Below are 71,136 nucleotides of genomic sequence, written 5' to 3'. Positions count from 1 at the left end.
ACCAAGTCAGAACTGTAGGATAAATAAAGGGCGCATATAAGCAGACAATGAAAGCTCTTACAATATTCGATGATTACATTTCTCAAAAACAGGTTATAGGCTACATGTGTACCACCAAGTCAGAACAGTAGGCTAAATTAAGAGGAGTAAATAGACCGAATTATTAGGGTGAGGCACATGGGCTATTAACATCTTACTACACAACATACAATTAGTATCACTTTCTTAGCTACAGTATACATATCTCCCTGGCATTTTACATCATTTTTGCAGCAGCATACAAGACATTTTTGGACTCGTGTTGTGCTGTGCTCACTTGAACAGGAAGGTGGCACAGCGGTCCTTTGTGGGCAAATTTTGTCATCAAAGTCTGTCATTCTCTGGTGTTATGGTGCTTTCAAAACAACTGGGAACTCTGAAAAAAAACAAGGTCGCATCATGATGACATCATTGATCTTCAGGTCATGGCTCTAGAAAGAGGCCGGATTTACAATTCCGAGTTGGATTACCGTTGAAAACGTATTTTCCCAACCAGAGCTCGTTTATTCCCAACTTCCCAGTTGTCTTCAACTCACTGAAGTCAAGTTCTCAAGTCCAGGTTAACAGTTGGTTTGAGCGCAGCACAAATCATGCTTCATTGACAGCATGGCCAATGTTGAATGTTTATCATTTTAAACTTGGACAAGAGACCCTTAATCCCATATTTGGGACCACACAGCCACTGTCACTGATTCCTTCCAAACCACTCATTGTTGAATTAGCGATTTCCAACTTGTTGTGTAATGTTTATGTCCAATGGCCGATGATCACTGATACGTTCCAGCTATAATTTCTCTTCATTATTTGTCTTCATATTTAATTTTATTTAAAAAAAAATATTATTGAACCTTTATTTAACCAGGTAGGCAAGTTGAGAACAAGTTCTCATTTACAACTGCGACCTGGCCAAGATAAAGCAAAGCAGTTCGACACATACAACAACACAGAGTTACACATGGAGTAAAACAAACATACAGTCAATAATACAGTCGAAAAATAAGTCTATATACAATGTGAGCAAATGAGGTGAGATAAGGGAGGTAAAGGCAATAAATAGGCCATGGTGGCGAAGTAAATACAATATAGCACTGGAATGGTAGATTTGACAGTAGATGAGTGTGCAAAGTAGAAATACTGGGGTGCAAAGGAGCAAAATAAATAAATACAGTAGGGGTAGAGGTAGTTGTTTGGGCTATTTATAGATGGGCTATGTACAGGTGCAGTGATCTGTGAGCTGCTCTGACAGCTGGTGCTTAAAGCTAGTGAGAGAGATAAGTGTTTCTAGTTTCAGAGATTTTTGTAGTTCGTTCCAGTTATTGGCAGCAGAGAACTGTAAGGAGAGGCGGCTAAAGGAAGAATTGGCTTTGGGGGTGACAAATGAGATATACCTGCTGGAACGAGTGCTACGGGTGGGTGCAGCTATGGTGACCAGCGAGCAGAGATAAGAGGGGACTTTACCTAGCAGGGGTCTTGTAGATAACCTGGAGCTAGTGGGTTTGGCGACGAGTATGAAGCGAGGGCCAGCCAACAAGAGCGTACAGGTCGCAGTGGAGGGTAGTATATGGGGCTTTGGTGACAAAACGGATGGCACTGTGATAGACTGCATACAATTTGTTGAGTAGGGAGTTGGAGGCTATTTTGTAAATGACATCGCCAAAGTCGAGGATCGGTAAGATGGTCAGTTTTACGAGGGTATATTTGGCAGCATGAGTGAAGGATGCTTTGTTGCGAAATAGGAAGCCAATTCTAGATTTAACTTTGGATTGGAGATGTTTTATGTGAGTCTGGAAGGAGAGTTTACAGTCTAACCAGACACCTAGGTATTTGTAATTGTCCACATATTCTAAGTCAGAACCGTCCAGAGTAGTGATACTGGACGGGTGGGCAGGTGCAGGCAGCGATCGGTTGAAGAGCATGCATTTAGTTGTAATTGTATTTAAGAGCAGTTGGAGGCCACGGAAGGAGAGTTGTATGGCATTGAAGCTCGTCTGGAGGGTTGTTAACACAGTGTCCAAAGAAGTGCCAGAAGTATTCAGAATGGTGTCGTCTGCGTAGAGGTGGATCAGAGACTCACCAGCAGCAAGAGCGACATCATTGATATATACAGAGAAGAGAGTCGGCCCAAGAATTGAACCCTGTGGCACCCCCATAGAGACTGCCAGAGGCCCGGACAACAGGCCCTCCGATTTAACACACTGAATTCTGTCGGAGAAGTAGTTGGTGAACTAGTCGAGGCAATCATTTGAGAAACCAAGGCTGTTGAGTCTGCCGATGAGGATGTGGGGATTGACAGAGTCGAAAGCCTTGGCCAGGTCAATGAATACGGCTGCACAGTACTGTTTCTTATCAATGGCGGTTAAGATATCGTTTAGGACCTTATATGACCTTATATGACAAGGATTTGCCAGGAGATTGTCGACTTGATTCATGATGATGACTGCTAGCTAAGATTTTGAAAGTATCATGTTGACATGATCAGTCCAATCAAAGCTACTGTACATATAACGTGATTTGACGTCATTTTATCTGTGGCCAATGACCTTGAGCCTTCTTGGATGGGCACTTGTAATGTAACTCTATGGCAGCACCCAAAGGGCTAGAATTTTCGAGGTCTACCCTTAGACTTGGCAGTGACGTAGTGTCCCCATGAGTGACAGAACACTGAGCCAATCACGGCACAACGCTCCGTATTTTCTGCTGGCTTACCCCACCACCACAGAAAGCACTGAGCTAGGCTGAAACACCTACATTTTGGAGCTGCTTCACTCAAGAATTAAAAAAATAAACCATGTTTGTATGCGGCTTTATTAACTTAATGATATATTTTTTTTTACATCGTTTGCAAACTGATATGTGACACATATTAATGCCAAAATAACAGGCAAGCCCCAAGAAAACAAAAATATATATGTATATATTTTTTTTTCTGCTAAAAATGTGGTCTCAAAACAGGTGGGCTCTGCTCCACCTGCCCTGAATGACGGGTCGCCACTGCCTCCAGGAGACCTACAACACCTGGTGTCGCAGGAAGGCCAAGAAGATCATCGGGTACCTCAGCCACCCGAGTCACGGCCTGTTCGCCTCGCTCAGACGCGGGTAGTACAGGAGCACCATGGCTCAAATGAACAGACTGGTCAATAGCTTCTACCCCCAGACCATCAGGCTGCGGAATAGCCACCACTAGTCAACCCCCCCCCCATTTAGCACTGTGTGTGCGTGTGTGGGGAGGGGTGGGTGTTGACTTTGATCGCTTGGTTAACAGACAGAGCTGGTATGCCACATGTATGTGAGGGAGACAGTCCCACCTCATGCCCAGCCCATTCCACATAGAACACTATCCTAATGTGTGTGTGTGTGTGTGTGTGTGTGTGTGTGTTAGATCTGCTGTTATGATTCTCAGTTGAACCCTTGCCATAATAAATGTCAATGAGACTGCTACTCTTGTCCTAGTTAAATATGGGGGATAGGAGGGAACTTAAGGAAGAAAGGGGTAGGCAGTATGACTGAGGTGGAGGTTGTGTGGGATTGAAGTAAGCAGCAAGTGCTTTATGCCCAATCCGGATCATATTCCGACAAAGAGTTGCTAGATGAGGGGGTACTTATTGCGTACTCATAAAGCTGTGTATCAACCATATATCAGAAAGCCACTCTTCCCTGCAGTTCCATTAACCTGTCTGTTGTCTGTTGCAGCGGAGCCAGCCAACATACTGTAGAAAGAGTCCGTAGAGGGTGAAACAAAGAGAGAAAGAAGATCATTATATTTTAATGAGCAGATGTTTTAGGATTGTTTCGCTCATTCTGATTTTCCACAGATGTGATCGGATTTTTGAATTATTTTCAGATCTTTTTTTCATTGTGGGAAATGGTGTGGAATTGTCGACTGAAGCTGGACTAATGTTTACCTGGTTTGGATTTTGATGTTTAAGGCTCATATTTTGTTGTTGTGGCCCACACACAAACACTTGTCTTTTTTCAATTCTGTTTTTTGGATTGGCTTTTATGAGAGTGATATTAGGTTGCATTTATCATATACCAAACATCATGCAGTGTTATATGTACTGTATGCATTTCAATTCACGTTGTCGTTGTGTTCGATGTTGGTTAGGTTTTTCAAAGCCACCATGGTCACCAAACGTTACTGAGACAGTGGTTGCTGGCTAGACAGAAGATGGTGACAAAATGATTGAAAGTGACAAAGTGAGTAATTGATAGGTGGAATGCCTGCATATTTATATCCGTGTCACGGGGTAACCATAGTGACTAGTCATGACTTTAGGAGGATCTTTACCATGGCGGCCAGAGGGGGTCAGTACAAGGAGTTGTTGAAGATGGATGAATCAGTATTGTGGCAGAGTGGTGGGACATGGCTGTGATTAACTATCAACTCCCCCTGGAGGTGTTTTAAATCTCTGTCATATTGTTCCTGTTGAACCAATGGTTCAAGGAGCAAAGACAAAAAGAAATAGCCCCATCTTCCTTCATGACTTCTTGGAAATAATCTATATTTTTATTAATCACATGTAAAGACATTAAATAATATTGTTTGATTTTGATTATCTATCATGGACCTTTTCAATACTGTGCGTCCTGTTAATGGATAATTGGTTCTAGACTGAAATGCTAATTGAAAATAAGGTGCTAAAAATGGAACATTTGAGAATCAGGGGACAGGACACGGCTTCCCTTGTAACCCACCACACCAAGTTAGGGTTCAAGATCAACCAGAAAGAAAGCTGTTTGGTGCCCACACAGAGAATAGAATACCTAGGTGTCAATCTGGGTTCTCTCTCTTATCGGGCTACACTATCGGACCACCGCATCACATCGTTCCCGACAGTGCCTCTCCCTGTTCGACATTGGGGCACTCGGTCACGCTTAGAGTGCTGGGGTTGTGGCGTCCACCATCTCCACCACTGGGACTACTGAGAATGGGAGACTTCCAGCGTTGGGTATCTGACCAATGTCTGTGTACATGATGTCACCTCAATCAAAAGATAATGGTAACCTCATAATGTCCCTTGGTTCTCTGTCACTGGAAGAGCCCCTCGATATTTGTTTCTGGCACACCCCTAGAGGTAGTATCAAGGTGGTGACGGCAGACACCACTCACAGGGTGGGGCGCAATTTATGAAGGAAGAGCAGTAAACGGATAGTGTTTCTTTCCTTGAAAAATGTTCTACCCTGCTTTCGAATTGTCACATCCTGGTCCGGACAGACAATACGACCGTGGTGGCATTCATCGACCGCCAGTGTGAAGCAGAGTACACCTACTCTCACTACGCGTGGCTCATGTCCCAGGAGTACTGAATGAAGGAGCGGATTGGAGACTCCATCCACAAGTGGTGAACCAGATCTGGGAGAGATAAACTTCACACCCTTGATGTTTTCCACATTTTGTTGTGTTACAAAGTGGGATTAAAATTGATTTAATTGTCATTTTTTGCCAACGATCTACACAAAATACACCATAATGTCAAATTTGCCTTGTCACCTAAAACCCTCAAAAACATTTACAGATGCACAATTGAGAGCATCCTGTCGGGCTGTATCACCGCCTGGAAAGGCAACTACACCGCCCACAACCGCAGGGCTCTCCAGAGGGTGGTGCGGTCTGCACAACGCATCACCGGGGGCAAAGTACCTGCCCTCCAGGTCACCTACAGCACCCAATGTCACAGGAAGGCCAAAATGATAATCAAGGACAACAACCACCCGAGCCACTGCCTGTTCACCCCGCTATCATCCAGAAGGCGAGGTTAGTACAGGTGCATCAAAGCTGGGACCGAGAGACTGAAAAACAGCATCTATCTCAAGGCCATCAGACTGTTAAATAGTCTATGTATATAGACTTGAAATCACTGGACACTTTAATAAATGGAACACATAAACTTGAAATCACTGGCCACTTTAATAAATGGAACACTAGTCACTTTAATAATGTGTCACGCCCTGACCAGGTGAACTCGGGTATTTTGGGTCAGGGTGTGTCATGTAGGGTAATTTTCCTTGGTTTGTTTTCTATGTTTGGGGTTATAGCCTTGTGTTAGCTCTATGTGGGTTATTTCTAGGTTGGATTCTGTCGATTCCCAATCAGAGACAGCTGTCGCTAGTTGTCTCTGATTGGGATCACATTTAAGTTCCTTTTCCCCCACGCTGTTTGTGGGGTGTTGTCTCTTTGTTTTAGAGCAGTTAACGTATCGGCATTTTCTTGATTTTGTGTACGTGTTTATTTCAAGTGTAAAGAATAAACATGTGTTCGCTCCCAGCTGCGTTTTGGTCTGCTTCCTCGTCACCCGACGACGGTCGTTACAGAACACCCCACCAAACCAGGACCAAGCAGCGGGAGGAAAAGGAGCGCGAGAGATGGGCTCGCGAGGGGAAGGAGTTCTGGACCTGGGAGGAGATCATGTCGGGGAAAGGACCCTGGCGAAAGGATTCCCAGGTCGAGGAGGTAATGCCAGCCGGTGGACGGAGTCGCAGGCGGCGGTCGAGGAGGCCCGGAAGACACCCCCAATAAAAAAAATTTTTGGGGGGCTAATGGGGTGGTCCGGAAGGGCAGAGGAAGAGCCCAGACCACTGCTCTCGTGGGAGGAGACGGAGATGAAGCGGTTGATTGAGGACCTGCTGAGGGAAGATCTGGAGGATGAGCCATGGTATGCGGAGTTGCGCGCTGTGTCGCCAGTGCGCCCGCACAGCCCGGTGCGTCTGGTGGACATGCCCAGCACATGCCGTGCTAGGATGGGCATCCAGCCAGGACGAGTGGCTAAACCGGCTCCACGCTTCAGTTCACTAGTGCGTGTTCACAGTCCTGTCTGGCCCGTTCCTGCTCCCCGCACCAAGCCATGGGAAGCGGAGTTGCGCGCTGTGTCGCCAGTGCGCCCGCACATCCCGGTGCGTCCGGTGGACATGCCCAGCACATGCCGTGCTAGGATGGGCATCCAGCCAGGACGAGTGGCTAAACCGGCTCCACGCTTCAGTTCACCAGTGCGTGTCCCCAGTCCGGCCCGGCCCGTCCCTGCTCCCCGCACCAAGTCAGTGGTGCGTGTCCCCAGTCCAGCCCGGCCCATCCCTGCTCCCCGCACCAAGTCAGTGGTGCGTGTCCCCAGTCCGGCCCGGCCCGTCCCTGCTCCCCGCACCAAGCCCACGGTGCGTGTCCACAGTCCTGTCCGGCCCGTCCCGGCTCCCCGCACCAAGCCCACGGTGCGTGTCCCCAGTCCGGCCCGGCCCGTCCCTGCTCCCCGCACCAAGTCAGCGGTGCGTGTTCCCAGTCCGGCCCGGCCCGTCCCTGCTCCCCGCACCAAGTCAGTGGTGCGTGTCCCCAGTCCGGCCCGGCCCGTCCCTGCTCCCCGCACCAAGCCAGTGGTGCGTGTTCCCAGTCCGGCCCGGCCCGTCCCTGCTCCCCGCACCAAGCCAGTGGTGCGTGTTCCCAGTCCGGCCCGGCCCGTCCCTGCTCCCCGCACCAAGTCAGCGGTGCGTGTCCCCAGTCCGGCCCGGCCCGTTCCTGCTCCCCGCACCAAGCCAGTGGTGCATGTTCCCAGTCCGGCCCGGCCCTGCTCCCCGCACCAGGTCAGTGGTGCGTGTCCCCAGTCCTGTCCGGCCCATCCCTGTTCCCCGCACCAAGCCCACGGTGCGTGTCCATAGTCCTGTCCGGCCCGTTCCTGTTCCCCGCACCAAGCCCACGGTGCGTGTCCACAGTCCTGTCCGGCCCATCCCTGTTCCCCGCACCAAGCCCACGGTGCGTGTCCATAGTCCTGTCCGGCCCGTTCCTGTTCCCCGCACCAAGCCCACGGTGCATGTCCGGCCCGGCCCGTTCCTGTTCCCCGCACCAAGCCCATGGTGCGTGTCCCCAGTCCGGCCTGGCCCGTTCCTGCTCCCCGCACCAAGCCAGTGGTGCGTGTTCCCAGTCCGGCCCGGCCCGTTCCTGCTGCCCGCACCAAGCCAGTGGTGCGTGTTCCCAGACCGGCACGGCCCGTGTCCGGTCCACCGGTGCCCAATCCTGTTCCGGTCGACGGCTCCGCTCCAGAGCCTGAGCATGCCGCTCCACAGTGGTCCAGTCCGGGCCAGAGGGGTAGGGCTAAGGTGGAGGCGGGGGAAAGCCTCCACCGAGGGTGAGGCGCCCACCCGGGTCCCCCCCCTAATAGACTTAAGTTTGGTGCGCCGGGAGTACGCACCGTTGGGGGGGGTACTGTCACGCCCTGACTAGGTGAACTCGGGTATTTTGGGTCAGGGTGTGTCATGTAGGGTAATTTTCCTTGGTTTGTTTTCTATGTTTGGGGTTATAGCCTTGTGTTAGCTCTATGTGGGTTATTTCTAGGTTGGGTTCTGTCGATTCCCAATCAGAGACAGCTGTCGCTAGTTGTCTCTGATTGGGATCACATTTAAGTTCCTTTTCCCCCACGCTGTTTGTGGGGTGTTGCCTCTTTGTTTTAGAGCAGTTAACGTATCGGCATTTTCTTGATTTTGTGTACGTGTTTATTTCAAGTGTAAAGAATAAACATGTGTTCGCTCCCAGCTGCGTTTTGGTCCGCTTCCTCGTCACCCGACGACGATCGTTACATAATGTCACTTCAATAATGTTTACATATCTTGCATTACTCATCATCTCATATGTATATACTGTATTCTATACATGCTCATCCATTTATATATTCTTTACTTAGATTTGTGTGTTTTAGGTATTTGTTGTGAAATTGTTAGATATTACTTGTTAGATATTGCTGCACTGTCGGAACTAGAAGCACAAGCATTTCGCTACACTCGCAATAACATCTGCTAAACACGTGTATGTGACAAATAAAATTTGATTTGATTTGGAAAGCAGACTGAACCTGGTTTTTCTAAAGGACTTTGCCTGTGCTTTGCTCTATTCCTTTCCTTTTTATCCTAAACAAACTCCCTAGTCCTTGCCGTTGAAAAGCATAGCCATAACATGATGCAGCCAAAATATGAAGAGTTGTACTCAGCGATGTGCTTCGTTGGATTTGCCCCAAACATAATGCTTTATATTCAGGACAAAAACTTCATTTCTTTGACACATTTCTGCCTTATTGCAAACAGGATGCATGTTTTGGAATATTTTTTATTCTGTACAAGATTCTTCTTTTAACTCTGTCATTTATTTGATTATTGTGGAGTAACTACAATGTTGAACCATACTCCGTTTTCTCCTATCACAGCCATTAAATTCTGTAAGTGTTTTAAAGTCACCATTGGCCTCATCGTAAAATCCCTGAGCCGTTTCCTTCCTATCAGTCAACTGAGTTAGGAAGGACGCCTGTATCTTCGTAGTGACTGGGTGTATTGATACACCAAGTGTAATTAATAACTTCCCCATGCTCAAAGGAATATTCAGTAGGTGCCCTTCTTTGCAAAGCATTGGAAAACCTCTCTGGTCTTTGTTATTAAATCTGTGCTTGAAATTCACTGCTCGCCAGATAATTAATTGTATGTGTGGGGTACAAAGATGGGGTAGTAATTTAGCAATTTATTAGATTACTTGTTAAAGGTGCAATATGAAGAAATCGCTCCACCATTTCCTGGTTGCTTAAATTCGAATAATTTCAGTTTATGTGACAAAATAAGGAATGTGTAGAGAATCATTTTACCATCTAAACCGCTGTGAAATATATTTTCAATCACCAAAAATATTATATTTTAAGCTGTTTGAAGCTGGTGTACAAAAACTAAAGTAAAATACGCAAAAACAAAACTTAAGAATGGGAAGCATAGAAATAGAGCACATAGAACAGGTCTCACATTTCTATGTGAATTTGGTTGGTCAGCCAAAAAGTTACATATTGCAGCTTTAAGATAATGTTTTGTCCTGAAGTGATTTAGGCTTGCCATAACAAAGGGGGTGAATACTTATCAAACCATTATTCCACATTGACATTATGGGGTTTTGAGTGTAGATCAGTGGCACAAAGTCTAAATGTAATCCATTTTAAATTCAGGCTGGAACACAACAAAATGTGGAAAAAGTCAAGTGGTCTGAATACTTTCTGAAGGCACTGTACATCTCATTCATATTCTCGAAGAACTGGGGTTACGAAAGTAACCTTAGTTTCTCACCCTGGTTCAATAACTAGGAATACCAAAAGGTGGATGGCCTGTCAAAGGACCTGCCTCATTACGAACCTTTAATGACAATTAGCTTAATTTCCCTTTTAGTTCATGGAAAAATACAGCAGCTGTGTGTTACATTTTTCTAATTTATCTAAAGTGAAATGGCGATGGTGAGGAGTTTAATGACATCATGGCCACCAATGGAAAGCCAGTCAATGAGGAGGAATGTACCGAGCTAATGAAAAACGCAGACTTTAACAAAGACAACAGGATTGATTTTGATGGTAAGACACACACGTACTCATACACAGGCTCAATTTTCTCCAATGGAAATAACATTCACATTAATGTATTGTGCTTATGAAACAGAAACTGGTAGATGACTAATGGTCAATAATAATATCAACTTTGACTAGTGATTGGTTTGGGATTAACGGGCAAATTTGAGAACGCAGTCTGTGGGTAAATAATTTGACTGGAAACACATATAGACACACACACACAGACTATTGTTGACATATTATGATGAATATTTAATCAGGATGTTATAGCACAAACAAGCATGGTAATGTGTGTAGGCAAGTTTATTTCTGTTAATTATTATTAATGAACACAAGTCATGACTAAACTCAACTCCCACTGTTCTGGGTTTCTCTACTACTAATATTCAAAAGAGAATACAGTGTTGAGGTCTGGAATCACAGAAGTACCACATCGAGACATGACATATCCAATCATTAACATCCTCTGGTGACTGGACAAAAACAGGGTTGTGGTTCCCAAGTGACACAGTGGTCTAAGGCACTGCATCTCAGTGCAAGAGGTGTCACTACAGTCCCTGGTTCAAATACAGGCTGTATTACATCCAGCTGTGATTGGGAGTCCCATAGGATGGTGAACAATTGGCCCAGTGTTGAATTTTATTTAACTAGGCAAGTCAGTTAAGAACAAATTCTTATTTTCAATGACAGTCTAGGAACAGTGGGTTAACTGCCTTGCTCAGGGGCAGCTCTGGGATTCGAACTTGCAACCTTTCGGTTACTAGCCCAACGCTCTAACCGCTAGGCTACCCTGCCGCCCCGTATGGGTGGGGTATGCTGGCATTGTAAATAAGAATGTGTTCTTAACTGACTTGCCTAGTTAAATAAAGGTTCAAATTTAAAAAATAAATTGATGATACAGTGCTTTACTATCACTGAAAAAGGGATAAGGGATTGGCTTAAGTGGGAGAGGATCAAATTAACCATTTTTTCTGTGTTCCAGAATTGCTGAAAATTAACAAGACCAACATTTCTTTGTGACCCTATGCATTTGCCACTTCTGCTTGAAGAAAATAACAACTGTTTCTAAATAAAAAATGAAATACACACCCTCTTGAGTCTTGTCAATTAAAAACAGCAAAGAGTACACAAAAACACTACAGGAGAGTGAAAAGGGCGTTTGATAAAAGACAATACATGGAGGTTCTTCACCCTATCCTAGACACTGACCTTTTCAGTCATGTTGACTCTGTGGCTATACATATCTGTCCAACCCTTATAAGACGAAGGCTCTTCCCCTCCCTGCCACCGAACACTTCCCACCCAGCTGCCCCCTTACACCTGCTCCCTCAAGAAATGCTACCCCCCTCCCACTGTGTCTCTCCCCTATCCCTTCTTGAGTGACAACCCTGTGCAGAATGCTTTCAAAATGAACCTACTTTCATCTTTAACGTACGTTTCCAATGCCTTGTCATGTTGTTAGAGTAGACTGGATCATTGTCTACAATTTCTTTGTAGATCTGTATGTCTGTCTTCAGAAACTATCTCTCACGTTCAGTTTTGGTTTAACATTGAAAATGTGCCTAATGTGCCTTTGCCAAACATAATGTGCCACCATCACTCTAATGACTGCCTCGCCTGGTTCACTAACTACTTCTCAGATAGAGTTCAGTGTGTTAAATCGGAGGGCCTGTTGTCCAGACCTCTGGCAGTCTCTATGGGGGTGCCACAGGGTTCAATTCTCGGGCCGACTCTTTTCTCTGTATATATCAATGATGTCGCTCTCTACGCAGACGAAACCATTCTGTATTCATCTGGCCCTTCTTTGGACACTGTGTTAATAAACCTCCAAACAAGCTTCAATGCCATACAACACTCCTTCCGTGGCCTCCAGCTGCTCTTAAACGCTAGTAAAATCAAATGCATGCTCTTCAACAGATTGCTGCCCGCACCCGCCCGCCCGACTAGCATCACTACTCTGGACGGTTCTGACTTAGAATATGTGGACAACTACAAGTACCTAGGTGTCTGGCTAGACTGTAAACTCTACTTCCAGACTCATATTAAGCATCTCCAATCCAAAATTAAATCTAGAATCGGCTTCCTATTTCGCAACAAAGCATCCTTCACTCATGCTGCAAATATACCCTCGTAAAACTGACTATCCTGCCGATCCTTGACTTCGGCGATGTCATTTACAAATTAGCCTCCAACACTCTACTCAGCAAATTGGATGCAGTCTATCACAGTGCCATCCATTTTGTCACCAAAGCCCCATATACTACCCACCATTGCAACTTGTATGCTCTCGTTGGCTGGTCCTTGATACATATTCGTTGCCAGACCCACTGGCTCCAGGTCATCTATAAGTCTTTGCTCGGTAAAGCTCCGCCTTATCTCAGCTCACGGGTCACCATAGCAACACCCACCCATAGCACGCGCTCCAGCAGGTATATTTCACGGGTCATCCCCAAAGCCAACACCTCTTTGGCCGCCTTTCCTTCCAGTTCTCTGCTGCCAATGACTGGAACGAATTGCAAAAATCATTGAAGTTGGAGACTTATATCTCCCTCACTAACGTCAAGCATCGGCTGTCAGAACAGCTTACCGATCGCTGCAGCTGTACACAGCCCATCTGTAAATAGCCCATCCAACAACTACCTACATCATCCCCATATATATATTTTTTTCTGCTCTTTTGCACACCAGTATTTCTACTTGCACATCCTCATCTGCACATCTATCACTCCAGTGTTAATTGCTAAATTGTAATTATTTCACCACTATGGGCTATTTATTGCCTTACCTCCTTACTTAATTTGCACACACTGTATACAGATTTTCTATTGTGTTATTGACTGTATGTTTGTTTATCCCATGTGTAACCCTGTGTTGTTGTTTTGCCTTATCTTGGCCAGGTCACAGTTATAAATGAGAACTTGTTCTCAACTGGCCTACCTGGTTAAATAAAGGTGAAATAAAATAGAAAATAAAAAGAAATAAAACATTCCACTTTCTCCTCCGCTCTCCTATGCCCATATGACAACTATTCCCACTAGACAGTCAGTGTCCTTGGTTTCTGAAAACACTTTAGGTACAAAGTCCATAGAAAACTGTCATCTTGATTGTCTCTGCCTAATCCTGCTGAGGTCCTTGTTCTTGTTCTTCTTGTGATGAATCTTGAAAGACTCATGAAAATATGTGAAAGAGAAATAGGCGTACAACATGAGGTAAAGGAGCATGCAAAGTCAAAAAAAGAAAGGAGGACTAGAATAAAGACAGTAGGCACAGAAAACTTTCAAAGGCCTCTAACTGCGTATATAATGCAACATGCGATAGCAATGATCTTCTCATCACTTGATTGATGTCATCCATGATAACCAAAAAAGAGCTCTCAGCACTCAACAGCAACAAGAATGCTCTGACACTGCTCTGTCTCCAGGAAGAGGCCCCGAAGGATGCAAATACCAGATCAGTACAGTAAGATGCCATCCCCTAGGGCTCTGACAGCGCTGCCAGATGCAACAGCTTATCTTGAAGGCGTCTGGAATAAGAACCTAGAGGTTTTAAATGTGTAGCTAGTAGCACCTAACCAAATCCTTCTAGTTGAGTATATAGCCCTTAACCCCCCCCCACTAACAACATGACATCCCATTCTACCTCAAGTAACTGCTCATCATAATATTCCCATATCCCACCCCTCCTCCTCCCTCTCCAACCCTAGGAAACTTCCACTATACAAGGAGAGTCAGGTCTTGAGTGGATGGCCGTACAACCAAAAATCATCTGGTATTCAGGGCACAGCACAGCCAGCTTCCAGCTCTGCAGCACTTTTCCACAGGGTTAGGGTTTCATACCCAGAAGGAAACGCCATCCCACAGCCACAACCCACTCTGGGCCCACCCTTCTTTATCAGCAATACAGAGGCCTACCTTTAGTTTACAGTATGGAAACTGTCAATCCCCATATTTGCTTGAACTCACGAGTGCATGCTTGAAGATCAACTACACGTTGTTTTAGAAATGACGTTTCCGAATTGATTATTTTCAAATGTTGTTTAAAAGGGCTTACTTTGTTCCCTTCTGGAAATCTGCAAAAGAAGGCGTAATGTTGTTACTTTGAGAGTGGGACCAGAGAGACCAGAATTTGTTTAGGTTGATGAGCAAAAACATTGTGTCTGACAGGGAATACCTAGGCCTACTGTTACATGCAGGTACCTTAAACCTGCTGCACTTACAATCACAAGACAAATGTTGCCTTTCAATAGTGACATCTACCTGAAAACTTCCTTATAGCAACGTTTACCCCGTCAATGAAATGATTGTAGCTTCAAGACCATCACTGTCCACTCCAGATTTCGATTGGCTTTTGGGGGCCTCAGAACCCTACAAGTTCAAGATTCTAAATCTGGAGTCCTGTGAGCACCCGGGGGTGTGTCTTAAGTGACCAGTTTAAAGTGTGTCTGAACTCTCACTTGAGGTTTAGTCTTTGTGTAGGGGTGCACACGGATTGACCACTCCTTTGGGATTTATTTCTGTGGATATTTGGGGGAAAGCTCATTCGCAACCATGGTAAGACCAATCATTTGAACACACAATTACATGAATAAAAGCATGAATAAAAGCATAATAAACAGCGAGTTTGTATAGGGTTACATTTACAAGTTACATTTGGATGGGCAATTAAGATGATTAATTTGCCTAATTTGGAAATAATTTTTTTGACCATCATTTTGACAATGTATTGTCTCTTGCAGTCATGTTCACTATTTCATAAAGGGTAAGGTATAAAACGACTAAAACAGTAGTAATTTCCTTAGACCATGATTATCTGGATCTCATCTTGATGAATAAAAATCACTAAATTGCTTAATTAACCAAATAATATTAAGTATTTATAGTAGTATTTCTGGAGCATGACTTTAGGAAAGTTATGCATGTTCAGCAGGCGCAGGTTAGATAGGCTATGGGTTTATGGGTGCTTATTGAGTAGATACTGAGTATCAGACTGTCACACAACCTAAAAGGTCCGGGAGCAAGGCTGTCCGGGTGCGGATTGTGTTAAGGCGACAAATTCCGTCGGGAATGTATATCCGTATGGCCATATACAGGGGGGGGGGGGGGGGTAATGTGTTGAGCCTTAAATAGCATGGCAAATTTGTCAGTATGCCTATAGGCTAAGGCTAACCCTTTTGTGGGGATACCTTTGTGAATGTCAATACGACAAAAATACACTCATCTGATAACATCACTGTTGCCCCCCAAAAATATAGATATAAGTGACCATTTGAGAAATTGCTATGACCTGACAAATGCGGCGCTGTTTTTCCTCTAGACTGATGCACAACAGGAGGCCCGCTCATTCTTGAGCGAGGAAATGCTTAACGGTGAGTAGGTCCATTGCAAAACCATGTTGCCGTTAATTAATAACTTAAATATGTCAGGTCTAATGAATACAATAATTAGTGTCCCGATACGTATCATCATTCCAGAATTCAAGGCTGCCTTCGACATGTTCGACACCGACGGTGGCGGTGATATCAGTACCAAGGAGTTGGGTCAGGTCATGAGGATGTTGGGCCAGAACCCGACAAGACAGGAGTTGGATGAAATCATTGAGGAGGTCGATGAGGATGGTGAGCAACGGCTGAATCGAAAATATACTATATATTAACCTACATTAATGTATGTAAGCTATATAGTTTAAATGGCACGTGTGAAGTGTGGCGCGTAATTAGGCTACTTTTGGGTAACGTATGCCCATGTTATGCTCAGGTGACCTGAGCATGATACATACCTCTTCATATTGTTGTACTTACCTGTTATTTTCGAGCTTGATGCATAATCGATCGGACCCTTCACCTCAGGCAGCGGCACCATCGACTTCGAGGAGTTCTTGGTCATGATGGTGAGGCTTTTAAAGGAGGACCAGGCCGGAAAGTCTGAGGAAGAGTTGGCGGAATGTTTCCGTGTGTTCGACAAGTATGTCACCGGTTTTAGGGTGAAGGGGTTACGTTTTACAGTTTACGTTCATATGTCAACAGGTTGTTAAACTCCCTCCAATATGTGTTGCTTACGCAGGAATGCCGACGGCTACATCGACAGAGAAGAGTTCGCCATCATCATCCGCAGCACGGGCGAGCAAATCTCAGAGGAGGAGATTGATGAGCTGCTGAAGGATGGAGACAAGAACGCTGATGGCATGCTGGACTTTGATGGTATGACAAAGCTACGACGCCTTTCATAATAATAATGGTGATGCTGATTGGACAATTAGCCTACATATTGACCAGCATTCTCATTTTATTTTTACATTTTTATTCCACCTTTATTTTACCAGGTAGGCTAGTTGAGAACAAGTTCTCATTTACAACTGCTACCTGGCCAAGATAAAGCAAAGTAGTTCGACACATATAACAGCACAGAGTTACACATGGAATAAACAAAACATACAGTCAATAATACAGTAGAAAAAAAGTGTATATACAGTGTGTGCAAATGAGGTAAGATAAGGGAGGTAAGGCAATAAAATAGGCCATAGTGGCAAGGTAATTAAGATATAGCAATTAAACACTGGAATGATAGATGTGCAGAAGATGAATGTGCAAGTAGAGATACTGGGGTGCAAAGGAGCAAAATAAATAAATAAATACAGTATGGGGATGAGGTAGTTGGATGGGCTATTTACAGATGGGCTATGTACAGGTGCAATGATCTGTGAGCTGCTCTGACAGCTGGTGCTTGAAGTTAGATAATGAACATTCATAATGAATGTTAGGCCTGTTATTGACCATGAATTACATCACCGTGATTTAAATGATAATTTTCATAATGGATTTGTCACTCTTTTTCAGAATTCCTCAAGATGATGGAAAATGTGCAGTAAAAGAGAGACTCAAGGACATCCCTTTGACCCCCTGCTGACCTATTCTGATCCTCTTTTGACCCAGTGCAATTCTCCCTCACTCTTCGCCCCTTACTGGTCCATTGCCTATGTTCGTCCACCTCGATTAAACTAAACCTCTTCAACAGACAGTCACCTGGTGGGGGTAACCAGGGCTTTTGAGCCCTTCTTGCGTGTGATTATGATGCCCCACTGACGCCAAGCTGCTGCTGTTCCCCCAAATCAGGATGTGAAATTCACTGCAACATCACAGAATGGGTCAGTGGATCACTTACCACATCAACACCCTCAAGCTGGGAGTTCAGTCTAGATGTAGTCTAGATGGGCAGCTTGTGATAGCTGCTTAGACCAAGGCCAACTGTTGCCACTTCACTGTAATTACAAACTATTGTTTGAACCGAGATAATACATGAACAAACACATGCTCACTGGTAGTTGGTCTGACATAATTATGGTCAGTACGCTATTGTTTTGAGGAATATCAATAAAAAAATATTTTATATATTTTTTTCCCCCCCATTTTTCTTTGACCCACACAGCTATAAGGCGTAACAGATAAAGCTAGATCAGGCATATTTACTTATGGCAAAACACAAATTAAAAAATGAATATTATGAAATGATATGCCACACGGAACCTCCTGCCAAGTTTAAATTCTTCATCATTATACAAACTGAACTTTAGGTAATCAAATGAATTACTGATACAGTGGGTTAAGGAACAAAGGACAAACATCAACATTTTCTCTACGTCATATTCATCATCTCCAGCACAATCCCAACATCAACACGTGAAAATGACCCGTTTCCATGTAACGATAAAGGAAGATACAGTAAGTTTCCAATGACATCATCAGCCAATTAGTAGGCAATGCCTACTCAAAATTGGTTAAAAGCACACCGATAATGTCATTGGAAACACTTACACTGCCTTCAGAAACTATTCACATCCCTTGACTTTTTCCACATGTTGTTGTGTTGCAACCTGAATTTAAAATGGATTAAACGTAGATGTTTTATCACTGCCTACACACAGTACCCCATAATGTCAATGTGGAATTATGTTTTTAGAAATGTTTACAAATTAATTAAAAACGAAAAGCTTGAGTCAATAAGTATTTAAATCCTTTGTTATGGCAAGCCTAAATAAGTTCAGGAGAAAAATGTGCTTAACAAGTCACATAAGTTGCATGGACTCACTCTGTGTGCAATAATAGTGTTTAACATGGTTTTTGAATGACTACGTGATTTCTGTACCTCACACACAATTATCTGTTTAGTAGTACATTTCAAACACATATTCAACCACAAAGACCAGGGTGGTTTTCTAACGCCTCACAACGGACACTTACAGTTGAAGTAGGAAGTTTACATACACTTAGGTTGGAGTCATTAAAAGTCGTTTTTCAACCACTCCACAAATTTCTTGTTAACAAACTATAGTTTTGGCAAGTCGGTTAGGACATCTACTTTGTGCATGACACAAGTAATTTTTCCAACAATTGTTCACAGACAGATTATTTCACTTATAAGTCAATGTATCACAATTCCAGTGGGTCAGAAGTTTACATACACTAAGTTGACTGTGCCTTTAAACAACTTTGAAAATTCCAGAAAATGATGTCATAGCTTTAGAAGCGTCTGATAGGCTAATTGACATCATTTGAGTCAATTGGAGGTGCGCCTGTGGATGTATTTCAAGGCCTACCTTCAAACTCAATATTTTTTGCTTGGCATCATGGGAAAATCAAAAGAAATCAGCCAAGACCCCAGAAAAAAATTGTAGACCTCCACAAGTCTGGTTCATCCTTGGGAGCAATTTCCAAACGCCTGAAGGTACCACATTCATCTCTACAAACAATAGTACGCAAGTATAAACAACATGGGACCACGCAGCCGTCATACCGCTCAGGAAGGAGACGCGTTCTATCTCCTCGAGATGAACGTACTTTGGTGCAAAAAGTGCAAATCAATCCCAGAACAACAGCAAAAGACCTTGTGAAGATGCTGGAGGAAACAGGTACAAAATAATCTATATCCACAGTAAAATGAGTCCTATATCAACATAACCTGAAAGGCCGCTCAGCAAGGAAGAAGCCACTGCTCCAAAACCGCCATAAAAAAGCCAGACTACGGTTTGCAACTCACATGGGGACAAAGATCATACTTTTTGGAAAAATGTCCTCTGGTCTGATGAAACAAAAATAGAACTGTTTGGCCATAATGACCATTGTTATGTTTGGAAGAAAAAGGGGGAGGCTTGCAAGCCGAAGAACACCATCCCAACCATGAAGCGTGGGGGTGACAGCATCATGTTGTGGGGTGCTTTGCTGCAGGAGGGACTGGTGCACTTCACAAAATAGATGGCATCATGAGTATTATGTGGATATATTGAAGCAACATCTGAAGACATCATTCAGGAAGTTAAAGCTTGGTCGCAAATGGGTCTTCCAAATGGACAATGACCCCAAGCATACTTCCAAAGTTGTGGCAAAATGGCTTAAGGACAACAATGTCAAGGTATTGGAGTGGACATCACAAAGCCCTGACCTCAATCCTATAGAAAATTTGTGGGCAGAACTGAAAGTGTGTGTGAGCAAGGAGGCCTACAAACCTGACTCAGTTACACCAACTCTGTCAGGAGGAATGGGCCAAAATTCACCCAACTCATTGTGGGAAGCTTGTGGAAGGCTACCCAAAATGTTTGACTCAAGTTAAACAATTTAAAAGGCAATGCTACCAAATGCTAATTGAGTGTATGTAAACTTCTGACCCACTGGGAATGTGATGAAAGAAATTAAAGCTGAAATAAATCATTCTCTCTACTCTCTACTATGACATTCACATTCTTAAAATGAAGTGGTGATCCTAACTGACCTAAGACAGGGAATTTTTACTGGGATTAAATGTCAGGAATTGTGAAAAACTGAGTTTAAATGTCTTTGGCTGAGGTATATGTAAACTTCCGCCTTCAACTGTATGTGAAATAAGTCATTGAGTATGAATATTACTTTCTTCCTCTTTTTACCTACAAAACATAGAAACACACCATTTTCACATATGTTGATGTTGGTGCTCATGAATATGACGTTGGAAAATGTAGAAACGTACCTTTAAGGCTCAAACACATCACACCTAATTTAGATCTAGTGTTCATCTGCCAATCATTCAGCACGCTGTTTTAAGGACCACCCACTGTAGATGTCTGACTGCCAACATTTCACATGTAAATTCAGTGCACACTCGGTTCGCAAATTAGGTTCAGATGTACTCTCGGCCAGCAAACCCTATAGGTGTGTCTGAGCCCTTAGTCCTGCGGAGATAATTAAAGTAACATTCAGAGGGTTTTATTCCATTCACAATAAGGTCCATCTACAGAATTTGTGCGTTCATTTGCACAAATTAAACAAAACATTTAAGTTTTGAAGCTATATCCATTGTTTCAAGGTGTAGAAATCAAATTGTATTGGTCACATACATTTCTTTAGTAGATGTTATAGCAAATGTAGCGAAAGTGAAACGTTTCAGGAGACAACCCATCCATGGATTAATATAGAAAGTCTACATTTGAACTCCGCTCTGGGCCCATGTCCTGAAATCTCACAGTAAAGGATGGATGAAAGCGTCAAGGAGTGGGAGTTACTTTATTCATAAATGTCCATTCCACCATTATGTCACTATCCTTACTGATAAACAGGACAACAATTCTCACCTAAGAGACATTTCCTCACAGGACCTAATGATTGATACTGTAATGTGATATCCTTCTGTGGATAAGGCAGAGTATACCATAAATAAAACTACTTTCTAGTATTAGATGTGTGTATGTTAATGGGGCGGCTGGTAGCCTTGTGGATAGAGCATTGGGCCAGTAACCGAAAGGTTGCTAGATCGAATCACCAAGCTGACAAGGTAAAAATCTGTCTTTCTACCCCTGATCCTAGGCCGTCATTGTAAATAAGAATTTGTTCTTAATTAACTGACTTGCCTAGTTAAATAAAAATAGAAAGTTGTCTATAGAAGGCATAAGCATTTCACATGAGCACAAACATATCTTTAGTCACAAGTGGATGGTCAATGAACAGTATCCACATCTGCAACAACAAACTTTAAATCCTAAAAAAAACATGTCAAATGAAGTGAAAGAGTAGTTTAAAAAAGGGAAAGAAGACGTATTTGCGGTGAAGGCCAAATCCCTCTACCAAAGGCCCTAAGAGCCATAGTTCGCTTCGTCAAAGGCCTTGCGGGCTCTCTTCAGCTCCTCGTTCATCGTCAAGAGGTCTTTCACTCTGGCAAACTTCCTTGGATCTTTCCGGATAAGAAAAACAATGTCCTCCACCTGGACACGGCCCTGGCGTCCGATGGACATGGCTTTGTGTGTCATCTCCGTGACGAATTCGATCACAAGGTCCTCCAGGATGTCCACTGACTCGGTGTAGGGATTCTGGTCATCTCCAAATCCATACATCATACACCGAAGTTCTTTAGAGAACAGCCTTTTCCTTTTGCCGTGGTTCCCATCGGCTCCACCCGCCCCGTCATCCAAATCCTCGTCAAAACCAGCTTCGTCTTCCTCCTCCGCCATCCTCACAGACCCAACGGTGTACTAGAGCTAGCAATTGTAGCTAACGCTAGCTGGCTATGGGATTATCTAACTAGTAACAAAACCCAGTGTGCTCAACGATATTTCGCAAAACGTGCAGGTTAGATGCAATTGGAGTCCTGGCAGTTTATTTGTTTTGTTGCGTTGTGGCAGATTTTTGACTTTATATCAATGACAACAACTCCTCAACCAAATTGTCAATTTCTTCTTCGCTGTAGTTGCCGGAAGTAGCTACAGCAACTGGCTACGTTGTTTTGCTTGGAAAAAACAAAAATACTGCCACCTAGCTGCAGTGCTGGAGTCGGGCGCACTTGATTCAGGTCACCCATTGGACCGGGTAGGCAGAGTGATCCATTGCATTGGACCAAGGTCTACATTCCACCAAGCACCGACGCGCGTCTAGCAAGCAAAATCAAGTGCATCGCTTGTCTGGCTGCGCTTAGTCCACGTAGAGCCTGCGGTTTGTACTGATGAATCGATGCCGTGGCCCGTGTGTAGAGTGGACTAACGGCAACAACAAAGTAACGTTACTGTAATTTGGAAAGTAAAACAATGTTCAATTACTCTGTACAGCCATGTGTTTATATGCATCACTTGATAGCTAAGCTAGCTAGCCAACGGTACGTTATTTAGACGCAGCTTTGTATAGCAGTTAACAGGACCGGTCACACTTTGCTTAGCTAACGTTAGTTAGCTAGCTAGTTTACCTGCTTTCGCCGCCGTTCGCAAGCAGGTGAGTTCAGTCAGACAATAGCTAGAGTTTAAAATGTTTTCATAAGATATCTGGTTCAGCTAGCCATTGTAACTAGCCAGCTAACAAGTTATCCACTGTCTTCCCCAGTGGCTTGCCCCTCCATATTTTATGTGCTTTGTTAGCCATGCCATATGGCTCAGGTTTATGTTTTCCAGTGCCTTCATCATCAGCAGCAATGCATCTATTTAGTTTGGCAACATAGGCTTATCTGAGATTATAGCTACAATATTAATTATGAGAAAAAAAATCAGCACGTTCATGTACAGTATCCCCACAACACACTATGGCTGTGTCAGTGCTAACATACAGCTGGGAGTATGCTCATTACTCACTGATAAGACTGGTCAAACAGATTCCTCAACGCAGTCACATGCTCAGCCAGCAGCAAATTATATCAGTTATTTTGTCTTTAATTATATTGTCAACTTATCCCATCTTTTTCGCTCTTCTCTCCCTTCCCCGCTTTCAGCACATTGCTCCTGTTTGAAGACAGTGCCTCTGCAGTAGTTCCTGTGGGGAAGGGTGAAGCAGCACCATGGCTTGCCCTGTCCAGTTCCTATGCCGGGCTGTCCGCACTGTGGGCCTGGTCCTCGTTTACTATGTCTTCTCCATCGGCATCACCTTTTATAACAAGTGGCTGATGAAGGTCAGTCTGAGGCTGGCTCACACTCCTCATGCGACATAACATTGTGATCTTGGTATGTTTGCTTTGCATGCAGTGCCATGTAGCTTAACTCACTGTCACTGTTCCCATCCCTTTCCCTCTTTCTCTCAGGGCTTCCACTACCCACTGTTTATGACGCTGGTCCACCTCACCATAATATTCTGTCTCTCTACCCTGACCCGCTCGGCCATGCAATGCTGGACAGGGAAGCCTCGGGTCATGTTGAACTGGACAGACTACCTCACAAAGGTTGCCCCAGTCGGTGAGTGCATATATTAGAAGAATGTACGCCAAACAGTTTGAGTTGTATGTGACACGATATAATCAACATGGACTTCAGTCTGCATAATAAAAGGCATAGTCCGTCTGTGTGATAAGATACCACTGTCTGCTCTTCTCTCTACTAATCTAGGCTGTAACTACTTAAATACATCTTAAAGGGGCAATCTGCAGTTCAAACTATAACAGTGGTCACACCCGCCACCTATTTGGTAAATAGCTGAGGGATGGGGTTGGAGAAATGTATCCACTCTCAAATTCATAGACAGAGCTATGGATGGAAGGACTGACCATCCATGAGATCGAAATTATAGTTTTAACCATGTTTTCAGCCTATACAATGTTTGTTTACATTTGAGTCATTTTGCAGATGCTCTTATCCAGAACGACTTACAGTTAGTGCATTCATCTTAAGTTAGCTAGGTGGGATAACCACATAGCACAGGCATAGAAAGTAAGTCAAGTAGTACAAGTGCTGGTTCAGTTCTTTTTGTTATTTTTTTTGTGTGGGGGGGGGGGTTGAGGTGAGGAGGAGGATTATTTAAGATACTGTTTGAAGAGGTAGGGTTTCAGATGTTTTTGGAAGATGGGCAGGGACTCTGCTGTCTTAGCTTCAGGGGGAAGCTGGTTCCACCATTGGGGTGCCAGGACAGAGAAGAGCTTGGACTGGGCTGAGTGGGAGTAATTGTAAACAAAAACTGTATAGGCTGAAAACCTGGTTAAAACTATAATTTTGATATCATTGATGGTCAGCTGCCATCCCGTAAGGGTGGGAGGGCCAAGAGACCTGAGGTGGCAGAACAGAGTGCTCGGGTTGGGGTGCAGGGTTTGAGCCTAAAGGTAGGGAAGGGCAGTTCCTCTTGCTGTTCCATTGGTAAACACCATGGCCTTGTAGTGGATACAAACAAAGGCGTAAAACAACCATATACTGTATTTGAGGTTTTGAGGGGTATACTACAAAGCAGGATCAATGAGTTAGCCATCTAACTTGCCTAAATATAGATGCACTGAAAATGTGCATGGTCTAATCGACTCAACAACCAAAAACGCATCTAAGTTTAGATTTCATAAATGAACCAGAAAATCAAGTTATTTCTGGTTGTTAATCAAAGTTGGCTGACTAACTAATTGATACTGCTTTGTATACTGAAGAAACATGCAACAATTTCAAAGATTTTACTGAGTTACAGTGAGGGGAAAAAGTATTTGATCCCCTGCTGATTTTGTACGTTTGCCCACTGACAAAGAAATGTCATCATTTTAATGGTAGGTTTATTTGAACAGTGAGAGACAGAATAACAACAAAAAAATCCAGAAAAACGAACGTCAAAAATGTTATAAATTGATTTGTATTGTAATGAGGGAAATAAGTATTTGACCCCCTCTCAATCAGAAAGATTTCTGGCTCCCAGGTGTCTTTTTATACAGGTCACGAGCTGAGATTAGGAGCACTCCCTTTAAGAGTGTGATCCTAATCTCACCTTGTTACTTGTATAAAAGACACCTGTCCACAGAAGCAATCAATCAATCAGATTCCAAACTCTCCACCATAGCCAAGACCAAAGAGCTCTCCAAGGATGTCAGGGACAAGATTGTAGACCTACACAAGGCTGGAATGGGCTACAAGACCATCGCCAAGCAGCTTGGTGAGAAGGTGACAACAGTTGGTGAGATTATTCGCAAATGGAAGAAACAAAAGAACTGTCAATCTCCCTCGGCCTGGGGCTCCATGCAAGATCTCACCTCGTGGAGTTGCAATGATCATGAGAACGGTGAGGAATCAGCCCAGAACTACATGAGAGGATCTTGTCAATGATCTCAAGGCAGCTGGGACCATAGTCACCAAGAAAACAATTGGTAACACACTACGCCGTGAAGGACTGAAATCCTGCAGCGCCCGCAAGGTCCCCCTGCTCAAGAAAGCACATATACATGCCCGTCTGAAGTTTGCCAATGAACATCTGAATGATTCAGAGGACAACTGAGTGAAAGTGTTGTGGTCAGATGAGACCAAAATGGAGCTCTTTGGCATCAACTAAACTCGCTGTGTTTGGAGGAGGAGGAATGCTGCCTACGATCCCAAGAACACCATCCCCACCGTCAAACATGGAGGTGGAAACATTATGCTTTGGGGGTGTTTTTCTGCTAAGGGGACAGGACAACTTCACCGCATCAAAGGGACGATGGACGGGGCCATGTACCGTCAAATCTTGGGTGAGAACCTCCTTCCCTCAGCCAGGGCATTGAAAATGGGTCGTGGATGGGTATTCCAGCATGACAATGACCCAAAACACACGGCCAAGGCAACAAAGGAGTGGCTCAAGAAGAAGCACATTAAGGTCCTGGAGTGGCCTAGCCAGTCTCCAGACCTTAATCCCATAGAAAATCTGTGGAGGGAGCTGAAGGTTCGAGTTGCCAAACGTCAGCCTCGAAACCTTAATGACTTGGAGAAGATCTGCAAAGAGGAGTGGGACAAAATCCCTCCTGAGATGTGTGCAAACCTGGTGGCCAACTACAAGAAACGTCTGACCTCTGTGATTGCCAACAAGGGTTTTGCCACCAAGTCATGTTTTGCAGAGGGGTCAAATACTTATTTCCCTGATTAAAATGCAAATCATTTTATAACATTTGACATGTGTTTTTCTGGATTTTTTTGTTATTCTGTCTCTCACTGTTCAAATAAACCTACCATTAAAATTATAGACTGATCATTTCTTTGTCAGTGGGCAAATGTACAAAATCAGTAGGGGATCAAATACTTTTTTCCCTCACTGTACAGTTCATATAAGGAAATCAGTCAATTGAAATAAATGAACTAGGTCCTAATCTATGGATTTCACATGACTGGGCAGGGGCGCAGCCATGGGTGGGCCTTGGAGGGCCAATCAGAGTTAGTTTTTCCCCACAAAAGGGCTTTTTTACAGACAGAAATACTCCTCAGTTTAATCAGCTGTTCGGGTGGCTGGTCGCAGACGATCCCACAGGGGAAGAAGCCGGATGTGAAGGTCCTGGGCTGGTGTGGTGACGCTTGGTCTGCGGTTGTGAGGCCGGTTGGACATACTGCCAAATTCTCTAAAACGATGTTGGAGGCGGCTTATCGTAGAGAAAGTATGATTCAATTATCTGGCAACCAGCTCAGGTGGACATTCCTGCAGTCAGCATGCCAATTGCATGCTCCCTCAAAACTTGAGACATCTGTGGCATTGTGTTGTGACAAAACTGCACATTTTAGTGCCTTTTTATTTTCCCCAGCACAAGGTGCACCTGTGTAATCATCATTCTGTTTAATCAGCTTCTTGATATGCCACACCTGGCAGGTGGAAGAATTATCTTGGTAAAGGAGAAATGTTCACTAACAGGGATGTAAACACATTTGGGCTCAAAATTTGAGAGAAATAATATTTTTGTGCATATGGAACATTTCTGGGAATTTTTTATTTCAGCTCATGAAACATGGGACCAACACTTTACATGTTGCATTTATATTGTTGTACAGTATATTTCACCCCTCTGATGGGGTACAACAGTTGAGCTAATCTCATGAGGCATTCACCTTCCTGTCAGTAAGAAAGAAACCCTTTGTTAGTAGGAATAAAACAGTGTGCCATGATATGATCAACAGTCCTAAAAAGCTGTCTCTTTCAGCCATTGCAACAGCGCTGGACATTGGACTCTCCAATTGGAGCTTCCTCTTCATCACCATCAGCTTGTAAGTGTGTGTGTGTTTACTACAGTGGCTTCAGAAAGTATTCACACCCCTTCACCTTTTCTGCATTTTGTTTCAGCTTGAATCTAAAATGGAATACATTTACATTTGTGTCATTGGCCTACAGTACACACAATTCCCCATAATGTCAAAGTGGAATTATGTTTTTAGAAATGTTTAAAATGAATAAAAAAAGTTTTGAGTCAGTAAGTATTCAACCCCTTTGTTATGGCAAGGCTAAATAAGATCAGGAGTAAAAATGTGCTTAACAAGTGACATAATAAATTGCATGGACTCACTCTGTGCAATAATAGGGTTTAACATAATTTTTTAATGACTACCTCATCTCTGTACCCCACACACACACAATTATCTGTAAGGTCCCTCAGTCGAGCAGTGAATTTCAAACTCAGATTCAACCGCAAAGGCCAGGGAGGTTTTCCAATGCCTCGCAAAAAGGACACATATTGGAAGAGCAACAAAAATACACATTGAATATCCCTTTGAGCATGGTGAGTCAATCCACCCAGTCACTAAAAAGAAACAGACGTCCTTCCTAACTCAGTTGCCGGAGAGGAAAGAAACCCCTCAGGGATTTCACCATGAGGCCAATAGTGACTTTAAAACAGTTAGAGTTGAACAACATTGTAGTTACTCCACAATACTAACCTAATTGACAGAGTGAAAAGAAGTAATGCAAAGAAATGAACTATATGTCCTGAATATAAAGCGTTATGTTTGGGGCAAACACAACACATTACTGAGTACCTCTCTTCATGTTTTCAAGCATGGTGGTGGCTACATCATGTTATGGGTATGCTTGTCATCGGCAAGAACTATTAAGTTGTTTAGGATAAAAATAAACGGAATAGAGCTAAGCACAGGCAAAATCCTGGAGGAAAACCTTGTTCAATCTGCTTTCCAAAAGACATTGGGAGACAAATTCACCTTTCAGCAAGACAATAACCTAAAACACATGGCCAAATATACACTGGAGTTACTTACTAATATGACATTGAATGTTCCTGAGTGGCCTAGTTACAGTTTTGACTTAAATCGACTTGAACATTTATGGCAAGACTTGAAAATGGCTGTTTAGCAATGATCAACAACCAACTTGACAGAGCTTGAAGAATTCTAAAAAAGAATCATATGCAAATAATGTACAATCCAGGTGTGCAAAGCTCCAAGAGACATACCCAGAAAAACTCACAGCTGTATTCGCTGCCAAAGGTGGTTCTAACATGTATTGACTCAGAGTTATGAATACTTATGTAAATTAGATTTTTGTATCTCATTTTCAATACATTTTGAAAAATGTCTTAAAACATATTTTCTCTGTGTTATTGTGTGTAGATGGGTGAGCTGTTTTATTTATTTAATACATTTTTGAATTGGGGCTGTAACACAACAAAATGTAGAATAAATCAAGGGGTATGAATACTTCCTGAAGGCACTGTATGTATCTACCTAACTTTGATCATCAATGTTCTGAATACCATTAGAATGTCTTTGTATGTTTCCTCCAGGTACACAATGACCAAGTCTTCTGCAGTGCTCTTCATCCTCTTCTTCTCATTGGTTTTTAAACTAGAGCACCCGGTAAGTCAATTTCACTTGAGATAGGCTAACTGTTGTTGTTTCTTCTTGGTCATTATTTATCCAGTAGTATTTATGGGTGTTGCATGACAGACAATTGCATTTAAAATTCACTCTTTGTTCATACTACATGTTTGAAAGACAGTGTTCCTGCGTTCGCAGAGACCACATTCACAGTAAACGCTGCATATGTCGGTTCAATCGGAAATTACTTTTAAATGGTGCATTGTCCAAATCCGCGTTCGAATCCTGGCTTTTATAATAAAATGTTGCTGAACTTTGACGAAAAATAAGTACAATGTTCTGTATTTATGTTAAAAGTAGAACAGGTATGAAATGCAAAATAAGGCTTCCTTTTCACTCTGTCAATTAGATTAGTATTGTGGAGTACCTACAATGTTGTTGATCCATCCTCAGTTTTCTCCTATCACAGCCGTTAAATGTAGCTGTTTTAAAGTCACCATTGGCTTGGTTGAATCTGTTTGAAATTCATTGCTCGACTGAGGGACCTTCCAGATAATTATGTGTGGGGTACAGAGATGAGGTAGTCATTCATGCTAAACACTAGTATTGCACACAGGGTAGGTCCATGTAACTTTTTAAGCACATTGTTACTCCTGACCGTATTTAGCCTTGCCATAACAAAGGGGTTGAGTACTTTTTGACATTTCAACTTTTCATTTTTCTTTCATTTGTAAAAATGTAGCATCGAAGTTTCCCTTATGGCTCAGCTCAGGTGCATACATACATCATAGAAATATACATAATTTACACACACACACACACAGAAGTCAGCTCAGACAGATCCAGCTCCATCAGCAACAGTTTTTCATTTAGAATGGAAAATGAATGTGTTTATGCAACAAATGTTGGTGCATTGCATCACATCGAACCACATCGGTTCATTCCTCGAATCCAACCCGAATCGCACCGAATTGTTGTCAACTAAAACGTAGACTATCGTTCTGGTATTGTATCGGAGCCCATGTATTCAACGTTAGATACGTATTGAATCGTCTTGAAAGGGAAAGATGCACATCCCTTATACCTAGGTGTACTGTAGCCGCTCACATGGCTAGCCCATTCTCATTAAAGACTTTCTTACCACACCCCCTCACAAATTACACTGTGTAATATCTGGCTCATTCATTACTACAAAGGCAAGACTTGCCTCATTGAAGTCTCTGCGGTTGCAATCTTCCCACCAAGACACTCACTTTCCAATGTTCTAACGAGCTATAGGATTCAGTGAATGGATTCTCTTTTCATGCATAGGAGGAAGTTCCATTCCCTTCAGGTGTATCTAACTATGTGTATATGCACTTTGTGAAATGTGTGTGTATTTTATATATATATATGGTTGTGTACTCTGGTTCCATGCCCTTGATGTGAGAAGATGAGGAAGTGCATAATGTATGCATGTGGACGAAAGGTTTCTGTTCTGACCCCCAAGTTACTGTTTTTACAGAACCCATACCTGATCGTGGTGGTCCTTCTGATAGCCAGCGGCCTATTCATGTTCACCTTCAAGTCGACCCAGTTCAACCTGAAGGGCTTCATCATGGTACTGTTGGCATCGTTCATCGGCGGGATCCGGTGGACCCTCACGCAGGTCCTGATGCAGAAAGCAGAGCTGGGTCAGTTAACACCTAGTCTCAGATATCCCAAACCGGGAAACAGTGGATGTCGGAACATGGTTAATGTGGGAGGCAACCCTTCTGCCTAGGGAGACTAGTTACCGAGCGTCATTGTGTTGTTGTTTGGACTTGTCCTTTTATTTCCTGATTAGACATTCAGCCCAGTAACCCCACTCTTCCACATTCCACTCCCACAGGGCTCCAGAACCCAATAGACACCATGTACCATCTACAGCCACTCATGTTCATGGGCCTCTTCCCACTCTTCCTCTTCAACGAAGGTAAAACTTTTACTATGATTCTCTCTAACCTGTTTGTGATAATCCATGCCTGTCAGTCTGGGCATGACATAAGTGCCTCTATCTGTGTGTCAGTACCTATCCATTTCTCTCCATCTGATTCTGTCTGCAGGGCTGAGCCTAAGTACCTCAGAGAAGCTGTTCCGTGTGAATGAGCTCTCTCCCCTGCTCTACACTCTGGTCATGCTGAGTATCGGCGGATCACTGGCCTTTGGCCTGGGCTTCTCCGAGTTCCTGCTAGTCTCAAAGACCTCCAGTCTCACTTTATCCATAGCAGGGATCTTTAAGGTAAGGAGGGTAACACAGTATATCACAAGTTACCCTCTCTGTATCCCTTCAGCTCCCTCACTTAAATTGCTTCCTTTTACACCATCTCTCCCTCTGTCTCAAGCACTCCTTGTTTCACCTCCCCTACACTCTTTATTCAAAGTGTATTTTTCATCTCCCCCTAACGTACCCTCGCTGTCCCCACTAGGAGGCGTGTACTCTGCTGCTGGCAGCAGGCCTGATGGGGGACAGGATGAGTGGACTCAACTTGATGGGTTTCGCTGTCTGTGTTTCTGGCATCTCCCTGCATGTGGGGCTGAAGACCTACTATTCCAAAAGTAAGTGTTCATACAATTACTATATGTGGTATCCTACACTGTAAAATGAAAGCAAATTGTTGTCAATCTATCCCTGGTGTAGTCAGTATATTAGGTATGTTGTAATTGCTTGTTAATCAAGCCAGCGCTGCTGAAGGTACCGAGGGTAATGGAAAGGTATTTCAACAAGCTGTCATTCATATCCAGTAATTGGGTGTCCTTTTTCTAATGTACTCCAGGTAAAATTCACTCGTTGAGACAGCTGCCCGTTAAAAACAGCCAAGACCTGGAAGTACCACTATTATGTCATAATGAAGACGAGGGGGAGGAGACAGCTGCTGATGATGATAAAGAGCAGGAGATTCTACTCTGAATCAAACAAGATGGCTGACTGACTGTCTTGTTCCAGAGAGGCAAAGAGAAGGGATCACTGCCTCTACCTCCCTTTCCAACCGAAGTGCATGAGTTGAGGAGCAAACAGGTTGAGAGGAGATTCTGGAACACTTGGAGGACAAATGGAATTAAATTCAAAAAGTGTATTTATTGCAAAAGGTATAGCCAACGTGTTTTGGCTTTCGGCCTTCTTCAGAGAGGCCACAGAGGAACAGAAAGGAAGGCTTCCGACCCTCTACAGCCAACTTACTCCATGATTGTCAGTCTGACCAGCATTTGTCCAAAATCGCTGAGCATTACCGACAGTAACATGGACGGACACCCTAAACTTTATCAAATACATTTACTGTTGCCTTTTAAGGGCCTTCAGTGATGTGAAGGAGAAGTGTTTACCTTATAATGTGAAATGACCAAACCATATGTGCCATTATAATGATACATGTTTCTAGAAATGGGGGACCACTTGCCTAAACATCAGACTGTTACCATGCTTACTCCATGATTGTCAGTCTGACCAAAGTCGCCCTAAAAAAATAAACAATATTCTCTATAAGCCAAAATGTTGAATAAAATTATATTTACACATACTTTACTGCTTGAATGTGCTGTTGGTCCTTCTGGTGGTAGGTGGAGATAGGGTATCCACAGCAAAGTGTTGTTTACCTGACTTTTTGCGGTGCCGGTAGGTTCTGTCGTTTGTATTTTCAATCTCTTGACTCATTGCACGTGCTGCACAATATGTAAACAATAGCTGTTTGCCGTTCGGTCCGTGGTTCGGCTCGGCCATATTGGGCAAGTGCTCGTCACGTGCGAATTGCATCAGTATTGAAAATAAAAACAGGAAATAGAAACTGATATACAGACCAGTGTACTAAAGTCCATGTTGATAATACTTCCCTGTGGATATTTTGTATTAAATTAGGTCCGACATAGGGACAAAATTGGCAGGTGAAGTAAGTTAAACGTTCTGACTGTTTGGAAATACTAACCCTCCGTTAGAGACGAGTGTGTAAATATTTCATTTTAGTAATTTAGCAGACACTTATCCATAGTGACTTACAGTTGTGAGAGCACACCTTTTTCATACTGGTCCCCCGTGGGAATTGAACCCACAACCCTGTTGTTGCAAGTGCCATGCTCTACCAACTGAGCTACACATAACTCCACATTGTCAAATGCTAATTAAATGTCATTATTTGAGTTAAAGCGATTCTAAACAATTTGGTTGTCATTTGTTTATGTTGAATTGGGTAAGCACAGAGCTTTTGTTGCTGCTACTATGTACTGTATGTTATTAAATAAAACATTTGCACAATTATTCAGAACTGTATGCATCATTTCTTCACAGAGGTCTTTCAAATAGCTGTACTCTGTGTGTTATGTGGTCCTCACCTGCTGGCCGACCATATAATCATAATCAGATTTAACATGATGTGCACTGCCAGGCCTTCAGCTGCCTTTATTAGATTTTCTCATTTTGAATCTCATTTCATGAGGAGAGAGCTCCCTCTCATCAATCTGATTGCGTTGACTTAACTTATAAAACCTGTGGTCTTATGAGCACAATTCACTGGGTAGACAGAGATGGGCCCTGTCACTGAGTTTGGAAATGTGGTAACACTGACAACAGGGACGGACTGGGATCAGAAATCGGCCCAGGCCTTTCCATAACAACGGCCCATTATTTTCCTTGAGGCTCCCATACCGGCCCTATTTTTTCTCGAGGCGCCCATTATTAGCCAAATAATTTTCATTCTGTGCAAAACCCCCAATTTAGACAGAGGCACAAAGCAAAAGATGGACCAGCTCATCTGGCATTTGTCCGAACTGCCCTATGGCCAGTCCGTCTCTGACTGACATGGCTATGTGGTAAAACTGTCATCTCTATTGGGTTTATAACCAGAGTAGACCATGAATGTTTACATTCACTTTTGCATTTGCCATTTACTGTTTTCATTGGGTGTTGTGTTTTGGTCCAGTAAATGTTTATTTTGTGTAAGAACCCTTATTCAGTCTTATTCAGAAAACAACACTTTTTTACATTACTTTCTCGCCTTTCATATACTGTATTAACCTGCCTGTTGCCCCATTTTTTTCCCAGGTCGCATGCACCCCAGCTTCAGCACGTATACTAAAGTTCAAAGGAAACAATGAATTAAATAATGTCGATATTCTATTAAACATTATTCTTATGTGCTAAGTGAGGAGAGGCATCTGACTAGGCATGTTAAGTCAAACATGAAAGTAAGGGCTGTTCTCTTGGTAATTTACACGTCTCTGAAACAGTGCACCACGCCCATGTTCGGGTGTAGGAGGGCTGCCCGCAGTGTCGAACGATCATATTTCATCCCCAACTCCAGAAGATAGAACTTGATGGGGGAGCAAAGCAGTCCTAGCGGAAGTTCTGCCTGTTGACATCCTCACCTTTGGAATGCAAAAGTCTCATCTCTCGCTGAAGGAATAACCTGGACGTAACTTGCGACCCCAGGTAGGCTGATTGGCTCTGTAACATGTGAAATTGTTGCTACTTCATTGTTACACTGTAGGCCTACATCTAGTTTATATTAGCCTACGTGATATAGTAGGTGAGTCACAGAACATGCTTCGCAGTCGCGCCTGGTTTGCTCTCTCACTCGCATAGTGCAGGTAGACAGACTGAAACAAAGATGTAACCCAGCCCCAACATCGCTTATCGGTTCTATTTTGAGAGGAGTGTGAAACTCGGGATGTAGTTCAATGGCGGGGGTGGAGTGATAAATCTCAGCAACATTGTATGGCCGTGATGAAATGCCTTGTAGTGTCTCCCGCCCTAGGCTTATAGGAAGCGACCCCATCCACCTGCGAGGTCTACTGAAATAGGCAAGTATGTATGGAATTAATTAACAAAGAAATCACCTGGGCAAATAATTCTATTGGGGTTGTGGTTAACATGCCTTGCAACACTGCTGTCAGAAGTGGGGGCATGGTGTTGTCAGAGGTACCGGTAGTTATGTGAAAAGGCATTAAACAAAGTTGCAGCACGGATAGGTGCTTCCCAAAGGAGGGTCATGGTCAGCATGTTTGACTTGGAACCAGAGAGCTGGGCCTAACAATAGTCACCAAAAGCTGTTTTGTGAGAGAGCAAGCACTGGCAGTATGACACCTTATTTCTAGTATAGACCATTATTTCTAGTATAGACCATTATTTTCCTCTTTCTGGTATGCACAGGAGAACAGTTTTCATTGCATAACCGTAGGCCTACTTTGTTCTGTCCAGTGTCTGACAGACAAGAAGTATGGAAGAAATACAACAGAACCGTCGATTGATTTGCCCTCTACCCCAGTGTGACGAAACATAAAGTTTTACGACAATCAGACAAGTAGCTACATGTCAACACCCTCTGGCTGGAAAGGATGAGTGTACTGTACACATATATAGGAAAATAGTTGTCATATGTAAGCTAGGCCTTTGACTTCTGCAGAAGAGGGTAAAATAATATTACGGAATATTTTGACATTTAAAAATGGTTGTTGAACACAGTTTTTCGTGTGGACTGGTGCCCATTGCATGCCTAAACATGCACCCAACAGTTTCCTGATACACACACACACAGCTGTCCTCTCAGTTTAGTGTCTCTTCATGTTATCAGCCTCACATGACTGCATGCTTTGATGCTGGTGACCCAGCTCTGATGCCCCTCCCTGTCTCCTACCTCAGTCAGACACCTGCAGTATAATGGGTCTTAGAGTGGTGTCTGTCTGTGGAATTAGACCATTCAAATTAGAGGGCTGTCCTAATGGCGGGCAGACAGTATTTAAGCATCTGTACTGGCCTTGGTGTCAGTGGGATTCAGCATTTTCAATGTTCCCATTGGAAAAGCGAGGGACACTTGGGGCAGTGATGGTCCTGGTATTAAGGATGATGGTAATTGGCCAGCCAAATGACTGCTGTCACCATAATAACCGTTCGAATAGCGTTTAAAAAAATATAATTAAAATGAAATAAAAATATATATTAAAATAAAATATATGCGCGCCGAACCAGTCAAAAGTTTACTCATTCAAGGGTTTTGTAGAAATGTATTTATTTATTTTATTTAACTAGGCAAGTCAGTTAAGAACAAATTCTTATTTACAATGACGGCTTACCAAAAGGCAAAAGGCCTCCTGCGGGGACGGGGGCTGGGATAAAAAAAAATATGTGTGTGTATGCATGCATGTACAATTGAAGTCGTAAGTTTACATACACCTTAGCCAAATACATTTAAACTCAGTATTTCACAATTCCTGACATTTAATCCCAGTAAAAATTCCCTGTTTTAGGTCAGTTAGGATCACCACTTTATTTTAAGAATGTGAAATGTCAGAATAATAGTAGAGAGAATTATTTATTTCAGCTTTTATTTTTTTCATCACATTCCCAGTGGGTTAGAAGTTTACATAGACTCAATTAGCGTTTGGTAGCGTTGCCTTTAAATTATTTAACTTGGGTGAAATGTTTCTGGTAGCCTTCCACAAGCTTCCCACAATGAGTTGGGTGAATTTTGGCCCATTCCTCCTGACAGAGTTGGTGTAACTGAGTCAGGTTTGTAGGCCTCCTTGCTCGCACACGCTTTTTCAGTTCTGCCCACACATTTTCTATAGATTTGAGGTCAGGGCTTTGTGATGGCCACTCCAATACCTTGACATTGTTGTCCTTAAGCCATTTTGCCACAACTTTAGAAGTATGCTTGTGGTCATTGTCCATTTGGAAGACCCGTTTGCGACCAAGCTTTAACTTCCTGACTGATGTCTTGAGATGTTGCTTCAACATATCCACATAATTTTCCTTTCTCATGATGCCATCTATTGTGTGAAGTGCACCAGTCCCTCCTGCAGCAAAGCACCCCACAACATGATGCTGCCACCCCTGCGCTTCACGGTTGGGATGGTGTTCTTCGGCTTGCAAACCTCCCCCTTTTTCTTCCAAACATAACGATGGTCATTATGGCCGAACAGTTCTATTTTTTTTCATCAGACCAGAGGACATTTCTCCAAAAAGTAGATGTCCTAACCGACTTGTCAAAACTATAGTTTGTTAACAAGAAATTTGTGGAGTTGTTGAATAACGAGTTTTAATGACTCCAACCTAAGTGTATGTAAACTTCCGACTTCAGCTGTATCTCATCAGCCACCTGGTGGAAGGGACTTTGTAGATCTGAGGCTCTTTTTCCTGTTGCTTCCATCATCCTCCAAATCCCACCAACATGAGTGCAACTGGTCCTTGTTTGGGAACACACACACCAAAGCACGCAACAGGCTGACCAATACAAGGGTTGAAAAATTGGTGGCCATCCGGGCGAATTTGAGGCTTTTTGAGCATGACAATGAGGTTGGAAAGTAGTGAAGATGAGGCCTCAGACTGATGTTCAAGTGGAGGACATTGAGGAGGTCTAGGGAGAAGACATGGAAGCCTGAGAGGAAGACAACCAAAGCTTTAGTTTCTAGACTATCATTTTACAGATATATGTTGAAAATGTTTTTGGGAGATGGATCGTTGGGATCATCAATATTCCCTTTCTTTTGTTGGTCAGTGAAATCATCCAATGTGAAGTGTCAACTCATTTAAATAAAGTTCAATTCATAACAATGTTTTTATTTTTATTTCTATTGGAAGGATTTAAGCATTTACAATTGTTTACTTATGATAATGTAAAAGGTTTATGTTTCTGTCTCCATATGATATGGTAAATATATCCAATGCAAAAAAAATCTACATTTTAAATGGTATTAATATTCATTTAATATTCATATATTTTCTGTTAATTTCCATATATTCCCATGGCAAGTTTCCACCTCCTGAATATTCCCCAAAATGTGCAACCCTAATAGTGAAGACATCAAAACTATGAAAGAACACATATGGAATTATGTGTAACCAAAAAGACTGTTCAACAAATCAAAATATATATAAATATTTGAGATTCTTCAAAGTAGCCACCCTTTGCCTTGATGACAGCTTTGCACACTCTTGGCATTCTCTGAACCAGCATCACCTGAAATGCTTTTCCAACAGTCTTGAAAGAGTTCCCATATGCTGAGCACTTGTTGGCTGCTTTTCCTTCACTCTGCAGTCCAACTCATCCCTAATCATCTCAATTTGGTTGAGGTCGGGTGCCTGTGGAGGCCAGGTCATTTGATGCAGCACTGCATCACTCTCCTTCTTGGTCAAACAGCCCTCACACAGCCTGGAGGTGTGTTTGGTTTAGAGGTCGACCGATTTAAGATTTTTCAACGCCGATACTGGTTATTGGAGGACCAAAAAAAGCTGATCACGATTAATTGGGCGATTTTTATTATAATTTTTTGATATATATATATTTTTTTTTTCCTTAATTTATAAAAAAAAAAATTTCCTTTAATTTTTTAAAATTTCTTTATTTTAAATATTTTAACACATTTTTTCAAATTCTTTTCAAATTTTTTCTTTTCTATTTAAATGTATATATTTTTGTAATAATGACAATTACAACAATACTGAATGAGCAATGAACACTTATTTTAATATAATACATAAAATCTATTTAGTCTCAAATAAATAATGAAACATGTTTAATTTGGTTTAAATAATGCAAAAATACAATGTTGGAGAAGAAAGTAAAAGTGCAATATGTGCCATGTAAAAAAAGCTAACGTTTAAGTTCCTTGCTCAGAACATGAGAACATATGAAAGCTGGTGGTTCAATATTCACAGTTCTTCAGTATTCCCAGTTAAGACGTTTTAGGTTGTAGGAATTATAGAACTATTTCTTTCTATACCATTTGTATTTCATATACCTTTGACTATTCAATGTTCTTATAGGCACTATAGTATTACCAGCCTAATCTCGGGAGTTGATAGGCTTGAAGTCATAAACAGCGCTGTGCTTCAAGCATTGCGTAGAGCTGTTGGCAAACGCAGGAAAGTGCTGTTTGAATGAATGCTTACAAGCCTGCTGCTGCCTTCCACCGCTCAGTCAGACTGCTCTATCAAATCATAGACTTAATATAATAAATACACAGAAATACAAGCCTTAGTTTCTGGATTTGACCATATTAATGACCTATCATTTCGAAAACAAAACGTTTATTCTTTCAGTGAAATACGGAACCGTTCCTTATTTTATCGAACGGGTGGCAACCCTAAGTCTAAATATTGCTGTTACTTTGCACAACCTTCAATGTTATGTCATAATTATGTAAAATTCTGGTAAATTAATTACGGTCTTCGTTAAGAAGAAATGGTCTTCACACAGTTCGCAACGAGCCAGGCGGCCCAAACTGCTGCATATACCCTGACGTGAATGCGCTTTTGTTAAACATCACCCGTTTGGCGGAGTAGGCTGTGATTCGATGATAAATTAACAGGCACCATATTAATTATATGCAACGCAGGACAAGCTAGTTAACTACACATGGTTGATGATATTACTAGGTTAACTTGTGATTATGTTAAGAATTATTGGTTTTTATAAGATGCGTTTAATGCTAGCTAGCAACTTACCTTGGCTCCTTGCTGCACTTGCGTAACAGGTGGTCAGCTTGCCACGCAGTCTCCTCGTGGATTGCAATTAAATCGGCCATAATTGGCATCCAAAAATGCACACTAGCGATTGTTATGAACTTGAAATCGGCCCTTATTAATCGACCATGCCGATTAATCTGTCGATCTATAGTAGGTTTATTGTCCTATTGAAAAACAAATGATAGGCCCATTAAGCGCAAACCAGATGATCTGGCGTATCGCTGCAGAATGCTGTGGTAGCCATGCTGGTTAAGTGTGCCTTGAATTCTAAATAAATCACTGACAGTGTCACCAGCAAAGCACCATCACACCTCCTCCTCCATGCTTCACAGTGGGAGCCACACATGCGGAGATTATCCGTTCTTCTACTCTGCGTTTTAGAAAGACACGACGGCTGGAACCAAAAATCTCCAATTTGGACTCCAGACCATAGGACAGATCTGCCCTACCAAGCAAAAAGGCAGTAACTGCTCATTTGGTCAAATTAGTTAATGTAATTTTTGCTACTTTAAATACATGCTTAATCATGTGGACAAGTATCCTGCCTCTATTGTGGGGGTCATATTAGCAGTGACTGCATAAAGTTACTGTGAAACCAAGGTAAATAATAGCAATTTTTCTCAGTTCCACGCTATGAGCAGTTACTGCCTTTTTGCTTGGTAGGGCCATTGCTCGTTTTTCTTGGCCAAATCATGCGTCTTTTTCTTAATGGTGTCATTTAGTAGTGGTTTCTTTGCAACAATTCAACCATGAAGGCCTGATTCACACAGTCTCCTTTGAACAGTTGATGTTGATGTCTCTGTTACTTGAACTCTGTGAAGCATTTATTTGGGCTGTGTCTTCTGAGGCTGGTAACTCTAATAAAATTATCGTCTGCAGCAGAGGTAACTCTGGGTCTTCCTTTCCTGTGGTGGTCCTCATGAGAGCCAGTTTCATCATAGTGCTTGGTTTTTGCGACTGCACAAAGAAACTTTCAAAGTTCTTGAACATTTCCAGATTGACTGATCTTCATGTCTTAAAGTAATGATGGCATGTCGTTTCTATTTACTTATTTGAGCTGTTCTTGCCATAATATTGACTTAGCCCTATTTGGTAAAATACCATCATCTGTATACCACCCATACCTTGTCACAACACAACTGATTGGCTCAAACGCATTAAGTAGGAAAGAAATTACACAAATTAACTTTTAACAAGGCACACCTGTTATTGAAATGCATTCCAGGTGACTACCTCATGAAGCTGGTTGAGAGAATGCCGAGAGTGTGCAAAGCTATCATCAAGGCAAAGCGTGGCTACTATGAAGAATCTCAAATATAAAAAATGTTTGATTTGTTTAACACTTCTTTGGTTACTACATGTGTTATTTCATAGTTTTGATGTCTTTAACTATTATTCTACAATGTAGTAAAAATAAACAAAAACCCAGCAATGAGTAGGTGTCAACTTTTGACTGGTACTGTATATACTGAACAAAAATATAAATATAACAGGCTTCAATTTCAAAGATTTTACTGAGTTACAGTTCATATAAGGAACTCAGTCAATTTAAACAGATTAATTACGCCCTAATCTATGTATTTCACTTGACTGGGAATACAGATATGCATCTGTTGGTCACAGATACCTTTAAAAAAAAGATAGGGGCATTGGTCAGTATCTGGTGTGACCACTATTTGCCTCATGCAGTGAAACACATCTCTGTCTGTGGAATGTTGTCCCACTCTTCTTCGATGGCTGTGCGAAGTTTCTGGATATTGGCGGGAACTGGAACGCGCTGTTGTACACATCAATCCAGAGCTTTCCAAACATGTTCAATGAGTGACATGTCTGCTGAGTATGTAGGCCATGGAAGAACAGGGATGTTTTCAGCTTCCAGGAATTGTGTACAGACCCTTGCGACAAAGGACCGTCCATTATCATGCAGAAACGCCATCACCTGATGGTGGCAGATGAATGGCATGACAATGGGCCTCAGGATCTCGTCACGGTATCTTTGTGCATCCAAATTGCCATTGATAAAATGCAATTGTATTTGTTGTCCGTGGCTTATGCCTGCCCATACCATAACCCCACTGCCACCATGGGGCACTCTGTTCACAAAATTGACATCCGCAAACTGCTCGCCCACACAATGACATACACGCTGTCAGCCATCTGTCCGATACAGTTGAAACCGGGATTCATCCGTAAGGCACACTTCTCCAGCGTGCCAGTGGCCATCAAAGGTGAGCATTTGCACACTGAAGTCGGTTCCGATGCCAAATTGCAATCAGGTCAAGACCCAGGCTAGGTCGACAAGAACGCAGATGAGCTTCCCGGAGACAGAATTTCTGCACAAACTGTCAAACACAGGTTGTGCAAACCCACTGTTTCATCAGCTGTCCAGATGGCTGGTCTCAGATGATCCCACAGGTGAAGAAGCCAGATGTAGAGGTCCTTGGCTGGTGTGGTTCCACATGGTCTGCGGTTGTGCGGCCAGTTGGACGTACTGCCAAATTCTCTAAAACGATGGTGGAAGTGGCTTATGGTAGAGAAATGAACATTCAATTTTCTGGTAACAGCTCTAGTGGATATTCCTGCAGTCAGCATGCCAATTGCATGCTCCTTCAAAACTTGAGACCTCTGTGGCATTGTGTTGTGTGACAAAACTGCACATTTTAGAGTGGCCTTTTATTTCCCCCAACCCAAATTCCTCCTTTAAGTGAGCATGCTGTTTAATCAGCTTCTTGATATGCCACACCTGTCGGATGGATTATCTTGATAAATGCTCACTAACAGGGATGTAAACTAATTTGTGCAAAAAATTTGAGACAAGCTTTTTGTGTGAATGAAACATTTGAGATATTTTATTTCAGCTCATGAAACATGGGACTATCACTTTACATGTTGCGTTTCATATTTTTGTTCTGTGTATATATGTATATATTTTTTTACGCATGTTCTAAATCGGCCCTTTCCTAATCCATGGATGGAGATTTGGACTTGTGGAATTCTCTGTACAGGCCAATGATTATGATGGCGATTCTGATCTAACCATACATTTGCATATTTTTCCACTGACCTGAGATGATTGAAGGTCAATATGTAGCCTAGTGGGCTCACATTAACTAACTAGCTAGCTAACTTAGCTGGTTCATTTTTGCCCATGTGAGGAAGTTAGGCTACCTAGCTAAAATGATTGCTAGTCTATGAAAACAAAAATGAAAGGTGTACTGAATGACAGAGACATAGACCGTTTTGGTGTCCAAGTTTGTTTTCAGTGTATTAAACTGAGGATAATATTACCTTGTTGATTTGATTATGTTTAAGTTGAAATGGTGCTGGAAGAGCGGAGACAGTGGTCCTGTTGTCTTTGTGCTGACTTGCGGTAACTCTGAGGTTCTAAATCAGTAGTTGTAGAGTAAACTGTCGAATACATTAACTTTCTTGACCATGCTGCAGGTCAACTGTTTTAAGTGCAGTATTTGTCTTGTGGACTTATCCAGACCAATGTGGCTCTCCGGTTTTGTGATGAAAAAATGTATGTGTAGTTGAATTTATTCCGCCACTGTGACTGTTGTCACGGCCTTATTGTAAATCACGGTGGCGAATAAACTAATATGGCTTTTTATTGTCTTGGCTTCCCCAGTGATTTTTACCTACGCACCATGTAGGATTTTCGTAGAATCTGTCATGATTTAGGTTGTGGAATGGGACACAATGTGCTTACGTAAGGCCAATTTTTATATTTTGGTGTGTTTTTGCTGCATAACATGCAGAAGTTGTCCCTTTTCAGGTTTAGAAGAAGTGACTGCTAAATACGAACTCCCGTTCGTATAAACTGGTTAGCATAGCTAGCATACAGAAATCGTTAATGGTAGTCAGTTGTTTTTAACTGTAATGCAGTTGAATGGTAAAGGTGACATGAACATGTGTCAGGGTTGACATCCATACAAGCATTATACTCTGATTTTTTACCTCAACATAGTGTAAAATACACATAAACAATAGCCTAAATCTAGACTAATTTTGCTGGTGGGCAATGAGGAGACTTGGGATCTTTCCCCCATGGCTCTTTTCCCCCAGGTGTTTTCTATGGCAATTCCATTGTTTTGGTCAAGTTCCATTGAGACCTTCACCACGTCTATTGTAACAGTCAAATTGCCGGGGTTAAAGGTTCCAAGCCTGTTCTATTGATTCTGTTTTTATGTGTGCTGTTTCTAAACCCAGCGAGGCAACATCGTGGGACTTCCGGGAACACTTGCGAAGCAGACCAGGCTGGGGTTTGGGAAGTCAAAAAGAGAAGTGAAAATTTACCAAGAGAAAAGTCTTCCTTTAGTTGTTAATATTCTCAAAATCTAAAAGGCACAACCTAGATTCAAGACAATGTCTTAAGTAGTTGAACATGTTATTACTCCAACCACATGAAAGTCACAAACTGACATGTTGAAATTTTAGTCAAATTCAACTTCATAGGCCTCCTGAGTTGCGCAGCGGTCTAAGTCACTGCATCACAGTGCTAGAGGCGTCACTACAGACCGGGTTCAATCCCAGGCTGTGTTGTAGCGGGGCATAATTGGCCCAAAAATATTCAACTTAGATTGACGGCCTGCACATGCGCAGTTCGGCGGTAAACGACCGTTAGCTCAGTGTTGCCAACAGTTTTTCAGTGAGATCCATTATTGGCTCCTAGATTTGTCGCTAAATGACATTTTTACCAATTTTCCTTCCTGCGATTCCCGACGTAGAATTTTTTTTGCCTCTCCCGCCGCACACCCGCCCTCCCCTTGTGCTTCTCTGCCTGTGTGTGTGCCGTTGCTGTGACTTGTGTTGGACAGACAGCTTCTCTCACTCTTGAGTGGGAAAAGTTGCTTAAACCCTTTGTGTTAACTCCCCAAAGGCAGCCTGAAAAGTAGCTGAACTTGTCGCTAGAATCAAAACAATATTGGTTGGGTATTTTACCCCCTTTTTCTCCCCAATTTTGATCTTGTCTCACCGCTGCGGGCTCAGGAGGTGAAGGTGGAGTCATGCGTCCTCCGAAACATGACCCGCCTAACCGCGCTTCTTAACACCCGCCCGCTTTAACACGGAAGCCAGCTGCACCAATGTGTCGGAGGAAACGCCATTCAACTGACAACCGAGGTCAGCCTGATGGCGCCCGGCACACCACAAGGAGTCGCTAGAGTGTGATGAGCCAAGTAAAGCCCCCCCCATATTGGGTCACTCCAATATGATATCCTTATACGCGGCAGGACACATTCTGAATAACAATTTCAGACTCTCACACCTTGCTGTTGGAGGAACTGATATTGAACACAGTCCACCACCGGGAGCAAGTGTGCACCGATGCTTCGCCAGTAGGTTGTGGGGCAGTGTTCAGAGGTATGGCAGCAAGCTGACGCTGGAGCCCCCCATGGAGTGGCAAGCACATCAATGGCGCTCAGGGCGGTTCGCCTGGCACTCCAACAGTTCCTGCCCTACTTGGAGGGGAAGCATGTCCTGGTCAAATCGGACAACGGCACAATAGTGGAGTATATCAATCTCCAGGGGGGACTGAGATCACGGCACCGCCACGAAATGGCTCGGTAGCACTTGATGTGGGCTCAGACACACTCAGCGTTACAGCGGGCAGCGCACATCCCTGGGGTCTTGAACCGGGCAGCGGACATGTTTTTGAGAAATGGCCTGCCGGAGGGGGACTGGAGTCTACACCCTCAGGTGGTGTTATAGCTGTGGGAAAGGTTTAGGAGAGCGCAGGTGGACTTGTTTGCATCTCAGGAGAACACTCATTGTCCCAGCTGGTTTTTGATGTAGGACCCTCCAGGCCCTCTGGGTTTGGCCGGCAACAACACTTTATGCATTCCCACCATTTCCCTTGATCAGAGCTACGCTAGACAGGGCCAGTTTGAAGGGCCACCGGCTGCTCCTGATGGCCCCATACTGGCCGAGACAACCATGGTTCAGACTCCTGTTGTCTCTCCTTTCTGGGACCCCATGGCAACTGCTGCTGAGACCCGACCTGCACTCTCAGGCTCGGGGATGCTCTGGCATCCGGATCCACTCCACTTCTAGCTTTTGGCTTGGCCCCTGAGATGTGTAAATGCGCAAGTGTAGGCATTCAGGACAATGTGGTGAACACGTTGTAGAACGCCAGGTCTTTCTCCACCAACATGTATCAAATGCGGTGGGGCATATTCTGTACTTGGTGTGAGGGTCATAATATTGCCCCGAGTCGTGTAATGTACAAACGGTTTTACACTTTTTACAATCACTGATTGATGCGGGCCGAGCGGCGTCTACTTTGAGAGTGTATTTGGCTATAATTTCGGCGTGCCATGACGATGGCCACCCATTGCTCTCCAAAATTTGTGAAGGGAGCTGGATGCAGACGTCTACTAAGGCCCGCTCAGTGCCAAACTGGGACCTTGATGTGGCGCTATCAGTACTTGCTAGGCCACCCTTCAAGCTCCTGGGGTTAGCGTCTTTGAAGCACCTTTCCATGAAGGTGGCATTCCTGTTGGCTATTACCTCCACTAAGATGGTTAGTGAACTTCATGCTCTTTCAGTGAGTGCTGAATGTTTCAGAGTGGGTGCAGACAAAGGGAGTGTTATCCTATGGCCTAACCACTCTTTCTTGCCGAAGGTCGTGTCTGACAGACATGTGAACCGGCACTTACATTTGTCCGCTGGATTTTTCCCCAAGTGTGCTGAACCCAGTGAGGACACTAGACACTTACAGTTGAAGTCAGAAGTTTACACAAATACATTTAAACTCAGTTTTTCACAATTCCTGACATTTAATCCTAGTAAAATTCCCTGTTTTAGGTCAGTTAGGATCAGCATTTTTTATTTTAAGAATGTGAACTGTCAGAATAATAGTAGAGAGAATTATTTATTTCAGCTTTTATTTCTTTCATCACATTCCCAGTGGGTCAGAAGTTTACATACACTCAATTAGTTTTTGGTAGCATTGCCTTTAAATTATTTAACATGGGTCAAATGTTTTGGGTAGCCTTCCACAAGCTTCCCACAATAAGTTGGGTGAATTTTGGCCCATTCCTCCTGACAGAGCTGGTGTAACTGAGTCAGGTTTGTAGGCCTCCTTGCTCGCACACACTTTTTCAGTTCTGCCCACAAATTTTCTATAGGATTGAGGTCAGGGCTTTGTGATGGCCACTCCAATACCTTGACTTTGTTGTTCTTAAGCCATTTTGCCACAACTTTGGAAGTATGCTTGGGGTTATTGTCCATTTGGAAGACCCATTTGCAACCAAGCTTTAACTTCCTGACTGATGTCTTGATGTTACTTCAATATATCCACAACATTTTCCTTTTTCATGATGCCATCTATTTTGTGAAGTGCACCAGTCCCTCCTGCAGCAAAGCACCCCAACAACATGATGCTGGCCACCCCCGCGCTTCACGGTTGGGATGGTGTTCTTCGGCTTGCAAGCATCCCCCTTTTTCCTCCAACCATAACGATGGTCATTATAGCCGAACAGTTCTATTTTTAGTTTCATCAGACCAGAGGACATTTCTCAAAGTACGATCTTTGTCCCCATCTGAGTTGCAAACCATAGTCTGGCTTTTTTATGGCGGTTTTGGAGCAGTGGCTTCTTCCTTGCTGAGCGGCCTTTCAGGTTATGTTGATATAGGACTCGTTTTACTGTGGATATAGATACTTTTGTACCTGTTTCCTCCAGCATCTTCACAAGGTCCTTTGCTGTTGTTCTGGGATTGAATAGCACTTTTCGCACAAAAGTACGTTCATCTCTAGGAGACAGAACGCGTCTCCTTCCTGAGCGGTATGACGGCTGCGTGGTCCCATGTTGTTTATACTTGCGTACTACTGTTTGTACAGATGAACGTGGTACCTTCAGGCGTTTGGAAGTTGCTCCCAAGGATGAACCAGACTTGTGGAGGTCTACAGTTTTTTTCCTGAGGTCTTGGCTGATTTCTTTTGATTTTCCCATGATGTCAAGCAAAGAGGCACTGAGTTTGAAGGTAGGCCTTGAAATGCATCCACAGGTACACCTCCAATTGACTCAAATGATGTCAATTAGCCTAACAGAAGCTTCTAAAGCCATGACATCATTTTCAAGGAGTTTTCCAAGCTCTTTAAAGGCACAGTCAACTTAGTGTATGTAATCGTCTGACCCACTGTAATTGTGATTAAGTCTGTAAACAATTGTTTTAAAAATCATTTGTCATGCACAAAGTAGATGTCCTAACCAACTTGCCAAAACTATAGTTTGTTAACAAGAAATTTGTGGAGTGGTTGAAAAATGTGGTTTTAATGACTCCAACCTATGTAAACTTCCGACTTCAACTGCACGTTACACAGACTAAGCTGTTCGTGTGTTATGTTCACAGGCTCATCTACAGAACTCCACTGAAAGAGACTCTCGCATTGTATTGTGGATACTATTACTACAGCGTATCAGCTGGCCGGCTGTTCTTTGCTGTCTGCTGTGGTGGCACATTCTACTAGAGGAGTAGCTACATCGTGGGTCCTGCTCCGAGGAGTTCCCCTTGATAAAATGTGTGCCTCGGCCAGTTGGACGTCGTCTAGCACTTGCTAGGTACTATCGCGTCAATGCTGCTGCCGCCAACCAGGTCTGGAGAGGGCCGTGTTTAATGGGGTCAACCGCAGCACTACCCGGTACCCGGGACTAATCTGAAATTCTTACTTTGAATGTATCGTAACGAGCGGAAGGATACCATATTGGAGTGATCCTCTGAACCTTGATTACAGACATAAACTTGGTTGTTAGGAGTCGATGTTAACCTCTATGGGCTAGGTGGGACGCAAGCGTCCCACCCGTGGTGCACTCCATCAACAGCAGGTGCATTTCAAGAGCGGCAAATTTGAATCCAAATAAATGTCAAAATTCAAATTTTTCAAACATACAACTATTTTACACCCTTTGAAAGATAAACATCTCCTTAATCTAACCACGTTTTACGATTTCAAAAAGGTTTTACGGCGAAAGCATAAATTTAGAGTATGTTAGGACAGTACATTTACAAGAGTTGTGTGTAATGTTTTGTCAATTCAAAGACAGGGTCACCAAAACCATAAAACCAGCTAAAATGATGCACTAACCTTTTACAATCTCCAACAGATGACACTCCTAGGACATTATGTTAGACAATGCATGCATTTTTAGTTCTATCAAGTTCATATTTATATCCAAAAACAGCGTTTTACTATGGCATTGATGTTGAGGAAATCGTTTCCCTCCAATAACCGGCAGTCAAGTCAGCACCACAAATTAAATAATTCAAATTAGAAAACATTGGTAAAATATTATATTGTCATTTAAAGAATTATAGATTTACATCTCTTGAACGCAATCAACTTGCCAGATTTAAAAAATTACCTTACTGGGAAATCACACTTTGCAATAATCTGAGCACTGCGCCCAGAAAAATACGCGTTGCGATACAGACTAGCCGTCATGTTGGGGAGATCTAAAATCGAAAATACTATGTAAATAATCCATTACCTTTGATTCTCTTCATCAGATGTCACTTCCAGGTATCACAGGTCCATAACGAATGTAGTTTTGTTCAAAAAAGCTCATCATTTATGTCCAAAAATCTCCGTCTTGTTAGCACATGATCTAAGCCAGCCGGACTTCTCGTCATGAACGAGGGGAAAAAATATATTTACGTTCGTTCAAACATGTCAAACGTTGTATAGCATAAATCATTAGGGCCTTTTTTAACCAGAACATGAATAATATTCAAGGTGGACGAATGCATTCTCTTTTATAACGTATTGGAACGAGGGTACCCAACATGAACTCGCGCGCCAGGTGTCTAATGGGCCATCATCGTTCCATGGCTCTTGTTCGGTCAGATCTCCCTCCAGAAGACTCAAAACACTTTGTAAAGGCTGGTGACATCTAGTGGAAGCAATAGGAAGTGCCAAAATATTCCTCAGCCCCTGTGTTTTTCAATGGCGTAGGTTTAAAGGTAATACAACACATCAGGTATCCACTTCCTGTCAGAAAATGTCTCAGGGTTTTGCCTGCCAAATGAGTTCTGTTATACTCACAGACACCATTCAAACAGTTTTAGAAACTTTAGGGTGTTTTCTATCCATATATAATAAGTATATGCATATTCTAGTTACTGGGTAGGATTAGTAACCAGATTAAATCGGGTACATTTTTTTATCCAGCCGTGCAAATACTGCCCCCTAGCCCTAACAGGTTATTAAGGTCGAAACGGACTCAACCACACAAATGCTCGGGCATCACGTCTTCAGGGTTTCCACTAGATGGTGCAGCCACAAAGTCAAAATTGGCTCTATCATAAAAAATCATGAAAACAAAAATGTGCTTTTTGGTCTTAATTTAAGGTTAGCAGTGTGGTTCGGTTTCAAATCTGATTTTAAGAAATAGGCAGGATTTATGACGTTGTGGTAACTAGTGACGACCCATCTTCAGTCGCTGTTTGTTCTCAAAGAAATTCAGCATATTTTCTTTTACAGTTATGACTTATTTTATTTTAATCACTGTCTTCATCCATAACTGTTGGCTATACGGTAATTGTGCCTGTCCTAGCCACACTACCTGCCTAACCATTTGCTTAAGTGAGTTTCTTCGAGATTCAAGTTTGACAAAATGGCTTTCAACACTCTCATTTGTGCTCCCACAGGTTTTGACCTACGCACAGTACTCACCAATATTGGCAATAATCAAATCGTTTTTAACTATACTATTAGCTATGAGCTATGACCATTGTTTGCCTTCCTTTTTCAGGTTTCTATGTTTTAGTCGTCATGCCTCTTCACTGCCTCCGACCTGGCTGCCCAGCGCTGATGGTGCCTTACCTGGTCACTCTCCTGGTGCTAATGAACTCTGGAGTCCATAGCCAAGGTACCATGTACTTCATTACTAATACATCATCACTACTATGTATCAGATCATGTTTGTACCATGTGACCGTAGTATTCAATAGATGTTTTGTTCTAGCTGTAGAAGCATACAAATCCCCTGGCATTGTGCAATCTCTCTAGACTGACATGTAAATGTCTGACATGCAGACTCATGTTAGCAATTACACAAACTCCCAGGACACTAATGTGAACTCATTCACTCCTTTTTGTTGCCCACACACACACTAAGCTGTTTATGTTCGATAATCATATAATATAATAATGACCGGATAATATTATTGGCTGATATTAGTCATGGGTTTAAACAAAACAATTAATTTTGCCAGGTTTTTCAGTGTACCTTTTTTTATGTTTCATTATCAGTATGCAACATTGCTCCTTCAGAGCTCCCAGTGCAGTGATGACTGATCTCTGGGCTGTTGTTGTTATTCATGGGAGTGCGGGGCATTGACCCCAGTCTCCAGATCCCCTCTGATCCTCTGCCAGAACTAGATGCAGAGACAGGGGGACACTACTAAAGCATTTCCATGTGAACAGAGACCCTTGCCCCTTACCCCTGTCCCAGCCCCCACCTCCCTGAATGAAGACTGTGCCTAAAGTCAGGCATTAACAGGAAGTGCTATGATTCATATCTTCACTCCTCTTCTATGTCTTCGGTTTTCCCCATGACGTTGTGTATAAGGTGCCTTCAAACTGACCTTCAACCTAAGGCCCTAAACGGATTTCCTGTTCCTCTTGCTATCCCAGTGGAGAACACAAGGCCTGCTTTGAGCAGACAGGGGCAGCTGGAGAGGAGAGAGGAGGACAGAGAGTGACACATGAAAGAAGAGGATTGTTGGGAATCCCCCGTTGGAAATTATGTAGATGACCTGAAAACAAGAGACTGATTTGATTAGTGAAGGAGGAAGAGGGACGGGCGGCTCCTGCTCCAAAATTGGTTGTCTGAAAAAGGTTTAGAACCTACTAATAAATTCATTTTGGGGGGGGGAATTCCTTTGATCTTAGAACAGCCCACCACAACCACCCATTGCCAAGTTCACCGCCATACTCGTACCCAGAATCACTTCCACAGCAGATACACAGCTCAGTTGGTCTCTCACAACAAGTAATCATTGCATAGATGTTCACGTTTCAAGTGCCTCGTGTTGATTATGCTTTTGTCTGTGTGAGACACAAATCTGTTGCTCCAATCACAAGTTGATTGTTTTGTTCTGTGCTGTGGCGGGTATACTTCTGAATAGCAGTCTGATTTGTCGGATTGATTTGATGTTAGATGTGGACCTATTCCTAACTTGGGTGCGCGTGTGTGTTGGCTCCACTGCAGGGCGTCTGAAGCTGACAGTGCTGTCTCAGGATCGGCTGCAGATGAAGTGGAAGGAGGCTGAGGGGCCGGTCCAGGGATACAAGGTCCGCGTGAAGCCCATCTCAGGTGAGACAGCAGTACTGGTGTGTACTGTGAGGTTGAATCTAACTAAGAGTTGACAATGTTGGGTCACAATGACTCGAAGCTGGAATCCTTAATGGTGAAACTGTCACGTCCGTTTGCGATATTAAAACAACAGTGTTTCTTTCTCTCTGAAGTCATTGCACGCGTGTTAGAACAGCAGCATATGTACAGCATTTTTTTCACCCTGATTAGCGATGCACCCCACCTGGTTTGTAAACAAAATCAATAACAACGGCTATGTTGGCGGACAGTGGTGCTGTTTTCCCCTACGATACTACGGATTACATATTTAACCAAGACCACTTTTAAAAAAATGTATTTAACATTTATTTAACTAGGCAAGTCAGTTAAGAACAAATTCTTATTTACAGTGATGGCCTAGGAACAGTGGGTTAACTGCCTTGTACTTATGTACAGTATATAATTACCCAAATTAAAGTGAATTAACTATAGGTAAGTGCCTCAAATTATTTTCCATTGTGTTTCTTTTATTTGCCTCTTTTTGAATGATTTTCCAGCACCCTACAATTTCCCACCCAGCTGCCTGTTCTCCACAATAAAGCTGCCATGCTGTCCCTCCCACTTAACTCCATGCCATCTGGAGCCAGAGTTGATCAAAGCACTGGCCACTGGCTAGTAAACACCTCGCTCTAATTTAGTTGGAAACCGTTCACCGGTCAAGCTGACAGAGCCACAGGGTACAAGGGCTGCCCTGCTACTCTGTTTAGCTAGACGTCTCTCTCCTTTGTTCTACTTATACAACTCTCTTTACTTTACATTCTCATGTTATATAATAAATAGGTGTGTAACATTATTTCATAAGAGTATTTTCTCATTGTGTCAGCTCTCTTTCCACCCCCCCCCCCCCCTTCCACATTTGTTTCTCACTGTCATATAATCTTTTTGCTTTATCTCCAGTTCTCTGTCATAGCTGTGTCCAGACAGGTCTGTGATAGTAAGACTCAGATACGGTTAACAGTGAAACAGACATGAGACATGCCTGCTTACCCTGCAGCTCTCTAGAGGGAGATGAGGAGATAGGGGGGAACAGAGCAAGAGCGGAGGGGACCACTATGGAAGAAGCACAAGGAGACATTAGGGAATTTGGAGAGATGGGGACGATGAAGAGATTTGGCAGTGGGCTCGAAGAGGGAAAAGGAGTATAGTATATCTGGCTCAGTTGATGTTGTTAACAAAGCCTCAAGGAACAATAGATCTTTTTGATGTTTTGGCTGCTGCAGCGTGAACACACCTGGCTGTGGAGGCTCTCACCTGATAGCTTAGGGAGATATGCTATGGCTTATCCAACCACCTTCTGGGTCGTGACTCACACATTATTTTTATAGAACAACAGATAAGTCGTCTCTCATCCTTGTCGATTTGTTGCCTTTTTATAAAAAACGCTGCACATCTTTTTGTCAGCTTTAATTTTTCTTCTGCTCACTATCTCTTTCTACCATTTGTTGTGGTAACACCAGCTGTATATGTGGTCTGTCTATCAGTTGCTCTCTCACTTCTGTAACAATCTGAGAGACGGTCTGTGATGTGTTCATGTCTCTGTCCTCCAGAGGTTCCCCAGCCGGAGCTGATGCTGACGACCACGCGTGGCCGGGCTACAGTGGCAGGTCTGGACTCCAGCCAGGAATACGCCCTCCAGGTCCTAGTGCTCAACGGCACACTGGAGAAACTCATCGCCAAGAGACGCTTCACTAGTAAGAGATGGCAGCGGAGAGGGAGTGTTGGAGAGGAGGAAGAACATGGGGAGAGGGAATGAATGTAGAGGACTTAAAAGAGGGAGTTGAAATGATGTTAGGAGGAATGTAATGGCGGAGGTTAATGATGAGTAGAATTAGTATAAAAGAGGAAGCAGAGACTATGAAATTAAGGGTGTGAAGGACAGGAGGAAGATGGATAAAGAGCCAGAGAGGGAGAGTTTACAGTAAGGGGGGGACTGGAGGGAGAGGGTGTTCGATAGAGTGGGAGGTTAGGTGAATGTTTGGAATGACCGGTATGGGGACATGAGAGCGAGAAGGAAAGAGTAACAGATGTTAGAGAAAGATTACTACTATACAGAGAAGGAGAGAGTGAAGGGCACAGCAAGGGAGAGCTGTACAGATACAAAGATCAAGAGTGACGACATAGGTCTACAAGAGTGGGTCTCATGCCCACCACCGAATTTTGCAAATTCCCTTAAAAACCGCAGTTGACCTCAGTGGGCTTTACCAAATTCACTTTATCTCTGGCTGGTGAACTGGTCATCACAAAGCAACTGTTATTCTCTGTCAGGTAACAAAACATATTATGCCTGTGGGTTGAGAAAAGAATGTCTAAATACCTGTGTGCCTTTGACGTTTTAATGTGTGTGAACACTTCCATGTCATTCCATTCCATGTAACCACACACCCATATCAGCTTTTCTTTCACAAGGGACTGTCTGTAATTGACACATCTTAAGAGGATTCTTGCACAATTACAGGTTGTGATTATTACGGGAGGGAGACAGAAGCTAGGTTTCCATCCAATTGATGACAGATTTACATGCAAATATTCTAAAATCTGCATAAAAACAATATGCTAATTTTCCCTCCAGAGATATTGCCATCAAATTGACTTGTTGCAGATTAAAGGGTGTGCGTGATGACGTAGTCCACATAAAATGCTTTTTGCTGTTAAATTCCCATGTACCGAATATACATTTAAAAAAAAAAAAAAGTTAAATGGGTTTCCATCGCATTTTCAACACTACAGTCGTGGCCAAAAGTTTTGAGAATGACACAAATATTAATTTTCATAAAGTTTGCTGCTTCAGTGTCTTTTAGATATTTTTGTCAGATGTTACTATGGAATAGTGAAGTATAATTACAAGCATTTCATAAGTGTCAAAAGGCTTTTATTGACAATTACATGAAGTTGATGCAAAGAGTCAATATTTGCAGTGTTGACCCTTCTTTTTCAAGACCTCTGCAATTTGCCCTGGCATGCTGTCAATTAATTTCTGGACCACATCCTGACTGATGGCAGCCCATTCTTGCATAATCAATGCTTGGAGTTTGTCAGAATTTGTGGGTTTTTGTTTGTCCACTTGCCTCTTGAGGATTGACCACAAGTTCTCAATGGGATTAAGGTCTGGGGAGTTTCCTGGCCATGGAAACAAAATACTGATGTTTTGTTCCCCGAGCCACTTAGTTATCACTTTTGCCTTATGGCAAGGTGCTCCATCATGCTGGAAAAGGCATTGTTCGTCACCAAACTGTTCCTGGATTGTTGGGAGAAGTTGCTCTCGGAGGATGTGTTGGTACCATTCTTTATTCATGGCTGTGATCTTAGACAAAACTGTTAGTGAGCCCACTCCCTTGGCTGAGAAGCAACTCCACACATGAATGGTCTCAGGATGCTTTACTGTTGGCATGACACAGGACTGATAGTAGCGCTCACCTTGTCTTCTCCGGACAAGCTTTTTTCCGGATGCCCCAAACAATCGGAAAGGGGACTCATCAGAGGAAATGACTTTACCCCAGTCCTCAGCAGTCCAATCCCTGTACCTTTTGCAGAATATCAGTCTGTCCCTGATGTTTTTCCTGGAGAGAAGTGGCTTCTTTGCTGCCCTTCTTGACACCAGGCCATCCTCCAAAAGTCTTTGCCTCACTGTGCGTGCAGATGCACTCACACCTGCCTGCTGCCATTCCTGAGCAAGCTCTGTACTGGTGGTGCCCCGATCGCGCAGCTCAATCAACTTTAGGAGACGGTCCTGGCGCTTGCTGGACTTTCTTGGGCGCCCTGAAGCCTTATTCACAACAATTGAACCGCTCTCCTTGAAGTTCTTGCTTGATGATCCGATAAATGGTTGATTTAGGTGCAATCTTACTGGCAGCAATATTCTTGCCTGTTAAGCCCTTTTTGTGCAAAGCAATGATGACGGCACGTGTTTCCTTGCAGGTAACCATGGTTGAATGAGGAAGATCAATGATTCCAAGCACCACCCTCCTTTTGAAGCTTCCAGTCTGTTATTCGAACTCAATCAGCATGACAGAGTGATCTCCAGCCTTGTCCTCGTCAACTCACACCTGTGTTAACAAGAGAATCACTGACATGATGTCAGCTGGTCCTTTTTGTGGCAGGGCTGAAATGCAGCGGAAATGTTTTTGGGGGATTCAGTTCATTTGCATGGCAAAGAGGGACTTTGCAAATAATTGCAATTCATCTGATCACTCTTCATAACATTCTGGACTATATGCAAATTGCCATCATACAAACTGAGGCAGCAGACTTTGTGAAAATTAATATTTGTGTCATTCTCAAAACTTTTGGCCACGACTGTACTGATGGTTTTCTCACAAAAAAATGTGCGTTATATAGCGAGTGTGCCCATTCTGGTATTAGCATGTGGACTCTAGCCAACAGCACTGTACATGATGAGATTATTATTATGGATAACAGAGCAAGATTATTTTTGTCAAAATGGCAGCCAAGCCTCAATTATCATATCACCAGAATAAGACGCTCAATATTTATTGTAAAGGAGCATTAAGCTCATCACCTTGCAATTTCACCACACTGTGAAGTTAATTTATTTCCAGGGGCGCAACTTTGTTTTTAGAAGTGGAGGGGACATAATAATTATTCATTTTTTATTCAGTTGGGAAAACACTCGAACCAGCCTACCCGACCGCTCGGAGGCGTCCGCATGGTCCTAACGCACACCTGGTTTTGTATCACATTCCGATGATAAAACTGGTGGGGACAAAAATGCAATTTCAGAATGTGGGGGGATATGTCCCCCGTTCCATCCCCAGTGAAGTTGGGCCCATATTTATTTAATCTGTAGCCTAATAAACTGCATGAGTCCTAGTGGGAGGACCCCACAACATGTCATCATGTGACTCCCAAGTTTACTTCGATATGATGGTTATTATATCAATATTTGTGTATAAAAGCTTTTCCACCGACACAAAAAGATCCCAACTTGTCTAGTGTATTTTGTTTATGTTGACATTTGGAAAGTTTACGTAAAAATGTTCTGTTTCCATCAGGCATATGTCATGACATTTTTTTATCCGATGTACTTTAGTCGCATAAAAAGGTTGGATGGAAACCTGGTTTATGTAAAAAGCTGTTATAGGAACAAAATGCCCTTTAAATTTTTGTTATTGTTGCTAGCTTTTCAGTGATAGTGGGTTACTGTGTCAACAGAAGCGCGTTGGGACAAGTCAGACTTTGGTGTTGACTGGGAAACATCTGGCTGTCATTCAATAATGATCCTAGTCTGGGAGCTCCTTCCTGGCCTCTCTTCTCAAACCCCAGCCCCACTTGTTATTTCTATAGAAATGTCATACTCATTTTCTGTCGCACATTTTCTCAAGGCAACATTTGCCCTTTTCCCGGTGCTCTGTATGTGCTGGCATTTTATATTTGTCAAGCTCTGCATAAAAATGGTATGTTTAGAATGTACAATTATTTAGATTCATTTACTCATCTGCTGTTGTTCCACATTTCCCCTTTCCTTCTCAATTCCTCCTCTTTCTCCTCTTCCTCTCCTTCTCGTTCAACCACTGCTGTGATTATTCTTCCAACTTTTCCTCCTTCATTTGTCTATCCATGAATCTATTTCCTTTCTTCTGTTCTTCTGCTCTCCTCTCTATCCTGCCAGTTGAGGGCTTGCGAGAGGAGGAGTTGGTCCGTAGTGGCAGTCGTGAACAGCGGAGGAAGGCCCTACCAGGGGGGTCAGGGTCAGGTGAACTGGATGACCCCATAGAGGCCCTGCTAGCTGTACCCACTGTGGTCTACCATGAGCCGGCAACCACCACCACTACAGGTAGGGGGTGTTCTCACCCAGGGAGGGCTTTTAGGTCAAAGGATTTTACACTGTAGAGCAGGGGTATTAAAATCTTAACCTACAATCTCGAGAGTGCCACTGTTTTTCTTTTATACTTGATAATTAATTGAACCTACCTGGTGACGGCTAAATCAGTCTCTGATTATAATGGGGGAAAAAGCAGTGGAATTGTTTTTCAGGTCCAGATTTGAATTTGACGGCCATAGAGCAATGCCCAAGAACCTTACTCTGGCCAATAAGCACTGACGTTAATATAATGGTCATCCTCAATGTGCTGTAACAGGATTTTATGTTCCGAGGGTTATTTCACTTCCTGTTTACTGTTGTAATTGTATACGTCACACTACAGTGCTGTTGGCAAAAGGTATGCATACCATATCTAATATGTTCAGGTCTGATAATTGCTTTGTTTATGGGTGGCAACAGTGGCACTTAGAGAAAATACAAAACACAATCCCCTCACATCCTCCCCATAGTTGATATTGTGTTCTCCTCTCTGTTTCGCCATGGGCTCTGTCATTATGTGTGTTTAACTGGCAGAGTGGGGGTAGGAGCCTGGAGAGGCGCCTGTGTTCTCACACTAGGTCTGTAATGAGAGCGCTGATGCAGTACCACAGCTGTAAGCTGCCCTGTCCAGAATGGGAGATGGACTGCACTGGAGAGAAACAGGGCTGAGAGGAAACAGGGAGTAGACATGGGGTGTGGGCTAAGGGACGGGTACAAAGGGGTTTTACTAGTTCCCTGTATCTTAACAATGTCTCATAAGAACTGGAGATTGGATATTACTATGATCTATTCCTGAGTGTTTGTCATCATATAAGAACTGGTGGCCTGAAATGATTATGCTGTTGGAATTTCTGTCATAGACGTTGTTTCTTTAACACTACCAACTGTCAAATTGTGTATCTGTAGAACCTCCAACTACTCCAGAAACCACTAGCCAGAATAATGAGTTGGTGACAGAGAAGGCTCCCAAAGAGAAGAGGAAGAGGAAGAAAGAGAAGGATCGCTCCAAGCTGGACAATAAGGAGGAACAGGGGACAACTCAGGGGAAACCAGTAGAGGATGAGAACTCCGGCAGGGAGAAAGTCAGGAAGACAATCCCCACCCAGCCTGTCACAGGTACACCAACTTCCATCCATCCCACCTACAGCAAACAGTTTGTAAAAACACTATTATTATTACTTGAAGATGTACCAGGCAAAATGTTTTTGTTTAAAAAGCCTGTCTATGTATTTTCATTGTTGTAAGTGAAGTACCCTATTTAGAGCCCATAGTATGCACACTCTTCTAACGCTAAAAGATCAAGTTCAGTCCTAGAAGAGGGGTTTGGGCTTTACTTTGTCATCCTCAGCACTGCAATCATAGAGAAAATATTCCAGTGAGTGGCAATTTCAGATCTGATGACAGCGTTTCCTGAGGAGGGGAACACAGAGAGGACAGGATAATGATGGGGCCTCTGGAGCCGAAATGTGCTCGCACTCTCCTGTATTCCTCTGTAACACACACACACACACACACACACACACACACACACACACACACCTACTTCCAATACTACTACTAATGCATTCTCCTTAGTTTGGATCAGCCCGTTTTCTTGATTGGAGAGTGTTTCTTCATTAATCCAGGGGTGTCCACTCGGAAGGCCTTTGAGTGTGACACGACAGCAGCCGCTGACGTGGTCATGTTGGTGGACGGCTCCTGGAGCATTGGACGCACCAACTTCAGACGTGTCAGGGACTTCCTGGAGGGTCTAGTCACGCCTTTCCATATCGGCCCAGACAGGGTGCAGATAGGTGAGACACAGCAGACTCTTTCTGCTGAATTAGCGTTTTGGGTTTCTTATGAAAGGGTGTGTGACGTGATCTCATAATTAATATAATAATAAGCCACATATATAAGACGCCCCCAGGCAGAAGCCTTTTGATCTTAATGATTCTGTTTTGTACATTTTCTTTCATCTAAATCCTGGTGGTTTTGGCCACTTTCCTGTTTCTGCAGCTGTAAATACTAGACCTATAACAGAACTCTCCACTGTTAGGTTTTTACTTTACGGGACACCAATAACTGTCGTGTGGAGTGATATTAACAGTTTATTGCCCCTACGTTTCCCAGCCCTTTCTCAGTACAGTGGGGACCCTCGCACTGAGTGGCAGCTCAACAACTTCACTACCAAAGAGCAACTACTGGAGGCAGTCAGGAACTTCAGGTACAAGGGAGGCAACACCTTCACAGGCCAGGCTCTGCTGCATGTCCTGGAGGAGAACCTGAGACACGAGTCGGGAGCGAGGCCGGACACCCCTCGTTTCCTGATCCTCCTGACGGATGGGAAGTCGCAGGACGACGCCATCGCTGCAGCCAACCGGCTGAAGAACACAGGCGTGGAGATCATCGCTGTAGGTGAGATCTGCCCTGGTAGTGCAGCCGGTTACCTTTGAGGGTTTAGTTTGCATAATAGGAAGTACAGGAGTTTGTGTGGCTTTGTTTGTTTTTGCATGTTATTTATGCTTGGTTGTGTTTGTCAGTAATTTGTGCGTCTGTTCGTGAATGTATTGCCGTGTGAAAAAAGGACTGTCCCTGTGTCTTTCAGGTGTAAAGAACGCAGACGAATCAGAGCTGAGGCAGGTGGCGTCTGAGCCTCTGGAGATCAACGTCTACAATGTGAATGACTTCCCTCTGCTCAGCAAACTGGTGGACCGACTGGTGCACATCCTCTGTGGGAAGATAGAGGAGCGCAGCATTGCTAAGAGTGAGTTTATGCAAACTCTTGCAAAACTCTCTTTTTGTGAGAAAATACCAAGTAGAGTTTCGTCATTCTCTGTTTACTGCGTAGGAAACGAAAGGCCGACAGAGGACCCTATGCTCTACTACCCAAGCCCCACAGACCTGGAGTTCTCTGAGCTGGGCCCCAGGGAGGTGCAGCTGAGCTGGACTGGACCTACCCGACCTGTCCTGCAGTACAGAGTGGTGTTCCACAGCGCCGAGGGACAGAGCCCACAGGAGGTCAGAGATGGACAGAATTGTCTCATTTACAAGACATTGCGGTTATGGAGCTCTAGAACTTTAGTCTTGGGAAAAAAACTTGTGTCAACATGTAGCTATTTGGTGGTTTTGGCTGTGAGTGACTTGATCTGTGTGGCGTCTGTGTTCAGGTGGTTGTGACTGGGACCGTCTCCAGTGTTCTGCTGGGTGGACTCTCCTCCCAGACCCACTACCACATATCAATCTTTCCTGTCTACGATGACAACGTTGGTCTGGCCCTCAGAGGGACCATCACCACATGTAAGGCAGAACCCATCTGCCACATTCCTCACACATCATGTACTTCATAATGCAAATAACTACACGTAACCATGGAAATAACTTCTGATACATTCCCTCTACTGTGGAAATAACTTCTGATACATTCCCTCTACTGTGGAAATAACTTTTGATACATTCCCTCTACTGTGGAAATAACTTCTGATACATTCCCTCTACTGTGGAAATAACTTCTGATACATTCCCTCTACTGTGGAAATAACTTCTGATACATTCCCTCTACTGTGGAAATAACTTCTGATACATTCCCTCTACTGTGGAAATAACTTCTGATACATTCCCTCTACTGTGGAAATAACTTCTGATACATTCCCTCTACTGTGGAAATAACTTCTGATACATTCCCTCTACTGTGGAAATAACTTGATACATTCCCTCTACTGTGGAAATAACTTCTGATACATTCCCTCTACTGTGGAAATAACTTCTGATACATTCCCTCTACTGTGGAAATAACTTCTGATACATTCCCTCTACTGTGGAAATAACTTCTGATACATTCCCTCTACTGTGGAAATAACTTCTGATACATTCCCTCTACTGTGGAAATAACTTCTGATACATTCCCTCTACTGTGGAAATAACTTCTGATACATTCCCTCTACTGTCTCCTTCTCTCTCTTTCTCTCCTCTCCTGGATCATCAGTGCCCCTGGCCATGCCAGAGGGTCTGGAGGTGACCCCCTCGTCCCCCAGCAGTCTGAGGGTGCGTTGGGGTGCCACGGCGGGGGCCACTCAGTATATGGTCCTCTACTCCTCCCTCAGCCACGGAGAGCCCGACGATGCCAAGGAGGTGAGGTTATTGGAGTATGGCAGAGTGACGTGTGTAATATGTTGACGTGTGTGTAATATGTTGACGTGTGTGTGTGTGTAATATGTTGACGTGTGTGTGTAATATGTTGACGTGGTTGTGTAATATGTTGACGTGTGTGTGTAATATGTTGACGTGTCTGTTAGGATCATTTTGTGTATTAAATCCCTGTCCCAGGTGAAGTTTGGGGCAGACCAGACTGATGTGATGCTGGGTGGTCTGATGCCAGTGACAGATTACTCTGTCACCCTGTACGCCCTGTATGACGAGGACCCCAGTGACCCTGTCACCGCCATCGCCACCACATGTGAGGGAGTCATCACTGCCTATTATGAATTAACTTTCAATCCATTAGTTTTATTTGTGTGTGTAATTGTACCCCTTTAGTCTCCCCAATTTCGTGATATCCAATTGCGATCTTGTCGCATCACTGCCACTCCCCAACGGGCTTGGGAGAGGCGAAGATCGAGTCAAGCGTCCTCCGAAACATGACCCGCCAAGCCACTCTTCTTGACCCGGAGGCCAGCTGCACCAATGTGTCGGAGGAAAGTTGCAGGCGCCGACCCGCCTCACGGAGTCGCCAGAGCGCAATGAGCCAAGGAAAGCCCCTCCCCCCAGGCCAAACCCTCCCCTAACCCGACGACGCTGGGCCAATTGTGCGCCGCCCTATTGGACTCACGATCACGGCCGGTTGTGATACAGCCTGGGATCGAACCCCAGGCTGTAGTGATGCCACAACACCGTGATGCAGTGCCTTAGCCCGCTGTGCCACTCAGGAGGCCCCCAATCAACCTTTTATCAACTCTTTGTCAACCCAGACAATGTTACAGTACTGATACGCGTGAAGTTTGAAAGATTTATGCGTTAAGTCCTTCCCATTTCACTCTCTTTCTATCCCACTCTCTGCATCCTTTCTACTCTCTCTCTCTCTCTCTCTCTCTGTAGACCCGTTGCCCTCCCCCGTCAGTATGCAGTTTCCCATGGTGAACCACAGCATGGTCAGGGTCAGCTGGGTTCCTGGAGTGGTCGACGTTCCCGGTCACAGAATCACCTGCAGCACCAACCATGGCAGTGATGTCAAACAGGTGCCCCCCATTTAACTACTGTGGAATAAAACACACCCTACTCAATAAACATGTTTTATTTTAAGATGTTTCCTTGATTGATTCATTTAGTATCTCCTTCTCTCTCTGTCACTTTCCCGCTCGCCTCTCTTCTCTCCAGGTGGAGGTGACAGGTGTGAACTCGGTGCTGCTACAGAACCTGTCCTCTCTGTCTAGGTACTTGGTGTCGGTGCAGTCGCAGTATGAGCAGGGCCTGTCCTCGCCGCTCACAGCCAACGTCACCACATGTAAGATCATGAAACCCAGCACATCACACACACATTTCCACATCCATACATGACCTGTGTATATGACAGAGATTGTGGTTTCTCCCCCCCTCCCCTCTGCCCCTCTATCGGTCTCTCTCTGTCAGTGAGGGTACCAGCCCCCTCTGATCTCAGAGTCACAAACTTCTCCGGAAGTGACATCACAGTTCGATGGGAGTCAGCCGCTGATGATGTTGTCTCCTACCTGATTAAATGGATCTCACTCAGTGGAGGGGACCTCAGACAGGTATGTGGAGGGGACCTCAGACAGGTATGTGGAGGGGACCTCAGACAGGTATGTGGAGGGGACCTCAGACAGGTATGTGGAGGGGACCTCAGACAGGTATGTGGAGGGGACGTCAGACAGGTATGTGGAGGGGACCTCAGACAGGTATGTGGAGGGGACCTCAGCTTGTCTGTTAAGACTAATAAGACGCACCATATTTCAGTGCCAGTTCAGCGCTGTGTTGCATGGATTTTAGTGTTACATTTGCTGTGTGTTTCAGTTGAGGGTGGATGGGGACAGCGAGGGGGCCATATTGGAGGGGGTGCAGGACGATAAGGAGTATCAGATTTCGCTGTCTGCCCTCTACGCCGACGGAGCACAGAGTGAGGCAGTGGCTATACGATACAGCACCTGTGAGTACAAAATACACAGATTGTCACAGACCTGGAGATGTTAATGGGGTCAATATGTAATATTGGGATGTAGTGTTGTAGTTCTCAGCTTAAAGAGCACGCGTTAATGTGTCCTAGTGTCAGGTGGTGGCCCTTCCAGTGTGTCCATCTCAGAGGAGACTGCGGTCAGTCTCCTGGTGAGCTGGGTTCCTCCCAACGCCCATGTACTGCAATACCATGTCTCCTACACCGCCCTGATGGGAGGAGAGACACAGGAGAGCACTGTGAGTAACACACACACACACACACACACACACACACACACACAGGTCAGGTTAGGTTGGTTGTTACAGTGTTATGCCTCTGCAGGTGTTGGTTTCAGGCAGCGAGAGACGAACATTGCTGCAGAACCTGCTCCCTGACACGCGCTACAGCATCCTGGTCACTGCGGAGTACCGCGACCGAGAGGGAGGGAGCGCCTCCGCACAGGGCAAGACCAGTGAGTCACTTACACACTGTCATTAATAGTCTATCACCTGTGAATGCATGGTCTCGCATGCTCTAGTGTACGCAGACGCCCCGTCAGTCTCTCTCTGTCTGTTTCTCCAGTCAGTCTGCGAGTGAGCAGTGTCAGTGTGATGAGGTCTGATCACTCCAGTATCTGTGTGTCTTGGAGGCCTGTTTCAGCAGTCAGCGGTTACCGCATTGCCATCCAGTCTTTCAAAGGTAACAAGACCTTTTCTAGCACATCTCCAAGTGACACGGGTAGTCAGGGATCTTGGTTTTGGAGCTGCCATCCATCGCTGTTTCTTACAGGGATATTGTGTGTGGCGTATGGTTTTTCTCTATGTCCCTGGCTGTGTTTGGGAGCCCAGACAAGCAGACAAAGCAGGAGATAGTGGATGCATCAAGCAGCAGCTACTGTTTCACTGAGCTGGAGCCAGAGACTGTGTACCGCATCAGTGTGCACTCCCGCCTCGACACTGTAGAGGGAGCTGCAGTCTCCATTCTCCACCCCACAGGTCTGTATAACATCAGCATTGGGAAAGGGGGGATACCTAGTCAGTTGTACAACTGAATGCGTTCAACTGAAATGTGTCTTCCGCATTTAACCCAACCCCTCTGAATCAGAGAGGTGCGGTGGGCTGCCTTAATCGACATCCACATCTTCAGCGCCTGGGGAACAGTGGGTTAACTGCCTTGCTCAGGGGCAGAACGACAGATTTTTACCTTGTCAGCTCGGGGATTGATTGTAGATGTGAACAGATCACTGGGGTACATTCCTCTTGATATAGAGTGGATAGATGCAGCGTGAAACACTCAACGTAACATTACACATTCATGAAAGTAGAACTAGGTAGAAGTAATGAGCATTTGGATTTTGACCCCTACAGCATCGGCTCCAGCCAGAATCCCCATTCATCCCAGACTGCACCCAATTCGCAATGAAGGTACTTCTTTATATTACAGTTAACTGTACACAACAGAGCTATATTGACAGTGCTGTAACATAACTTTGTTTGTGAGTAAACACTGCCCTCTTGTGTTACAGTGTGCCCTGAGGTGACCATCAGAAACAGCATTGTAAAAGGTAGGGAAATTATGTTTGTAAAGTAAAAAGCTTTTGTCATATACTCATGGGTGTGTGAGACTGTGTGTGTTTCTGCACCAGGGTTCGATATGATGGAGGCTTTTGGTCTGACCCAGAGGGCTTACTCATCTGTGGAGGGGGTGGCTGCTGAGCCTTTTGTCTTCAATACGCTACACACCTATACTGTGTACAGAGACATCCAACTGACCCAGAGCACAGGGTGAGGCATTTACACACACACACACACACACACACACACACACACACACACAGGTCACTTATCTCTATATTGTCCCATCCACAGGTTCATCCACCCAGCAGGCTTTTCTCCAGAGCACACCATCAGTATAGCTTTCCGTCTGCTACAGGACACCCCCAGGGAGCCCTTTGCCCTCTGGCAACTCACCGACAACGACTTCCAGCCCAAGATGGGCGTGGTGCTGGACCGTGAGTCTGAGGAGAAGGATGGGGTTGAGGACTGCCATTTTGAGGGATTTGTAGTTTTTACTGTTTGTTGTGCTCAGGGATCTCACAAAATTTGCTTCAGCCATCCTGGCTGTTTACATTTTAAATTTTTTTGCGACTTAAAATTTGTGCATTCATGTTAAGATAGCTAGGTGAGACAACAATATATCACAGTACATTTTCCCTCAACAAAGTATTTATTAGCAAAGTCAGTGCCAGTAGGAAAAGACAAGTTGGTTTTCTTTTTTGGAGGGGGTTTAGGGGCACCGTGAGTTATTTAAGACACTCTTCAAAGAGGTAGGGTTTCAGACATTTTCTGAAGTTGGGCAGGGACGCCGCGGTCTGACTTTAGGGGGAAGATTGTTTACTCATCATACGGTGGATCATTTCCCCCAAAAAGTAATGCCAACCGTTTTTCGTCTCCCCCTTTCTCTCTCTCTCTGCCCCCCAGCTGTGAGCAAACTGCTGCTGTACTTCAGTCTGGACTACAGAGGGGAGGTTCAGGAGCTCACCTTCGACCAGCAACAGGTCCACAGGCTGTTCTACGGAAGTTTCCACAAGGTGAACGAGAGAGAAAAGACTTGATAAATAGAAGGAAGAAAGGGGGAGAGAAAACGAGGGGCAGTTCAACACCAAGACAATGCTGAGTTTTAGATTGTGATTAGAGAATGTGACCGTAGATAATGTGTTGTCTATGGTTGTGACATACAGCACGAGTCGTTCTAACACACCCTTCTGTCCTGTGATTGGCAGATCCACCTGTCTATCAGCCAGGTGAGCGTATCGCTGTCTGTGGACTGCCAGCATGTGGGTGAGAGGCCCGCGCGGCCCCTGGGGACTCTGCCCACTGACGGCTTTGAGACACTGGGCAAACTGATGAAGACCCGTGGACCACACAGCGGCTCTGCCCCAGTTAGTTGGATCAACACTGTTACTTTTACCCACACATAACATATACTGTAGTAACCAGACTACTGTAGTAACCAGACTACTGTAGTAACCAGACTCTTTGGGTTTTTTGCCTCCAGTTCCAGCTGCAGTCCTTTGAGATTGTGTGCAACACCACCTGGGCATTAGAGGACACCTGCTGTGATTTGCCAGGCCTGGTTAGTGACACACAGTAACTCTATTAAAGGTTATGGGAAATGAATAAATACCCACGTCTAGAGGAATATGGAGTTAATGACTGCATTAGAAGCGGAGGCCCTCTGGCATCCTGCCCTGAATATCACTAACTTCATTGACTGTAATCCTGCCTGTGTGACTATCTCAGAGGGATGAGGAGAGCTGCCCCGCCCCTGCCTATGCCTGCACCTGTACCTCCGACATTCCTGGAGCTCCTGGGGTCACTGGGCCTCCTGTGAGTCAGTGTTACAATGTTGCATTATGATTACAGCAGAATAAATGGATTCAATTAACTGTAATGTAGTTGTGAAGTTATTAGCAATTGCAATGATTTCATGACTGATCCTAAGATTATTATGCAACAATCCTTGTCCCTGTTTTTTTAGGGCAAACCGGGTCCTCGTGGAGAAAAGGGTGAAAAGGGAGAGGAGGGCCAAAAGGTCAGAGGTCGTGACACTTGTGAAGCCTATACAGAAGCGCCTGAACAGTTCACTATACACAGCTGAACCCCATCTTTATTGCATCATAGCCTATTTTCACATGTACTGTACACCATCATGTTTGTCAGAATGTGATGGTGACAGATTTTCCTATATTTTAACCTCTGTTCACCTCTCCTGTTTTCTCAGGGTGAGATAGGCCCTTCAGGGAAAATGGGGTCAGAAGGCGTTCTTGGGCCCCTGGGAAATCGTGGCCCTCGGGGATTGACAGTTCAGGGCAAAGCGGTGGGTCGATTTTAAATGATTATTTTAGAGCATCCTTATTGCTCTCCGTGTTTAGAAAGTGCTACATTGCTTCTTAAATGCATCTATCATGTTTGCCCTTTTGAATTGGAAAAATATGTTATTGTGATCAATTGTGCAATGTCAGCATATTGGACATCTGTGCCGTGTTATTATGCGATTACAACAATATGTATCACTTATAACCTCTGTCTGTTGCGTCTCTACAGGGACCTCCAGGGGCGAGGGGTGTGAAGGGGGAGGTGGGAAAGCCAGGTGGGCAGGTGAGTCTGATTTACAACATTCCCATTGAATAAACATAACAGCATATTATTTTGATTTTACCAGTCTCCCAACATTTGATTCACTGTGCTGTAGTTTGCATTATGGTTTTCTTCTTTGATCCCTCCACTTTCCTTCCCTATAATCTCCTCCCCTCCTCCATCCCTGTGTTTTCTGTAGGGTTTACCAGGTCCTCCTGGACCCAAAGGGAATGAAGGAGCCCCAGGCCCCAAGGTGAGCTCAATCGCAACCCTTATACAAACACGTTCCACAATCCATGCCTGGCGCTCAAGATTCCAAGTGTTTGTATTATTAGTTATGTGTATCAGTCTGAATCCAGCTCTGACCCTGACCTTTGCCTCCCCGGTGTTTTTCAGGGCATCAGAGGAGTTGAGGGGAACATGGGCGGACCGGGGATTACTGGATCTAGGGTGAGAATCGGATGAATGTCAAGCGAGACATACGTGTCATTGCTTTTCTAGTGATCTCTCTCTCTCTCTTGCTCCTCCCCTAATCCACCCATCTGTGTTTTCAGGGTTTCCAGGGTATGCCAGGACACCCAGGGGTTGTTGGAGAGAGAGGACCTTTAGGGGGGGTGGGGCCGACAGTAAGTACTGAGGCACAAACGGAGCTTCATACCCTGGGACTGTCGCATCCAATATACTGTTGAAAACAACAATCACGCCATCACACAATTTCAGTATGCTCAATGTTAACTCATTAAGTGATAATCCATTGTCTGAGGTGAACCAAATTGTATTTGTAGCGATAATGGTGATCAACTAGTTGATGGTAGTTTCCCTTTCTATTGACAGGGTCTTCCTGGGAATAAAGGTGAAAGGGGAGAAAAGGTATGTTTTTATCATGCAAGTTTGTCTCTGTGCAAGAAAATGTGTTTGTGCTCTCTTGACCCGTTGATTGACAGACATGCTCTGTGTATTAGGGAGAGCCTCAGTCCATGGCAATGATCTTCCAGCTAGTCACACAGGCCTGTGAGCAACTGGTGCACAGTAAGTACTGCAATGCTGTACTTGTGTTAATGTAAGGTGATGTTTGAGTGAGTGCACATAGTTGTGTGTGTGTATCTATGTGGACTTATTCACGATTGTTTTTCAGACGAGGTGCTGAAGCTGGATTTGTTCCTGAATGAGATGAGCCGTAAGCCTGTGCCCATTGAGGAGCCAGTGGGTCCCCCAGGAGAGCCTGGTATACCAGGGGGAAAGGGCCCACCAGGACAGAGGGGGAACCAGGGAAGACTGGGAACTAGTGGGGAACCAGGGAAGTCTGGATACCCAGGAGAGCAGGGTGAGGCCTTGGGTTTTACTGATAATTACTGGTGGTGGTGTTATATATTCAGTCCTGGTCAGACTTCTTAAGTGATAAGTGTCTCTCATCAGTGGTTCCTTCTTCCCTTCAGGACGTAGAGGTGCCCCTGGGGAGAAAGGCAGCTTAGGGCCCAATGTCCAGGGACCACAGGGAATCAAAGGATTTGCAGGTACACTCATCAGCTGTGTCTCTATGAGCAGAAAAATCAAGAAATGGTCCTAAAAGGTTCATTGCAGCTGTCAACTTAGTGATTAGGGTTTTTTGTGATTGTGTTTGTGCAGGTCTACCAGGAGAGGCCAAGCTGGGCAGTCCTGGCCCTAGAGGAGAGGATGGCCAGACGGGACCTCCGGGCATCGCAGGAGCAGTCGGGCAGACAGGAGAGATCGGTCCCCCTGGTGTTTGTGATAGCAGTGGCTGTCATAGAGGTGCTCAGACACAAGCAGGTACAAGAGCCATATCTAGGACCATTTACAGTAAATATTTCCATATTGAAGATATTACCATAAGTGCTTGGAGATATTACCATGCTATTTTAATGTTTTGACTGCATGTCATTTTTCAGAGGACCCATATTTTGGATACCAGCCTTGAGCACGGAAGCTGAATTGTCTTGTGACATTGTGGTCCAGCTCCTGTCATCTCCTTCATTTTAAGTGGCCATAGAGCACTTGTGCCATTAGACCTGATGGACAGACTGGAGCTGACGAAGCACCACAGTGGAGCGTGTTTGGTGCATTGAAGCTCAGTGACTCAGAGACACATGCACCACTATTAAGGGGAAAAGGAAGTTGACATGGTGCCTCTTCTTCACTTCTCCTTCTCATGAAACACAAATGTATCAAGTGTTTCCACTTACATAAAAACTGATGAAAAGTACATTTTTAAGTATTTGAATAGGTCTACCTGTTAATAAACTCTCTAACATATTGTAAAGGCCTATGTTTTAATGGAGGCTATGTAGTGGATATTTTGGTAGACAGTAGGCCTATTGTTATAGTTAACTGATGTATGTTACCACCTTCGCACTGAAAATGTTAAATCTGTTCCTTACTATGTCCATGTTTTTGTACTCATGCACTGTAACATATTACTTGTTAAGCAGAAATTAAAATATGGTTACTATCTGTAGCTTTTTTTTTTTACCTAAACTGCCTCAAAATGTTAATCCAAAGAGTTAATTTTGTAAAAAAATATATATTTTGTTTCAAACAAATGATATACTGTGAGAATGTCTTAATTATTTTATAGATATATACTGTATATGATAAATTGAATCTTGTTATTCTCATTATACACTAACATGCAGATTTCCTGTATTACATTTTGTATGTTGTCTCACAGGAAAGCCCTGTTTACAATTCCTGCTTCATGTGTAAATGGCCATTGGCAGTTGTAATGTTGCCATGTGTTCTTGAAAATATTTTGTTTTTTACTTTTTTTCTACTCCGAAGTGTGTGTGTGTGTGTGTGTGTGTTAGAGAGAGAGAGTGCATGAGAGACCAGCATTAGACCAGCTTTTACATAAATATGGTAGTCTAAATACTTAAACAGCAGGAAGCCAATTGAGAGTAATAAAATCATGACCTAAAAAAAGTCAACTGGCCTGAACTGTTTTTTTTTTTTCTTAATCCCTAAACAGTGGACCACTTTTGACTTGAATGAGATAATGATTATGTACTGCGAGACAATGAATGATAGGCTACTGTTACTGGTGAATTGAATTGAATTGAATATTGGCATGATCTGTATTATCCATTATAAACTGGATGGTTCAAGTTCTGAATGCTGATTGGCTGACATACCACAGGTGTGACAAAACATTTATTTTTACTTCTGTTAATACGTTGGGAACCAGTTTATAATAGCAATAAGGCACCTCGGGGGTTTGTGGTATATGGCCAATATACCACGGCTAAGGGCTGTATTCAGGTACTCTGCGTTGCGTCTTTGAACAGCCGTTAGCCGTGGTATATTTGCCATATACCACACCCCCTTGTGCCTTACTGCTTAAATATACCTCGTCAATGA

The 71,136-nt window shown here is 43.7% G+C and overlaps 4 protein-coding genes across 6 annotated transcripts; 3 read left to right on the top strand and 1 right to left on the bottom strand.

Moving 5' to 3' along the window:
- Window positions 1-14,783: 14,783 nt before the first annotated feature.
- LOC106572105 (troponin C, skeletal muscle) lies at window positions 14,784-17,769 on the top strand. The gene is made up of 6 exons (XM_014145948.2): window positions 14,784-14,935; window positions 15,699-15,750; window positions 15,856-15,999; window positions 16,231-16,345; window positions 16,445-16,581; window positions 17,218-17,769. The coding sequence occupies exons 1-6, from the start codon at window positions 14,933-14,935 to the stop codon at window positions 17,247-17,249; spliced, it is 483 nt and encodes a 160-aa protein (XP_014001423.1). The 5' UTR covers window positions 14,784-14,932; the 3' UTR covers window positions 17,250-17,769.
- Window positions 17,770-20,896: 3,127 nt separating this feature from the next.
- On the bottom strand, window positions 20,897-22,098 carry taf13 (TATA-box binding protein associated factor 13). Its single transcript, NM_001140921.2, is given in 1 exon segment — window positions 20,897-22,098. A coding segment is annotated over 1 exon segment (375 nt). The 5' UTR covers window positions 21,852-22,098; the 3' UTR covers window positions 20,897-21,476.
- A 59-nt stretch (window positions 22,099-22,157) lies between these two features.
- Window positions 22,158-33,102, top strand: slc35h1 (solute carrier family 35 member H1). 3 transcript variants are annotated; one of them, XM_014145950.2, is made up of 10 exons: window positions 22,158-22,390; window positions 23,093-23,269; window positions 23,399-23,549; window positions 27,212-27,275; window positions 28,802-28,874; window positions 30,340-30,508; window positions 30,706-30,789; window positions 30,920-31,095; window positions 31,283-31,412; window positions 31,631-33,102. In XM_014145950.2, exons 2-10 carry the CDS (start codon window positions 23,159-23,161, stop codon window positions 31,762-31,764), a joined length of 1,092 nt encoding a protein of 363 aa, XP_014001425.1. In that variant the 5' UTR covers window positions 22,158-22,390; window positions 23,093-23,158; the 3' UTR covers window positions 31,765-33,102. The 3 variants fall into 3 exon arrangements, with proteins under 3 accessions (XP_014001425.1, XP_014001428.1, XP_014001427.1); XM_014145953.2 differs by having other exon boundaries at window positions 22,254-22,413; XM_014145952.2 differs by having other exon boundaries at window positions 22,254-22,602.
- Window positions 33,103-34,091: 989 nt separating this feature from the next.
- On the top strand, window positions 34,092-70,706 carry col20a1 (collagen type XX alpha 1 chain). Its single transcript, XM_014145949.2, has 41 exons — window positions 34,092-34,272; window positions 50,061-50,177; window positions 51,522-51,626; window positions 53,213-53,356; window positions 57,292-57,456; window positions 58,390-58,599; window positions 59,109-59,276; window positions 59,596-59,880; window positions 60,071-60,229; window positions 60,314-60,483; window positions 60,633-60,762; window positions 61,448-61,593; window positions 61,789-61,918; window positions 62,557-62,696; window positions 62,836-62,962; window positions 63,088-63,227; window positions 63,487-63,619; window positions 63,737-63,882; window positions 63,968-64,097; window positions 64,208-64,324; window positions 64,474-64,620; window positions 64,993-65,049; window positions 65,151-65,189; window positions 65,271-65,409; window positions 65,494-65,636; window positions 66,106-66,215; window positions 66,408-66,566; window positions 66,683-66,760; window positions 66,928-67,014; window positions 67,166-67,219; window positions 67,409-67,504; window positions 67,732-67,785; window positions 67,964-68,017; window positions 68,161-68,214; window positions 68,319-68,390; window positions 68,599-68,634; window positions 68,727-68,793; window positions 68,900-69,088; window positions 69,201-69,278; window positions 69,391-69,552; window positions 69,672-70,706. The coding sequence occupies exons 2-41, from the start codon at window positions 50,081-50,083 to the stop codon at window positions 69,698-69,700; spliced, it is 4,746 nt and encodes a 1,581-aa protein (XP_014001424.2). The 5' UTR covers window positions 34,092-34,272; window positions 50,061-50,080; the 3' UTR covers window positions 69,701-70,706.
- Window positions 70,707-71,136: the final 430 nt, after the last annotated feature.

Source organism: Salmo salar, chromosome ssa15 (assembly GCF_905237065.1).
Source record: "Salmo salar chromosome ssa15, Ssal_v3.1, whole genome shotgun sequence".
NCBI classification, from domain to species: domain Eukaryota; kingdom Metazoa; phylum Chordata; class Actinopteri; order Salmoniformes; family Salmonidae; genus Salmo; species Salmo salar.
This window is presented reverse-complemented; position numbering and strand designations above follow the sequence as displayed.

What these genes read in the sequence shown, in the direction of transcription:
- LOC106572105 (XM_014145948.2), top strand. An exon ending in GAGCGAGGAAATGCTTAACG is followed by an intron (nt 15,751 to 15,855) that starts GTGAGTAGGTCC and finishes TCATCATTCCAG; the next exon opens with AATTCAAGGCTGCCTTCGAC. An exon ending in TGAGGAGGTCGATGAGGATG is followed by an intron (nt 16,000 to 16,230) that starts GTGAGCAACGGC and finishes CCTTCACCTCAG; the next exon opens with GCAGCGGCACCATCGACTTC.
- col20a1 (XM_014145949.2), top strand. Translation starts at nt 50,081, where the DNA reads ATGCCTCTTCACTGCCTCCGACCTGGCTGCCCAGCGCTGATGGTGCCT. An exon ending in CCCAGACAGGGTGCAGATAG is followed by an intron (nt 59,277 to 59,595) that starts GTGAGACACAGC and finishes TACGTTTCCCAG; the next exon opens with CCCTTTCTCAGTACAGTGGG. An exon ending in CAGAGGGACCATCACCACAT is followed by an intron (nt 60,763 to 61,447) that starts GTAAGGCAGAAC and finishes CTGGATCATCAG; the next exon opens with TGCCCCTGGCCATGCCAGAG.
- slc35h1 (XM_014145950.2), top strand. Translation starts at nt 23,159, where the DNA reads ATGGCTTGCCCTGTCCAGTTCCTATGCCGGGCTGTCCGCACTGTGGGC. An exon ending in CACAAAGGTTGCCCCAGTCG is followed by an intron (nt 23,550 to 27,211) that starts GTGAGTGCATAT and finishes TGTCTCTTTCAG; the next exon opens with CCATTGCAACAGCGCTGGAC. An exon ending in GATGCAGAAAGCAGAGCTGG is followed by an intron (nt 30,509 to 30,705) that starts GTCAGTTAACAC and finishes CCACTCCCACAG; the next exon opens with GGCTCCAGAACCCAATAGAC.